Here is a 66,026-nt window from a genome sequence, read left to right on the forward strand (position 1 = left end):
AGAAGAAGCCTCATTTACGCAATCCCTGAACGTGACAGAGCCTAATCCAAATCAATATCTGTGAGTGGTGGAGTGTTGTGTTACAATGCTAGTGTGGAGCATATTAGTGGAAGATGAAAGCATCAAAGTGGTTAGCTAGATGAAATTATGTCTTTTATATCACTAGAAATAATTGGAAAAATCTGAGAGAGATGGGAGACATTTTTGCTTACATGCAAATGTTTTTATATGCAACCGACCACGTGTGAAAGGAAGCTGAAGCTTTCCCTTTCTTGGGTGACATTTTACAAGCACTGCTTCAGTGATACCTGACTGACAGCTTGGAGAAGACTGACTTCCCTCTTTACCAGCAACAACAAACAAGACATTATGAGCAATTACATCAATGCCATCACTTGACTCACAGACACAGTTATGTTTCCACAGTTTGAGAGAGGGGCTAGAACTCTATATACAATGCTACTGGCTCTGTGGTTGACCAGTCCTCTGCATTTGATTGCATTTTCCAGTCCCTTAAGGCTCTCTTGGACTGTTGTGATATAAAATTTTTTGTGGCAGCTTTCAAAAGCTTTCAAAACTGTTTTTACCAAAGAAATTAATTCATCAATTATTGTAGCAGGGTGTTCCAGATGTGCCCTGTAAAAATTCTTTAGGAAAGGACAGAAAAAAATAGATAAAATAATGACAAATAAATTCATAAACATCCTCTTTCTTGAGCAAATTAGTCACATTTTAAGGAGTTGCCATCGATTTCCCTCAGTAGTTCATTTACTAGCTCTTTAAAAACGCCAAATAATCCTAGAGACTGAAACTTAGTCATCCATCCATCCATTTTTTATACCGCTTATCCCGTTAGGGGGTCGCGGGGGGCTGGAGCCTATCCCAGCTGTCATTGGGTGAGAGGTACACCCTGGACATATAGAGATAGACAATCAGGCATGCTCACATTCACACCTTCAGCCAATTTAGTGTCACCAATTAACCTAATGAGCATGTCTTTGGTGGTGGGAGGAAGCCGGAGTACCCTGAGAGAACCCACGCATGCACGGGGAGAACATGCTAACTCCGCACAGAAAGGCCCTGACCAGGAAGCAAACCAGGAACCTTCTTGCCATGAGGCAACAGCGTTAACTCCTGTGCTGCTGTGCAGCCCAAGCTTCATTTTAATAGCCAACCAATTTGAGAACTATTTGTATGGTTTGAGATGTATGTCGACAGTAGAAAAGTAAGGTAAGGAGGGAGTTTATCAATGATCTATAAAAGACCCAAAACCCAGTGAGGACCTGCCAACAGGACAGTACTGGCCACAGAAATGAGGACAAAATTTTCCACTTCTGATAAAAAGGAAGTATGTTGTAATATGCATGTTATCTAATGGCTTCAAGACAAAAGCAAATGCATGTGTATAGAGATCTTTTCTGTTTTTTCAGTGAGCAAGACATATTTCTGTAAAGCAACCCTGGTCAAGGCCTTATTTTTGGCTGACCGCTGAGGTCAGCCCTACACATGGCAATATCTGTGTCTGAGTATGTCTGCCTGTCTGTCTGTCTGTCTGTCGGTAAGTAACTGAGTGAGTGACGGTTTTGTATGAGCCATATACTACAGAGTTGCGTTTGCTTGGACTGAATGCTGTCACTAATGGCTGCCTCCACTGCGTTAACTAGGCTTGACGTCACATCATTTATGTATGGCTCATACATACAGAGTTGCTCTATGGGTGGGTTGTACTCATGCTGAAAGCCCTGTAATGGCTGCCTCCACTGCTCTAAATACTCAGATATAGCTTTAGCCTGTTTAACCAGAACTGGGCCACATTCCTGTATGACAAAGAATAAAACAACTCTATAAGCTTTTCATGGTGGGAAAGATGTTTTCACTCCTCTGCTGACCTGCTTTGGCATAATTATGTGATAGTTGAGAGGGAAAAAGGAACTTCTGTAAATGCTTGTGGACTAGTCGAATGTAAACTTGGCCTTAGCCAGAACAACACATTTCTTCATCACAGCTAGCGCTGAGAGCAACATGGAAAGCTTTCTGCGAAAGAAAATGAAGATGCCGCTCTTCTGCCCCCGCTTTGGCATGACAATGTGATAGTTACGGGGAAAGGGTTACTTCTTGTATACAGCTAATGAATTGTTGTGTCCCAGCTAATGACCGCACTAGCAAGCCTGTCATTCCTGTGTGTAAGGAATCCATTATATACGACACACCTGCCAAGGTATGGACTACCAAGTGGGGAAGAGGATGGGGTTACTGGGTGGGTTGGTGGTCAGGTGGGGTGGCTGGGGGGTGGGGGGGGGCTTGAACTAATGTATTTTTCTTTAAACTGTATGTTGTGTGTAAAGCAATTATAAAATAAAGATGGATTGATTGATTGATTGATTGATTAGCTGGGACTGAGCCGCAGCGAAGAGTCTGTCTGAACCAGACAACGTGTCTAAATCCAAACATGCACAGAGAGCAACACTGAAAGCTTTCTGTGACAGAAAAAAATGTTCTCTCTCCTCTCCCGATCTGTTTCCGCATGTTTTTTTCGATTATGGTGGTTGTCCCGTTAAACTCTGGCATTAGCTTTTAGCTTGGATGTAGCAGTAGGACTGCTGTTTAATCTGACCTAGGCACTGTTCTTGTTGAAATCAGGGCACAAAGCCACACTGACAGCTTGTCTTGTGCAGAGGAGGGCTTTTTGCTCTTTTCTTGTGGTGTTGTCTTCCATTTGCGCAGTAATAGCAAAGAATACAGAGAGCGCATTTTCCCCTCTGTTGTCTACCTGCAGCAGAGTCCATGTGTGTCTGTGTTTAACCAATCAGATGCGGTAGAAAAAAGCAGGAGGGGAGGGGGGATGACGCTGCTCAGGTTTCATCTCCTCTCACACAGAAGGAGACAGACAGAGAGAGAGAGGGTAACATGTAGCTTTTAACATTTCAGTTACTATACCTTTGGCTAAAAGTAATAAACTACTAACAATCACGACAACATCACTCTGCCAGAACACACATTTCAGTCAAGCATTTCAACAGGCATCCCAGATAGTTTCAGTCAGCTATGTACTAGGTTTTTACCTAGTCTTGTTCCAAAAATAAATGTGAGACCTAAAAGATGATATGATGAATTTTATGTTGTCTAAGTCAGTGGTTCTCAAATGGTGTGGCAAAGCACACTCTTGTGCCTTGAGCCAAGTCTTGGTGTGCCGTAGCAATTTTTACAACCATACATAATTACTGCAACTATGAAATAACTCAAGGTGATACAGGACCATTTTTTTCAAGAAACACACATGATTTGTGGTCATAAATTTTTTTCTTTATTGGCAATTGTAAATTTGCACTTAGTGATGTTATTCGTATGTGGCTGTTCAATGAAGGAGTAGCTGGGGTGGAGGAGGTTTGGAAAAAATGGCTTGGAGAGGGAGCAGCAAAATATAGCCAGGTCGGAGCAATTTAAATATGGCAGCATGAGTGTGATTAGCCAACAGCGTGCTTAAAAGCAAATCAGCTGGCTGTCAGCTGACAAGGGCTTGCATGAGATCAGCTCATCTCAGTTATATAGTGGTGCTTGACTCCGTGGTCTGCCTGAAATAATGTTATATGCTCTATTTACTGTAACATAGTTTAAAAAGGTAATTTCAGACAGATACGAATTTGGTGTGCCTTGAAATTTTGGCTTCATCGTAGGTGTGCCTTGGGCAAAAAAAGTTTGAAAAACACTGGTCTAATGTCATTAACATAAGTTGAAAATAGAGATGGCCCCAGGATGGATCCATAAGGTACCCCTTTGTTAATTACCATGAAGAGTGAATTTATATTATTTGTGACAACTGACCGAGTCCTGCATCAAATACATAATGCAAAAATAACTGCAATTCCAGCGAGTGTTAGGAGGACCCTGACTTGGGTGTACACACGATCATGAGGTCAGTTTTGTGGAAAAATTGCTGGTGAAGGACATTGAAAGGTAAGGCTAAATGCATAGCATTGATTGGTAACAAAAACAGTTCCTGGAAGAACTGTTTTTGCTGTTCATTATCCATCTCAGTAGCATCCACTTTATATCAAATCTAAGGAGTCTTTATCTATGTCCTCAACGCTGGGGCTAGAGCATAGTGGGACCACTGGGATCATACTGTCTCTATAGATAATCTGTATTTATTTTTCTGTCCAGGGTGGAAAATTTGCAGCGAATCCCTCGGGTTTCCACAAGTGTTTTATCACTTGATGGTACTTATGATTGGGCAATGGGAAGGACTCTACGTGATAGTGCCTGCATAATTCCCAAGGCCAGGAGCCTCTGCTGCCCAAACAACACCAGAAAGCCTCAGAGCACTCCACCAGCATCTTTGGACGGTTTCAAGCAGCAAAGGAAGGGCAATAGGGGATATTGGAAAGGAGGGATGGGAAGGGGGTTGTGGCCCTACAGCAGTCTGCCTGATTGCATCGCCACACAAGCGTGCCTTCAAAGCCTTCCCCTCCCCACCGCCCAGTTTGACCAGATAAGGGCCCCCTCACGCTGTGGTTCAGCTAGGGGACAGGAAGACACACGGAGGGGTCAACCGTAGTGCCATCTGCTCCCCATGTACAACAAATACTGTACATCCACATAAACAAAAAACCTTGCTGTCCAAACATGTGTTTAACACTGTATATGGTCCAGTTCCTTAGACTGCAGCTTTGATCGCTCTATATGCTTTATATTGGGGTGTATACTGTGAAATACATCCAGGATGTTTATGTTTCTGCTCATGTATGTTCCAAAAAAACACTGTTAAGTGAGACAATATGTTTATTCCCATATTTTGTGACTGTGACAAATAAAAGAGGACTATTTTTGTGCAACAGGCAACTGCCAGCAGACTGCTTGATGTATTCATTGTTAACGATGTGTATTACGGGCACGCTGATATAGGTCAGCTCCCTGTGACATCACATTCCTGTGTGTCTCTAAATTGTGAATGCTGCAACAGTGATCGACAGCATGCACAACACACAAGACTGCTCATTCTTGGAGTGACTGGCATGATGGAATGCAACCTAATCTGTAAGTAACAATTCTGAAAATGGAGGATGGTGTATCAGTTGCCTTCTGGCATTTTTTGAATAAGCATTCCAACCCAGACCCCACACCGTCAACACACAGATGCACTAAACTTTCCACACTTTCATATTCCTCAACTGGTTCCACAACCTTCAAGTCAGCACATCAAGCAACGTCAGCAGCTGTCACAAAGGGTGTATCACGTTGCACACAGGCAGCCAGGCCACTGCCTCCAGGTTTACTGCCCTGTAAGGTGGCTTTTAGCCCAGCTTTTCATCTTTTCTTTCTTTAATACCTTCTCAATATGTGTATCTACCCTTTACTCTTATTCTCCACTTCTCACTGAACAGGAAATTGGCTTCTGGTTGTCACACATTATCTAGCCAATCAGGAGATAATAACTATCATCCAGATCGCTGCTTAATTAAGTACTTTCCAGAAGCTCTAAAAGCACACCTCTGTTTCCCCAAAGCTCAGTCTCCAACCACAAAACACCCCTCTGATGACTTCACCTGAAAAGGTACTTTCCACTCTTTGGTAGGTAAGACCTGAGGGAGTTTGCCTCTTAACAACCAGGGCCCCCCAGAATCAGTGATCGTACTAAAAACTTCAATTACATCTGTGGCTGCAACCATTTGATGAATGAATGGTTTACTTGCAGAGACAACAAAGTGGAGCGCTGGATACAGTCACCAAGCAGGGCAATAAACCGAGAAGATATCAAAGTGTTCAGTCAGTTTAAAGATGAGTATGAACTCTGGCGTAAAAGTATGAGCTGTTCCCCAAGCACGAATCTCTACAGTGAGTGGAACTGTCATTTGGGGCCTTGTCAACGAGCCAAGGAAAACAGAATCAGCTTTGCATAAAAGCAGAAAAGTTACACAATAGAGCCTGTAATACCTGGTCAAACAAACCTGTGATTGATGCCTTTCAGACAATGAAACAGTCCAGGAGTGAATAGGATCATGGGACTGCAACCAAATAGTCTTTAGATCGCATTGTGGGAGAGGCCTGAATGCAGTGAGTGCTTCACCCAGACGTAATCATGTTTTGTTTGGAAGACTCTGCTCTATATAACAGATAATGGGAAACAAATTGCCTGAGCATGTTGTCCCCTCAAACTGAGAGATTCCCTAATCAAAATCCTCAAGCAATAGAACAAGACAGAAAGAGACAGATCATAACTTCTTCTGTTTAGTTTGGCAAGGAGATGTAATGACAGGGAATATCAGGAGTGGTTGGTTTGTTCCTAGGCATGAGAATGGCAACCCACAAAAAACAATAAGTCACATTATAACCCATGACACCACAAGAGGATGAGAAGAAGAAGCAGGGAAGAGACCAGCACTGACTGCAAGAGAAAGACAGAGCCAAAAGTAAAAAATCAGACAGAGAAGAGTAGGAAACCACATACAGAGTAAAACAAGAGGCTCTTTCATTGGGGTTCAACAATAAAGGAAAGATGAGAGGAAAGAGAATAAATGAGGGTAAAGTGTCAGTGCAGCTTCCACATACGGTATAAGATTCTTGCCCAGAGGAGAGGCCTGAATCAATGTCAGGTGTGGATTTCGAGGCAATGTTCCTGCAACTTTGCAAATCTTTGGATGTGGTGAACACATGGCAGTTAAATAAAACAATGTGCAGGGATAGATGACGAAATTACACGTCTCTCAGACTGTGTCTGCCAATGTATGCCAAAAAAAAAAAAAAAAAAGAAAAATGTGCGTGGATGTGCGTTTAAAAGGGAGTACGTGTGTGCTTATGGTGAAAGGGTGGGGCAATGAACAGAGGCCTCGCTAGCCCAGACTTGAAAAGGCATTCTTTCATCATTGCTAATCTCCCAAACATAAACATGAGAGCATCCACACTGTCTCTCTCAGGGCCAAGGGGGTGACCCTCCCATGACAGGAGACAAGGGAGTGCACGAGCGCAGGGCAGTGCGTGCTTCAGTTTAATAACAGTTGTTTGTGAGAATGATTTGATTTTTTTTTCATGTGGTGTAGGTGAAAGTGTGTGTGTGTGTGTGGGTGTGTGGGTGTGTGTGTATTGTACACAGTGATGGTGTTTGTCCTGTGCTGCTCAGAATTGAGGGCATAACTCTTATGTTAAACAATTTCATTTGAAACAAATTTCAAAAAGTAATATTTCCATGATAACTCTATAAACTATAACTGCTCGTGCTATTAACAGGAAAAAATTGGTCCAAAATTCATCGTTCTGAGATGTGGGAGCAATAACAGATTTTATATCTTCAACAACCGCCAAGAAACCAAATCTATGAAACAAATGGGGAGGGAAAAATAGAAGCCAGTGGAGATCCTGCAAAAAATATCAAATAATATTGGCGAACAATATTGACCATTGACATTTTGCAAGCTTTGATAAATTTCGCACTGCTAGAAGCACAGTTCTGATGTTTGTAATCTCACTTGATAATAATCTTAATCCACTTCGATTTTTAGAGGCTAATTTGTTAATGGATGATGACAGTGCATTGGCAAGCATTCTTACCTAAAGCGTTGGCTAGCATTACTTTTAAAAGTAACTTGTTACGTTGCTGCATCACATACTATAAAAAGTAACGTAAAAAAAAAAGTAGTTTTTACAGTACTGCTTTCAACTTACTTAATATTAAAAAAAAAACACAAAAAAAAAAAAAACATATTTTCCAACCCTCAAGTGGTCCAGCTTGTGGTCATGCCAGAGATGCAGAGGGCAACCTGTTTCGCAAGTTTTCATAAATTCCAACAGTATTTCAGACCATGAATGCAAAACTCTGCATAGCCTGGCAACGGTCTACCTACAATGCACTGCGCTGTTTTGAAGCGTGGCTAGCGATGCTGACAGAAGTAGCCCCAAAATACAGATATATAAAACATGTCCTTTTCAACTGTAGCTACAACTGTGCAAATTTAGTTTTTATGCACTTTAAGATATGCCTGGGTAAGATGTAACCAAAATTATTATTTACAGAATTTCATTTTATTTTTTTCATTCTATTTATTTTATCTTTATTCAAGAGGAAAAAATGTATACTACCTCAGGTTATGTTCATAACAAAAACAAGACTAAGACTAACCAAAGATAGACCTGTGATGACTTAAACTGACAAAAACTAAGTTTTGTTTTGGCCAAGGTAACTAAAACTAGATTAAAATGTAATTAAGTTTTCCTCAGACATTGAAAATCCATGATATTTCTTCATTGTGGGTAAATTTGTCAAAAACAACGCATCTGTATCTCTTTTGCCTCTCAGCAGTAGAAAGCAGGGACCCCAGGTTTGGCAGGGTGCAGAGAACACACTACCATGATCTGGTACCAGATTTAGGCAAGAAAATAAATGACTGGACTAAAAGTAAAGATTAAAATGTGTAAAAAGAGTTTTCATCGACTAAAACTAGACTAAACTAAAAAGGGTAGAAGTAACAAATTTATGACAAACTGAAAGATGTGATCAAAAGACTAAGACTAAAAAAAAAATAGCTGTCAAAATTAACACTTTGGTATTTTATTAGAATTGTTTTATTATAATAATTGTATTCTTACCTCCAATTCATAGAAATAATGTTGTTTTCAATCAGGTGTAGGCACCAGATGTGTCCAGGCTGCCAGATCTGTCCAGATCTCCGCCTGCTGATGGAGGGGCACATTATGATTGGCTGTGATGCTCACACCGTGGGATTGTGAACTTGTTAGCTTTCTATGACGCTAACTTTGAAAGCTAACTTCAGTGTCATAATGTCATTCATACTTCTACATTCTCTTTACCTTCAAAATTACCCGCTTCAACCCTCTTATGTTTGGTGATGATGCTGAGAAAGTGAGAAACATCATTTTGAATAAATACTTTAATTCTTTGACATTTAATGTGTTTGAAATGGCCATGATTCACTGTTTGCTTTTGCTGTTTATCAGAAGGATGATCTGTGATTGATGTCTTAAACAATATTTTAACAAATGAGAGAGAACAAACAGTTAATTTATGAAAAGCATTAAATTACACATTCTTTGTTGTTTCTTTTTTAACCTATATATTTTTCATTACAAATATCTTTCTACTATTAAATAGTTAAAATATTAGTTTTACCTACAAAAAAGGATCTTCATGAAAAAATTTACAGTAAAAAGTAATAAAAACTTTACAAAAAAAATGGTCGCTTTAAGTAATAAACAATAATATCTGTCTTAAAACGAGTGATTAAATATTTATCCATCAATCAACTCGGCCTCAATGCAGTTTGTCCACATGGAGTTACTGTAGTCACCCATGTTTGCGATGTCATCGGAAAGTGCCGGCGCAGGCCACCGGACAGATCAGACAACCCAGACACATCTGGTACCTACACCAGGACTGAATCAGTTAGATGATATGAAATGCTGGACCTTCAGCTCAGGACATTTTGTCAAACCAGACCTCATATAATTTGAACTGACTTAGAGTTTTTGGGATTAACAAATTTAAATCATTTTAAAAATCAGTTGTAAAAAAGGCATGAAGCTAACTTTATGGATGATAAATGGATTTGAGCTTGATGGCACTTTTCTAGGTGTCTGACAACTCAAAATGCTTTTACACCACAGGTCCCACTAACCCATTACCTCCATATTCACACACTGATGGCAGAGACTGCTATGGATCAGCCATCAGTATATCTAATCCCATTCGAACACATCCATAGAAATTTACAAGCCACCAAAGCAGCATTGGGAGCAAAATAGGGTTAAGTGTCTTGTCAAACCAATGACCTTCTGATTACTCTACCCACTGAGTCACAGTTGCCCCTAATCTTTAGCTCTTCCTTTCACTGTGTTAACACAGCCCTGTTTATGGCACATAGTCTGTTATTCTGCAGCCTAACAACAGAATGACAGACCATGATAACATTTATAACACTTAAATAAGCTTACAATCTGACAAAAAATTACTGCACAGACTATTACACATTCACGCAATACAGTATGTCTGTTGTTTTTAACATTTTAATGTTAGTTTTTAATGTATTTTGTCTTATTGTGACCTCAATTGTGAGTGTTGTTGTAATGTTGTTTTTATCTTGGAATGCCGAAAAACTCCTGTTTACACAACACATTTACCTATAGGTACTAACAAAGAACCTTGAACATCCCTATAGCACAGCTGTTTCAGTGAAAATAATATAACACAAACATCTGAACTAGGGCTGCAGTAATAGATTCTTTTTGTAATCGAGTACTCTATCAATTCTTCTGACGATAAATCGAGTACTCTAATAGGAAATACTGCATTTTTTAAATTAGTCACTTTGGCTTTTTCAAGAGAAATAGTACTAGACAAATGAGAAAAGAAGCTGGGTCCCTTAAATGTACTACTTCTTTATTAAAAATTGGTATTAACAGGTTCTCCAAAGAAAATATGCTTTACAAAGTGCAATTAAGTTCTGATGACAGTTTACATTTCTTAAAGTTACAAGAATGGGAGGGAAATAATTACATTAGATTATGCCATATTTGGGGTTTTAGGGATCCTCTCCCAGGAAATTTTGGGTGCCAACATTTTATTTCTTCTGTAATCGTTTATTTTTATTTTCCAATTTGTCATTAAAATAAAGGGACACTTAATCATTTTAACATCCTCTACTTTATGCATACTTGTAATATTTCACATTATAGCAACAAATAAAGCTCCATCATTCACACAGTGGTCTGATGATGGCTGAAAGGGAAACCTTTAGATTACAGGAATATGGTCTAACTTTCAAAGGGAGTTCACTTTAGTTTTTGCATATTTTTCTTTTGTGAGTTCATCCCGCATAAAAATCTGACCTTTAAGACCATCCACTGACATGGAGAACACATTGTAAGGGATGAAGCTGCTTCTCTAACCTGTTGAATCCTGAATGTATGATGATGAACTTTGACCTATTTAGTCTCAGTCACTATCTTAAGCAATAGCGTGTTTCTATTCAATTGGTGTCAATTCATTATCAATATAAGTCTTATCAAATTATTCGGGATGCTGAAACTTTTTGAAAAATACGCTAACAACCAAGATGTCGGTGTGCTGAATTTTGAGTAATTTATAATTAAATGTATATAATGTGTGCACACGGAAGAGAGAGAGAGAGAGAGGGAGAGACAGAGAGAGGGAAAGCACCAAAACAGGACTTGCATCGTGAAGCCTGTCTGTCTTCTGTGAAACTGTCAGGTCAAGCAGAGAAGTTTATGAATTTCCCTGAAGTCTGCAGACACAAACTGAGCACTGTCTCACACCAGCGAGTCATGCAGACAGCGCGCAAACGCGGAGATCTGCGTAGGTTCACTGGTGTAGGCGTAGTGCAATATTAGCCTTAATAACAATTATGGGGATAATTTCACACTGTGGAATTCACTAGCTCACTAGCTCAATCAGCTAGCTACTTGAACGCACTAACAAAGCTGTGTTTATCTTCCAGTAGCATCCACCTGGAACACTGGCAATGTTCCAGATAGGAGAGAAACAGAAACAGTGCAGATGCTTCTGAGATTGTCCTCCTTCTTTTTCTGTTTGTGGTGACAAAAAGTCAAGAAAAATTTGGAAAACATTAACTACATTACTTGAACAGCAAAACGAATGTTATATAACTCACTAGAAGGAAAAAGTAATCTGAGTACTCTATATGTTTTCTTTTTTAATGCATAAGCCCGAACACTGCTCACCGATACCCAATACTGCATTTTGGCAGTATCAGAGGCCGTTGACGGTGCTGGTTCTATTATCTTGTTACTTAAGTTGTCGGGCTTTCAGGGAACTAGCAAGACTAGAAAGTAGCACAAGGTTGGATGGGACTGCTCCTCTCTATAATAAGGACACTTATTTCTCAGGCCTGTATGGCTGGCATGAAATAAGCTCAGCTCATATGACACACACACTCACACACATACATTTACAGCTCATACAGCGCACCATTCCCTGTGTACAAGCCAAAGCTGTTTTTGCCGAGCATTTAAGAGATAAGGCCAGTGAGTTAATGCAGACGTACTGCCATAATCCAGTTTTCCCCCCCTTCTGACTCTCTTCCACCCCCCCACACCCCCGCTCTCCTTTAACAGCTTCTCCGCACTTCAGCTGCGTATCTGTGACAGATTAGGGCAGATCACCAGGGATTACCTTCACCAGACACAGCCTCTACACATTGACCACAGAGACCCCGTCAACTCCACCACTGGGAGAGGGAGAAAGAGCAGGGACCAGTTTTGATTTTATATTAAATGATTAAATTAATTAATCATATAGAGGGGGTTTCTCTTTGTCCATCTGAGAAGGCAGTTTATACTCTATTTGTCTTTCTTCCCATCCTTTAAGGGCACCATTGTATGGATAGCAGGGTGCATGATGCCTTGGTACCTGCCATTCCTTTGGGATGCTGCAGTAGTGTGAATATAGGTCAGACCTAGTTTTTGTTATTTCCCTTTGATTCCTGCATAAAAGGTGTCTACAGTCCCTGTTACTCACTAATGATCACCCTTCACTAAGAATACAAGCATCTCTCTGTAGCCAAAGCCAAATATCTGGCAGAGAAATCATTACTTTATTTTCTTTGTTCCAGACTCAACAACTTCATTTTCTTGCGGCACACATCACAGCATCACCCAGTGATCTGTTTGGGTACTGCATGCTGTGAGGGGGAAAATTAAGAAATTTGCAGTGGGGTGGGGGTGGGGGTTATCTTGTGAATTTGATGCAAGCATGAGATAAAATGAAACTGATATCCTACCACTTTTAAATGTGTTGCTTTTGGGCAGTTTAAGGCCAACTTTGTACATATGAAATGCATTGGAAATGAAGCAGCCTAACTTTGTAGAGTTGTTCACTGTTGTAGTCCAGAGAGAATTTTTACCCATTTCCATTAGAAGAGAGGGCCTGCATTAATGAGCAGTATTCTTTATCCTTCTTCATCTATCCACATCTCTTGACAGTAGTGATCTTGTTTTTAATTAATAATCAATCAGTCAATTTAATATGTGTATATAGTATGTATATACTGAATAAAGCTCTATTTTATATATTCTGTTTTCATTAATATTTCTTTGTGGATACTTTTTGTCCTCAGAATACCTTCTCATAAAGCTCTGAATTAAACAAACAGATCAAACAGAATATTTTACAGTGTCATTAACATTGGAGGGGTAAACTGTTCAGTGGTTGGATTTAGATTACAGTCACCAATGATGATCCAAGACTTATATTTCATATCTAATTTTGAAAATGCTTAATCTACTGAAAACTATAATTCAGCTGTAGAGCGGCACTTACTGACCCTTTAATCTTTGTTTGGATGTCTGGAAACATGATGGTGTGTGAATGTTTGTCTGTGTGTGTGAGTGATTGAGCAGGTGTGTGTGAGATGGGTAGGTAAGTAGGAGGAGAGGGGTAGTTGCAGAGACCCCACCTGGACTCAGAACAAGCGGGGGACCGACTGGGGACACCGCACAGCACACACTACAAAGGGCTGGCGGGGCGAGGTGCACGAACGCCATAACACAGCCAAAGTCCATTGTTCTACCCCTGTTTCATCTCCCCTCCTTCTCTCCAAATATTTGGAGGAACGCTCTGAATAACATACTGGTACTGAGAATATTGCGCTCTGTATATTGTTGAAAGGAACCTCGGCAGTCTGAGTTTCTCAATCTTCAAAGATGCTTGCTTTGTTTTGTTTGGGTTTTGTTTGCTCCTGTATTTCAATTGTGTACCATGATTTCGTGGATATCTCATTGTTCCAGGATTTGAGATTGTTGGACAGAGAAGCACCCACTGGCTGATTTATTTTCATTGCATCATGTGACTTATTGTAATTGCAACACACAGGGAAAAAAGCAGGTTTGAAATGATGCAAAAAATAACAACGGACTCCTGTTTCCCACTGCTGCTACTGGGGTGCTGTTTGTGGGAGAAGTTTCATTCTCCTTCATCATTAGCGTGTTCCTGTATAGACTTCCAGGGTGCACATTTCCATACCGGGGCCGATGGGAAGTCAATGATTAAAAATACAAGACCACAGCTTTGCATCAGAGTTCAAAAACATAGGCCTGAAAGTGTGGAGCTGTGCTATTAATCATGTGATCAACGGGGGATGAGCGCAAAGCTCGATGATGCAGGGTTACAGCATCGTCTTACAGGGTCGTTTGATGGCCCTTTCCTGGGGACCCCAACATTGATTGGGCCCTGAGGGTGCCCTGCGGCGCTGCCCCGTCGCCAGGGCCTGACTGACAGCTCTAATGAAGCCTGCCATCGTCGGGCAAGGGACCGCTCCAGAGCAGGCACTGAACTTCAATCGGCCCGTGTGACGTCCAAAGAGTTTTGATTTCTCAGCAGTGGCGAGGGGGGTAAAAAAGGAGACCCCTGTGGGAGGCAGACAGCCTGGGCCTGCCTTTGAATATTTCTCCGTTTACCGCATGTCAGTTCTCTGTGTTAGAGAGGCACAGAGGAGAGACGTAGGGGGGTGGCTGTGGTGAATTTTTCATAAGGGAAAAGAGGGAAAAAAGGAGAAGAGGCCCACAGTCCCATGAGATTAGGTTTAGATCCTGTCATGTGTCATTAGCTGATGTTGTCATACACCACAATAACAGTTGTTTTCTGGATAAAGTTCTGGCCATACAGTGATGAAAAATATGTCAGGTAACTTAAGTTTTCTACATAGTTTAGTGAGGATGGACAGAAAAGTTGCAACTATCAGTGCCTCTCTCCCACACTAACACATGCATGCACACACACACTCCTTCTCCCTGCAATGGAGGGATGCTGAAGAGCAGTGGAACCTCAGAAGACTCATCCTCACTTTGTTCTATTATTCACTATCTCTGGCTTCAGAACTCTCTAGGATCTCCATGGGGTTACACTCGCTATCCTGATGGAAAGACTCCTGTGCCGCTGAGAGCCTGTTTACTCCCCAGCACCCGGCCCCGCTGCTCCACTGCTGGAGTGTACAACCAGTCCCTTCACTTCCATGCTCACATCAGAGCCATCAAAAATAAATCAAAAACAGACTAGCACAAGCCATTTGTTAATCTCATGTTCACTGGCACTTTCTGAAACCACTTGCTGAATCAAAAAGCAGCATTTTCAAGATTGGCAGCCTGCTTGGATCCACCAGCAGTGATGACATTCTGGCAAACGTCACAAAACAAATGACTCCTCTGTACTCTGTCTTCTTTTTGTTCTTTCCAGTCAGCATGAATCTTTACATCTTCACCCACAATGATACAATATGATCCCCTCTCCGAATGCTCATTTGTAAGAGCATAAATAGTTATTTGAAAGATAAAAGCAAACATGTTTGTTTTTTGTTTGTGTTTTTTCCTCTTCTCAACTCCCCAAAGGCATTTATGAGCACTTTGGTAATAAGGACCAGAGAAGGATTTAGCTGAAGAAGAGGAGCAGAGGATGCTTTGATGTACTCTTAGATTAAGTGAAGTCTACGCCGATGTCTACAAAAATACATGCACAGTGTACACTGAGCTCAGCTAGACAGATTCCTCTCTGCTGGCCCTTCCTCTCTAGTCCCAAACCGCTGCAGCATGAAAGACGGTCTGTGTGCTGGTAGCAGGAGACTTGTATGGACCTTGTCGACAGCTTCAGATGAAACATTCCCCAAAGAAATACAAACTGGGGAGACTTTATTTTTCTCACAAGCTTGTTTTCCCCCCAACCCGGAGATTTCCCCCAACAAAAAAATCTAAACTTTTAGAAGACCGGGTTCATAGTTGCTTTGATTTTTTTTTGATACACCACTCTTCTAAAAAGAGATTTAGCAACTAGGCAAAGCTCTGAGGAGCAGCATTGCCCAGGCGACTCAACGTAGTGCCAGCATGAGTGAGTATGAGGGAGACAGAGTGAGACAGAGGAAGAAAAAAGATTGAGAATGATTTTAAAGGTTGTTGTGCAATAGTCAGCATTTCCAATTTCCAATTTATCTTAAATTTTAAACATTGGATTCAGTGTGATGAGCTATTTAGCCAGAGGCAGCAAAAAGTCTCAAGTCTAACAATTTTATGTATTCTAATCACAAACTAGTTAGCAGGCAGAAAGACCAAAAGAGAGCTGGCCAGTGTTATTTTTTAAGAGGATGTGTGATTCACAGTAATAATATACAGTGAGTGGGTTTACAAATCAGCAGGCAGGCATTTTCTTAAGAAAACATTCCTGGCACAGTGTGACTGTTATGATTCCCTCTATGCCGTGCAATTTGTATTTGTTTAGGGTGTTAATGAAAGGTTGCATGAATAATTTAACATAAACAAAGCATGTGATTCTAAATTGACTGCAGCTCTGCAAACACATGAAGCTGCTCCGCTGTATGGTGTTGTAGATATTCTGGTGATATGTTGCTGACCTCTACTGGACGACTGAATGCAAGAGTGTTAGCAGACCAACTACAAATTGCTCACAGGCAACAACTTGTGGAAGTCTGGTAAATCAAAAAACCATGATCATCTTAGAAAGATTGTGTTGATTAAATCTTAGTAATAGTGATATAATTATTTGTAAAGTGTGGCCTAGAGACATACTGATAGGGAGATTTTAAAGCACACTTCTAACATTGTTTATCATTTCCCTAGTGCAGTTTATAGTTATCTTTAAGAGTACACTAGTGTTGCACTCAAGACCACAGTATCCGAGACCAAGACTTGCCTGAGACCAGAGTGCACCGAGACCAAGACAAGACCAAGACTTTTGGGGGTCAAGACCAAGTCAAGACAGAGACCGAGACCATAAAAATCAACTTTAATGACAAGGTTGAACAGTTAAAGAGCATCCTTTAATTTTAGTTTACTGTTTAATAAATTTGACAGATAAAAACAAGGTGTCCGCAACTCTTTCAAAGCACAACATGCAAAAATCTCAAATCTTAACAAATTTGTTCAACAAACTCACAAAAAATAAATCCTTGTATGTATTTAAAAGCCGATGAAAGGTCTGGAATTATTTTAAACATCTGAAAATGAGATGTTCATCTAGATTTGTGAGGTGAATGAGGCCTAAAGTAACTGTTCAGAGGTATTTCTGACAAGAAATAAGATGGACAGACGTCCGAGTTTTGCAGGTGTAGCTATTTAGTAAGTCCTTCTCCTCGTTATCACCCTAATGAAGTCGAAGAATAGCAGATCAGTGCAGGTCTCGACCAGTCGTGATGGAAAATCCCGAGTCCGGACAGTCCAAGACCGAGACAAGACGGAGTAAAAATGCTCTTGAGTCCGAGACAAGACCAAGACATTCAAACTGTGGTCTTGAGACCAGTGTCTAGACCAAGACTGTTCTCGAGAACTACAACACTGGAGCACACCTTTATTGCAGATTGCAGATCTGTGCAGCATGGAAAATGTGCAACATATATTTCTGTATTGTGCTTTTCTGGCAGTCTGAGTACTCTAACCTACCTTTTTGCGCGTAAACGTGTAAGACAACAGAACAGCAGTAGCCACATTAGCAATTCAGTGGCAAAGGTGTATCGAAATAGTTCAAGTTTGAGAGCAAAAACAGTCAAGCAGCCACTTGCACATTCTGCAAACGCTACCATTTGGTGAGCTTTGCGACAAACACTAGACTTAAAGAGTTAAAATAAATACCTTTGAGAAAGCAAAAGGCAAAAAAGATCAGGAAAAAGGTGACAGTTGTTTTCCTAAACAAGAAGCTTCACTTTATTTTAAGGTAACAGTGGGTAAAGAAATACCCACTTCTAAGTGGTATTTTAATATTAAAATTCATTTATTGAATGTTATTTTGACTATTGAAGCTGTTTACATCACTTTTAAGCAGAATTGAGGTTATTTGAATTCACTGTTTTTATTCATGTTTTTTTACTGCTCAGGTCTGTCTGCTGTTAAGTGAATTTTTGATTCTTGTCTGATTCAATTCAAACACCGCACAAAGTGATTATGTAACTTTATTTTTTGACTAATTATTAATGTGAAACAGAGCTAGTACTCTATTCTGACAAGAAATTTGATTTTAATATAACCTACCTCTATAATATATAAAAAACGTGCCCAAGGCAAAAAATGCTGATAAGGACATCCCTAAATCACACACCAATGATGCAGCAGCAGGGTGAACAAATTGGGATTAAGTGCCTTGCTGAAGGACACACTGACAAGAAATTTCAGGAGCTGGAACCCAAAACCTTCCAGTTAACAGGCGCCTGACCCTTCTTATTGAACCAGTCACCCCAAATACTTTTACTTTGTTTCTGCTGTAGTAATTTATTTTTTCTTTTGTGGGGGCGAGGAAATGTGGGTAAGACTTGGAGTTTAAGACAAAAAGTAACGTAACATAACTTTTGATCAATTCATTATTTGTCTATTTAACAAGAAAATGTAGTTCAATATGTCCATCAGGGTTTTCAGTTTCTCATTGTAAAATTTTGTGGAACCAATAATCTAGAGTATTTAGCCTTGAAAAAGTCTGATAAGATATGCAACCCCTCTAATCAGACATAACTTGAATTAGCAGATGTCTATAACTTAAAAATATATACTGTATGACTATGAATTTTCATTAGGATAAACGGTTCCTTTTCTATGAACTGAATGGTTGCCGTATTGTTTAGGCTTTTCTTTTCGGAAGGTCCAAAGAATCAAGTATCTACACATGAGGGAATAAACATGTAGCAACCTAAGTTTTTATTCTACGGGTTTATTGTTAGTTAAATATTTTAAACTGTTTTATTTATCTCACTTTAAATGGTGAGCACATCAGGCAAAAAATAAGAATCTTAATGTCGTTGGTGAGCCATTTTCAAATAATAATGATTCCCTCTTTCACTCTCAGACACATGTACATGTAGTGTCCAGTTACATCATAACCCCCACAGACAACAAAAAAGCTTTTCCCTTTTTTTGCCCCACAACTTGAGGAAGACTGACTTCTTACATCCTCCCTATCTTATGAGCCCACTCCCAACAAAAACGTGCACATATGAACACACCCACCAGCACCGCCACCCCACCCAACTCAATTAACACTGCGGGTCCAGGGGTGTGAATTATTTAGAGATGAATTATTAATAAATAATAACAAAGGGGCTCGGGGGAGAAGCGGCCCGGTCAATTAGGAAAGAAGGGAAAAGTGAGGAAGAGCAGCGGGTGGTTGGAGGAGGGGGACCAGCAGCTGATCTGATCTGTGTCTCATCATTATCGCCGCCCGTCAGACACAATTACCTCAACTCCCCGCTCCCCAGCACTTCAAACAACAGCCCGTCCCTCTGCTTCTGACAAGCCTGTACTCTCTTCCGCCTCTACTCAGCCAGCTAACACTTACACATACATACACATACATACACATACAATACATACTATCCAAATAAATTACAGGCTTGAACATGTCAACAAATCACAATGTGTCTGACTGGCAGGTATCAGATACAGTCATAGGCTGGATGTACTATCAAGCAGTTCAAGTCAGTACTATTAAAGATAAAGTCAGTTTTAAGTATTTAAGTGTTTGGGTTATTATGCCCTTCTTTAGATAGGACAGCAGTTTAGAGTTGCCTAACCTGAAGGCTACCTGCACCCTACTGATGACAATATTGCCACAGAAGCTTCAACTTTTGGTGAGGTGACATATTAGAGTAGCACCCCAAACCCTTGCTTCTTTACTGGTGAATTGGGACCCAAAAAAGGGTTTCAAAGCCAATGTCAGTGGGTCACAGAACAAGCTTGGGTTGTAATTTGTCATTAAGGAGGTGCTGCTGGGTCCTTACATCAGATCATTTTAGCTGTTGAGAACCAAAGACTCAAAACATGAAGATAGGTCACTCAAACACATTATGCTAAATATTTCTCTATCAGCTAAAAAAACACTGCTTTGATTTAAAGATTAAAAAGTGGCTGATATCCATCATACTTTTTTTTTCAGTTTGTTGCCAAATCTTTTTGTTTTGTTGAAATAATCTGGTGTTTGTGCACACACCTAGCTCTCTAAAATTGTGTTGAGCAAGTCTGATGACATGATTCGAGTCAAAAGGAAGAAGGGAGCATAGTGTTCTGTAATCAACCCTCTGTTTCTGTCGATACACTCCCTTTTCCTTCGCCAACGAGGAACAGGGTCAATAAAAATAAAATTGGTTCTCCTATTGAGAGTAATTTGCCCTCAGGCAGTGGAGTCTCCACTTTCCACCACAGTTCATGTTATTTCTGTTATCGGTTTTTACAGCCATATCCCTGGCCATTTGGGCTGTGTGTGTGTGTGTGTGTGTGTGTGTGTGTGTGTGTGTGTATATATATGCATGTGTGATTCTTAACGACACATTTCGATGACAACCTATAGACCAAGCTGTAACCCAAATATGCACACAGCAAAGTTCACACACTTAAAATACCCTCCCCACATTCATACAGACTCACACAATCTGTGAGGAGGGGTACAAATTAAAAGGAGTAATTCATATAAACTATAGACACTTAATCACTTCTTTAGATATAAAACCTCAGTACGTCAGCATTTTCTTTCAAGTTTCACAATGAAAATGGCTCAGAGTTTGTCTTACTATTCACTTCTTCAGCCCTGTAAAAATGTCACATTTAAATCAGCAGTTAGGTGGACCAGACAGCAGTCTAAAATTGATTGGACACAACAGATAAACATTGGTAATTGACTGAAAGATTGATTGACTGATTGAGACAAGAGTTGTATACAAGGCCAATACCAAATACCAATACCACTGTTAAATTGATCTATTGTGCATCCTCAATCTAAACCCTGTGTCAAGCACAAAAAGGCAAAGACATCACAATATATTGGTATATATATTTGTGATCATGGGATATTGTTAAATGCAAACTATCTGCAATGGAAACCTTCAAAGAAAAGCATAAAAAAGAAAATAACACTTTCTTTCTTCTACTTTCTTCTTTTGACATGTATATCATTAATCAGTAGTTTTTCCACATGGATTACTGAAACCAGTTCATGCAACCATTCTCTGAACCAGTGGTTCTTAACTGGTGGGTCAGGACCCAAAAGTGGGTTGTGATTGTGTGTTCAGGAAAACAAGTATATGAAGAACTTTAGTTCTTAGTGGACATGCATCCATACCTGTTTTTTTACTCTGTTTTATTGCGAGAATTGGTAGGGTTGGCTCAGTATTTCAACTTATCTCCTTTTCTTGCAATATTTAAGTTGCCTTTCTCATAATAACAATGTAATTTTTCAAGACCACTGGAAATTGGCAGAAGAAAGAATGTTATCATGGGGAAATGGGTTAGAAAACATGTTAGTTCTCTTTTTTTCAGGCCTATATTTTGTTCCATCCAAGATCCAAACTGCAACATTATTCATCAAATAAAAATGCATTATTGATTGATTTTTTTATTGGGTGCATATTTGTCACCGAAGAAGCTGGTGTATCCTGAAGCTAGACCAGTTGAGAACAACTGCTCTGAACCAAAGGTTAGGGTTAAACTTTTTGACGAGAAAGTTAAAGTTATCATTTTTATTGGTGAATTACATTAAAAAGTTAGGCTTCAGTCATTCTAACAGCTGTGTAAATCCTAGTGATTAATCTGTGATTGAATTGGATGAAAGATAGATTGCTGTTTTGACTCATATAACCCAGAGAAAATAATACAGTTACAGAGAGAAACACTGATGTAAATGAATATTTTACAAAAGTTCTTTTGAGTTATCTTTCCCTCTGTGTAAATTTTCAAAAACTCATCTAATTCTTGGTGGTTCATCTACAGTTTTTGACAGGTTTGGATATTCATTCAACTTCAACTAAACTTTTTTTTTGTCTTTTGACTGATGTGCCTCTCTGTGGGTTGTGCAGTCTCTCATCACATTTTGGATTTGTGGTAAAATTCAGGCAATGCAGCAGGAAAATACTTTTCCATATATTTCCCAATCTATACAAATCTACATGATTGAAAATCTCCATGCTAATTAAATTCAAAATATCCAACATCAAACGCTATTGACTGTTGGATACCACCAGATGGAGCTAAACATACAGTTTTAGCACTGTAGAGAGAACTATCATGTTTCCAGAGCTTGAAACAACTGCACATAAGCACGGTTGGCTCACACATTTATTGTTGCAACAAAGTATTTCATTTTGGTTTTATGTTGGTGAGTTTAGTGACTTGAATAATACCTGTATAGCATTTTTTTTCTGTGATTGAATTTATTGTTGTTGCAATGCTACTTCAAGTGCACAAGATGGCAGTCTTTGTCTAACGGACAAACCTAAAGATAATACACAAACATCAACTCATCAATTCTGCTGTTTTGGCCCTCAGTTCCATCAAAAATGTGGCAAAGTTTGTTTTTATAGCACAAATGACTGCTTTAGAAAGTCATCAAACCTGCAAGACTGACAAAAGGAACAAAGAATATATCACTAAAACCAGTTTTAAATTCATGCACTTGGGTATTGTAGTGTCACACTATGTACAATCTCCATAAGCATCTTCAAGTATATACTTTGGTCACCATCAAACAAGGTGTGGGGGGATAATTTATGACTATTTTGTCATCACAAGCGTCAAGTTACCATGCATCAGATTACAATTCAGTAATAACTTGCAGCCAAAAACGCTGCACCTGCAGGTTTTTTTATTGAAGTGCAGCAACTTGTGATGGCCTAGAGCACACTCGCCATATTAGAAAATAAACTTGGCACATGTCCCATTTATAACGCTGGAGAGCTGGATGAAGTCTGTCAGCCTACTGTAAGCATAAAGGGATAAATCTACCCAGTGGGTGATCGTGATGACTTAACAGAAAAAGAATAACAACAGCAAGTGAAAGATTTATAACACACTTTCATTCATATCTATAGAGAAAAGCTTGGACTTGTGACTGACACTCGATAAAACTGATGTAACACAATTGTTCAGTCATTGTCTTCCTGAAAAATTGGTAAAGAGCAAAAACAAACCTCTTTGCCAGGAGCATATTGATCTCAGCTTTGCTGTCATCGCTCTCCTTCTTTCAGATTCTCCCAGGAAATATTAATAACTTTCACAAATCAGCACACTGGTTTAAAAAGGTTTAAAAAGACTTCTTGATGGACATTATTTTCTCCCTCTTTAATCTTAACTTTTTTAAATACAAGGGAGATTTTTATTGTCTCACTTTATTCCATTATTGGGTTGAAACTCATTGAAGTTTCAAGATGTTTTCAGGGCAAAACATCACTTCTTATTGTCCATTTGACATAATGAAAAGCATAAATTACTGCTAAGATGATGAGCCACACAAATGTTCTCTGCATAAACAATGATGTGACAGTGACAGAGCTGCAAGATTACATAACTAATCAATGGGTATAAACAATACTTCGGACTTCTGAAATCTCTTATTTTTAACATTGTATGTACCAAGTTACTAATTAATCACACTCACAATAGTCTCAGGTTAGGCTTTAGTTTCACTAATTAAAAAGAAGATCAGAATTGTTGGATCATTTTTTCAGATCTTATAAACTTGGTTCTGCTTGCAGAGAGAATAAGTCAATAAAATTCTGAAATATTAATTTGCAAATTGCAGGGACCAAAATCAATGTTACTGCATTTTTTTCCTCTCAGACAGGCATTTTACCCACCAGAAGTTGACTAGTGGTTCTTCGAAATGAGAGCTATGGGCAAATTACTCTTGTATTGATCACACAGCTGACAGTTAACTGATTAGTTTGGGGGCAAAGAACCAATAAGTCCATACCAGGGAAGCCTTTGCTTTGTGAAAAAAGAATAACTCAGGCACTCAATAAGAGTTATTAAAGCTAGTGATACATGTGCTCAAGCTCTGTGCAATTAAAGCATCTGTATTTCATTTGACTAATTGTGTGATATATGATTAAGAAAAAATGTAAATGATGGTCACGCAGACTTGCAGCCAAGAACACAGAAATGGATGGGCAGTTAATGTTTTTCATTGTTTGAGATAGATAGATAGATAGATAGATAGATAGATAGATAGATAGATAGATAGATAGCATGCAGCTAAAGTGCATAAAAAAGCGTAGCAGTGGGGCCGTGCCTGTAGATCTTGAGCACAAGATGAGCAAAGTCTGCTGAAAATGATGGGACTGATCATTGATTTCATTCTCTGCTATGATTTTCTCATCCTGTGCAGACAGAAAAAATACAAAATTAGAAAAAAATGTGCCTGATATGTAAACAGCTTCAGGCAAAAAAAAATAACAAACCTACCCCATTAAAGGGGACATATTTTAACCTTTAAAGACAAGTTTATATTGGTCTCAGAGGTCCCCAAAACATTCCTGCGTAGTTTGTTGCTGAAAAAACACTGTAGTATAGGATTTCTGCATGTCTGAAAAACTCCTCTGTTTCAGCACTTATCAAAAAGAGCTGTTTCTGTGGCTTTAAATGTTCATTAGCTGTCTGACTCTGCTCCCCATCATACCCCTCTGGCAATCCTGATGTTACAATGTTACAGACATTTTTATCCAAAGTTGAGAACCTGATTGGGATTTGAACAATCAATCTCCCAGACCAAAGTCAGCAGGGTAACCCACTCAGCTAACCAGCATCTCAGCTGGTAGCCGAGAGGAAGATCAGGAGAGGAGAGGGGAACTTTCTTCCAAGCGGGGAAGGCCAATCAAACCTGGGGGTGGTGCTTACTCCGCACATGAGGTCATGAGGGAAAAATCTGAGAGCGGCTTGTTTCAGCACACATTTTCTGAAAGGTGGAGAAAGAGAGAGAAAGGGAATGGATTTTTCTGGTATTTGAGGGGATTGTGGACAAGCCAGGGGCACATATTTGTGTTAGGAAAGTCTGAAAAAGTGATTTTTGCATAATATGTTCCCTTTAAGTTTTTCTTACATTTTTCAAGAAACTCTCTAATTTCATAACATGTGCTTATATAACATCACAAGTTCAAAGAACAAACTGCTTAGTTAATTTTATCAATATGTAAATGATGTATGCCAATAAGGTTAAAAATGGCTACTTACCTAGAGTTGGTCATTTAAAGTATAATCCAAGATTGCAAACTTTTTGTACCGGTGTTTGAAGTGCCGCTCTTTGCTAGTGCTGAGGCATGTACCATAGATGGTGTAGCAACGGTTTATGCTAGCCGCTTTTTTGTGTGGCTACTTTACCAAAGAAGTCAGGGACAAGAACGACTTTCATACACAACATGACAAACCCGCAAATTTTAGGCTGTTTTTTTGGGGGGGGGAAAGGTACAGTGTTATATTAAACAACAGGTAGAGCTTCGTAGTTTGGGATATCCTATTTTAGGTTGTGTTAGCTAGCACTTTATACACTCATGAAGTGTATCAAACTCAACTGCTTTTTTTCAGTAACAAATGTTCCTTTGGCCTATGAGGTGTTTTGGGGGGAAATTTGGTTATTTAGGATGCCTGTCAACTTACCTTCACCTGGTTGTACAGTGAAACACACCGCTCAGCTGCTCCTGCTTCCCTGCTTGCTGGTTCATGCTAAGCAGTCCAACGAGAGAGAGGGGGGGGGAAGGGAGCGGAGTCTGACAGACACAGACCGCGCATGTTGTCAGGAGGAAATGGAATGCAGCTCGGGTTGGGCTGTTCCTCTCTCTGTCCCGTAGCCCTCATCTCATCTGTTGTTATTTACATCGAGGATATCCTGTTTTCAACGGAATAATCGGACACTGGGGCACATTGGGGGGAGCGTTATTGCCCGGTATGCCCCAACAGAACAGCTAAAACACGGTTAAAGGCTGAAGATGGCTTCGGTGCGGGCGGTTGGCAAAGTTGCGGCGAGACTTTTTGAAAGTGTTCAGCCTCTTCACTGTGCTCTCAAAACTACTCGTCCAGTTGCATTTCAACGGCAGGTGAGTGAGTTTTATACCTTTAAAATTGAATTTGCCGTTGTTTACAACATCCCCACATCTACTTTCATCTGCTGGCATGTAAAGTTATGTCAGTTATAAGAGTTTCCTGCTTTTTGAGCCCAACCGCTTACTTTGACGAAGGCTAATGTGGTGGTATTGAAAAGCTAACTGGAGTGTTTTTAAGGCACTGGTTTCTCTTGTTACTTTCTTAAAAGTGACATAAAACCCAAACAACATCTTGGTCTGTCTTACTTATAGCTAAAGGGTATGCATGAGCTTGAATATCATCAACGTTTGACTATTATGACTGTGAAAGGCACCTTTGCCTCTCAGTCTGTCACTGTGTATTTTCTGTGCCCTGGAATTCTCATCACTACTTACAGATCAGCATGAATAATTTAAGTACATTACCATGCTCTATAGGGGATTAGCTAGTCAAAACATGTGTGCATAACTGATTAAGACTAGAAAAGTGTGACTGTCTGCCCATTACTGTACATTATCTCGTATCTGAAGCAGGGCTGATTCAATTATTTTCCCAGAGGAAGCCATTCAAGCACCCATCCGAAGAAAGAGGTCGTGATTAGCCTGCTAAATATACTTTATAACTTTAAGCAGAGACTTGACTTTCCCAGGACAGTTCTCAGAGACATTGCTAAAACTGCTATTCTCTGCAGCTTTTCACTAATCACAATGTCTGAGCTACAGACCCAGGATGAATGTATCTCTGTACAAAGCGTTTAATGGATGCGGTTGTGGGTGTAGTTTAGGTAAACACAGTATCATGCTACATCAGAGCTTTACCAAGAGGTATTTTTTGTGTTGGAGCTGTACTTAGTTTTATTAATAAGCTTTTAAATAGGCTAGTTTCAATCACCTATCTTTAATTTTCCATTTTATCATCCATGCTTAAAAATGCACAGGTCAGCTAAGTCGTGAGCAAGAGGATCCCGAGTGAGCGCCTCATATCTTGGCCAGCAGCAGGAAGAAGTGGGCATACTGTGTAGCTGAACGCCATAATCGTCTCCATACTGAGCCAATGTTGACCCACGGTTTGTAGGGTTGAGGAGAAAGCCATTATGTCTGTAAAATGGGCAGGCTGTCATGAGTCACTCCTGCATGCAAGAATGACTAAGATGGGTTCTATTTTTAGCCTGAATCATATATAAAATCCGAGCAGCAGTTTTCCTCATTTCAGAGGACATACTGTAACAAAGTGTTCCTTTAGCATTCCCCATTTAGATCTATGAAGGTAGAGATCTGCAGCATGGAGCCATTATTTCTAAAACAGATCCCATCTTTCCCTCAGATGTTGTATTTTCATGATCATGTGGTTGAGGTCACTATGTCCATGTTGTGCTGTGGCGCTCTGAGGATTAATCAGAAGCTGTTTGCTTTGCCTGGCTGAACTCGGGTCCCTGAAGTTAAGGAGTGGGAAGTAAGGGTTGACTGATATTGGTTTTTCAGGACAGATATTGATACAGATTGATACAGTAGTGCATGAGACCGATATCTAGAACCAACATGTGTTTGTTATGACAAACAAAATTTACTCAGTGTAACAAAAGTAAAACTGCTTGTTAAAAAAAACAGCACAGAGCAACACAGTAGCAGCAGGAAATAGGAAGTGATGCTGTACATGCCCTGTGTCAGTGCCACCCAGGCCTCTGTACTGATTGGCTGGTTGTGTGACATGAGGCCAGTGATAGTGTTATGGGCAGGACATTAGGTGAGACTGTAGATAATGAAAACAAAGCCAGAGGGGAAGACACCTCGGATTGGAGGCAAAAATGCAAGCCTTCAGATTAATTAATTTGATCGATTATTAGTAAAATAAACTGCAGATAATCGGCTAAATGCAAAATATTGGCATCAATAATCGGCCAGGTCGATAATCCATCTACCCCTAGTGGATAGCTCGAGGTAACACAAGATAGGTCAGGACAGGAAATAATATGATATGATACAATCAAAATACATTGTCTATGACAACAACAGTACCACCATTGAGTAAGTCTGTAATAATGGTTGTATTTTAAGATTTCATGATATATCTCACTGTGGTTCATCTCCATATTAACCTTGCACAGCAGATAAATCGGCCAGATTCCATGTCTGTCATCCGGCAGGTCCATCTTGCAAAGCTTCAAGCTGATACAGTTGCTCATAGTCAGAGAAAGGCCAATCAGGGTAATTTGAAGAGAGAGACACTGTAGCTATGGGTGTGTTAAAGCTGTATTGAAAGCCTGTAAACAATGTCTGCCAGTGAAGAGACCAGCGAGGATGCAGCTATTATGAAAAGAAGAGCAAAGAATCACATTGAAAAAAATATTTTGCAACTCTTCTGACAGCTTCAGCAAGAGCTTAATTTACCAACCTCTACTGATGGTGAGTAATGACAGCTGTTGCCTGTTGATCTCATTTTATGTAGTTTACTCCTCCGTGTCTGCAAATGCCTACTATGTCATTTGTTTTGTTGCTCTAAAAACAGTTTCTTCTTTGGCCAGACAACCAATCGAATTCCATTCTCGTACCCTCTTTTTTTTTTGTCTAAAGCACCACTGTAAGGAGTCATGAAGTGACACTGTGAATCAAACTGGAAAGGAATCTGTTTAGAAAATCATGTTTTGTTGGGGGAGCGGTATGCCTTTCAAAGGACAGTAGATAGGGATGAGAGAGTAGGGAATGGCATGCAGGAAAGGAGCCAGAGATTGGAGTGGAACCTGGGACGCCAGTTTATATGGGCCGCAACCCAATCGCCAGGCCACCTGCCAGTATAATATATTGCTGTGTCAGTACTGGCCCAATAAATAATACAGACACGTAAATCAGATTGAGAAAGCAGTGTTGACAGAGGAAATTGATGAAACTCACTCCTGGGGTTGTGGATTAGGAAAGGAAAATGGATTTCCTCAAATTTGGACTTGGTTAATTCCCCTATGCAACATAGAATATCAGCAACAATCCAGTCAGTGTAAGAGGATGTTTACTGAATATAAAGCTGGATAAGCAGACAGTAGTGTGTACTGTTTATAACCTGAGAAGCATTCTCATGCAGGCAGCCTGGAAGAGCATATTTTTGTCAGATTTATTTTTAAATATTGTTAAAGAAGCGCTTTATTTCCTAAGAGCCCACAGGAGATAAACCCTCTAATGACGCTAAACATCTGCTGTTAGTTTTATCCTGCCTACAGCAAGTTTGCTGCTGGGAAAATGTTATGTAGGCAGGCACTTTCTCTTTTATGAGAGGAGCTTTGGGGAGTTTGGCTTATGCCAGTAAGTGATGCCAGATCATTGTTTCTCTTCTCCAGTCATTACTGTTTGCTATACAGGCAAATATAATACAGTGCAGCTTGAATACTGCCAAGCAGAAATGCTGAGAGAAATCTGAATGACCTGCATTACCCTCTATGTAAATCAGTGGGTTTGTTCAGCAGGAGTTGTTTGTTGTCTGTCTTTACATGATAAGAAAAATGAACAGGATGAAATTTAGCAACACGCTGTTTGAAAGTTTTTCTTGAGTCTTAAAGGAGTCTCTATCACATTCATCTCCATTAAACAGGAAGAAGAAGGGGAAACAATTAGAAAATTTTCATTAAAGGTAGGGGAAATTGGCTCTCATGATGTCCAAAACTTTGTATCCATGCAGCATTTCCTATATTTTAACATGTCATGCTCAGGGGTGTTTTATAAAGATAATTTAGATGTGGGAGCAAATGCATTACAGCCTTTACCAAAAGAATGTCTCTATTCCTTTAAGCATGGAGTGACAACACCACACATTGTGGAAGCAAATCATACACAAGCAAGGTTATCACAGCATGCAGAGACACATCCAGGGGAAACAGTTCTGTTGTTATCACCATTCAGTCATATTTATAGTTTCTATTTTAAAAGTGCTGAAATGATGAGAACATTTGTGTCTGAGAGATACATTTCTGCTATTTTATACAACCCATTAACTCCAATACATGGAGGCAGTTAAAACAGGCATCAGTTTGTCACTGCTAGGACTGACATTTTTGTCTGACAGCTGGCCCCATCTGCTGTCGTGAGCCTTTCAACGTCTGGACTGGGATAAGACCGTTGTTAAGCTGGGAGCAGTTTTTATTTCAGCAAGCATGACTGCCAGTTTTTTTAGTGTCATGGCTGGTCACACTAGGCATATATGATATTAGATAATAGCATATATATGATATTAGAAGAGCATCTGCCAAAATAGAACAGGATAAACAGGTAGGGAGTTTCAGTTTTAAATATCAAGGTCTTCAACATGGGACTAATCAATTTGATCAACCATTCTTCATTTGTATAGCACCAATTAATAATCAATGTTATCTTAAGAAACTTTACAAAGAGGGCAGGTCTAGATCATACTCTTGTTGTATTATTTATTAAAACCCAACCTTCATCCACCATGAGCACTAAGCAAAATGGAGCAAAGATACAGTGACAAGGAAAACTTCAATTTACAAGGCACATTGCGTAAAACCCTACTCATGTTGAACAGCCATTTGCTGAAGCTGTGTTGGGGTTGTAAAGGAACAGCTATAAATTGAAAAAGAGAAGAGGGTAAATGTAGAAAGAGGGAGGAGGGAGATGCAGGAAGAGAAGAGGTACTGTAGATGCAGAAAGAGAGAAGAGGGAGATGTTGAAAGACAAAAGAAGGAGATACATTAAAGGGATACTTCAACATTTTGGCAAATTTGTCCATTGCTGCAATCCCTATAGCCTTAGTAATAGGTTTGTTACCTTTTGTTGTCAGTGCAAGCTGTTTTTAAATCGTCGCTGCCAAGTTCGGACCTGCTGTGCCAACTCAATGTAAGCAGACGGTATTCTGGCTTTCCCTCATCAAACTCATCAAATACACAATCCAACAACTCCAAAACGCTCTTGTGGACAAGTGGAAAGTATCCTTTTCAAAGGAGGAGGAAGATGCTGAAAGAGAGAAGAGGGAGATGCAGAAAGAGAGCAGAGGAAGTTGCAGAAAGAGAGAAGAGGGAAATACATTAAAGGAGGAGGCGGAGATGCATTGATGGAGGAGGAAGATGCTAAAAGAGAGAAGAGGGAGATGCCAAAAGGGAGAAGAGGGAAACGCAATAAGCATGAAGTGGGAGATGCAGAAAGAGGGCAGAGGAAGATGCTGAAAGAGAGAAGAGTGAGATGCAGAGAAAAGAGGAAGATGCAGGGGAAAGAAGTGTAGAGGGAGATTCAGTAAGTGAGCAGAGGAAGAAGAGGAAAAAGAAAAAGAGAAACAGAAAATAAGAAGAGAGAGATTTAGAGAGAGAGAGAAAACAAACAGCAAAAGTAAAGTTGATGGCTGCCCTCCCCATAAATTCATCCTGTACTTTTTTTTTTGTTGGTTTGTTTTTGGTTTTGCTATATTGTCAAGAATAAAGCTGCTCTGTAGGGAAACATTTTCTGTATAGCAGTGACAGAATAGTATAGGGCTGTAGTTTCTATTCACAGATGGTATTATTGAATAAGCATGGTGGCCATGTGGTTAAGATGTATAGCTTATAATTGCGATGTCCCCTGTTTCAAAACCAGATGGAACAACAGTTGAATGTGTTCATCCCTCTCTCCTTTTTTTCTCTGCCTCTCCACCATTAGCTGTCCTATGAAGATGAGAAATGCAGAAAAATATTCATGTTTGTATCTTTTGACAGGATCAGCGAAAATGCACGTTGATGTAGTGTATTTATGCATGCAGAACACAGTGAAGTTGGAGAGCTATCAGATACAACAGGACTAGAGGTGGTCTGGCATGCAGTGTAATCAGCTCACAGCCAGGTAGTGCAATCAATAAACTTGAACCACAGTCTTAATCTAACGTAGCATCTTCATGCTGTCAGGCAGCCCTGGAAAAACATTAAAGACATGCCCTTCTTCTGCCAATGAAAAATGTCAGTTCAGTAATTATACTCAGCTCCCTTGACCTGGAACCCAATCAGTTGGTTATGTTCTCTGCAAACAAAAAATGTAAAGCAGAGGTGTAAACATGTAGTCGCTGATTCCAAAATAATGTTTTGATGCCAAAGTATGAGAAATGAGGACTTAAACTGTTCATTATAGCTTGGTGAAAAACAGAATGTAGTCCTGAAATGGCCCCTTTACAAACTATTTAGGCCCCAGAACATGTCAGATTGTATTTATGAACTACTGATTCCTGCTTTGTCTGCTCCTGATGATGGTTTTCAATGTAAAGCCTAATTATTGAATCAGCAAATTTGCCTCTGTCCTTACTTCAAAGTGATTGCAAAGTTAAACAAGGTGCAAATTTAATCTTAGTATTCACTCTTTCAAAAATTCAGAATTGATGTATTATACTACAATTTAATTATTTTAACATAAATTGAATTATGTTTCCTGGCCTTTGTAGATATGATGTCTTCATATCTTATATTGTTCTCTGGCACAGTCTATAAAGCTTACTCTAGCACTCTGCTTGGACCAGGTCCATATTGATTCCTTGCAAAAAACTGTGTTACCCTCATGATAAAAAATAGATACTTGAAACAAGTCACTTGATGCTGTTTGCTGAGTCCTTCCATTTTAACAGCACATGTTTAGATTGCTTTGTTATTGAATCCTTCAAATTAAACCTTATTAGTTCCAACAGCAAGGGCAAATGGTATTTACATAAGGATCGAAGCCTTTAGCAAACAAAGTGAAACAATGGATGCTGTAAAATGGCTCTTTTCAGTCTCTTTTAAGTCTGTAAGCAACCATGGTAAGGTTCATACCTGCTCTATAGCTGTTACAATACCACCAACTTTGATACAGTCCTAGTAAAAGGTCAAACAATGGGTTGTTTACAGTCATCCCAATGGCGCATGAAAGTCAGATATCGGGCAGTAAGCTGGGAACACTGACTAGGAATCAGTGGAAGTGGAGGAATGTTATTTTGTTGTAGCTCTAGATGGACCTGTGTGCTGCAGTTATCTTTAGAGAAGTTGAAGTTCTGCATACGTTGAGTATCCCTTCACTTTACAAAAAAAAATTTTTTCTACTTTTTTACTGATTTGCCTGGCATGCAGGGAATACTTTATCACACATTACATAGTCCTGCAGAGCTCCTACTGTATGATTATCCAGAAGAATGGAGATCCAAGTCTTGAGGAGTCTTGTACTGAGCTGAGGGGCTAGCTGTGCCCCTTTCAACAGCTTTTCTCCCTCATTTTGGAATGTGTTAGCAAACATTTGACTCTCAGCAAATAAACCTCGTGGGATGAGCAACCAATAAAGGATGTGCCATTCATGAAAAAACAGGCTCTACTAGCAAGCTATTTTGTCCAAACCATACGAGCTGGCCCCTGTAGCAGTGCAAATTTCCTTTTCTTCCCTTTTTTGTTGTTTAATACACATTTAAAAAGCCAAGATAGTACCAAAAGAGGAACCATTTTGGAGCCAATAAATTGGCTCACATTACTGAGGTGAACTCTCCAAGAAGAGACAGATTTCCCATTGCAATGAGCAAGGCTGGATGGACATCTGCTGATGAAACACGAGCAAGATCAGGGTCTGTCATGCCAAGCTGTACTGTACTAAATCAGACTACTTGGTATGATCAGACCATACACAAACTTTGTTTGACTGCTCCACCAGATTTCAGACGGAGGCTTTTCATTAAGCTTCTGTTTCCCAGTGACCTTTATAAACTTTTTGCTCGAATGTGTCACTACTTTCAGGGCTCAAAAGCTGTTCAAATAGTTGTGTCCATGAACAGTGCAAAAACGTTGAGTGCCACAGCAACAAAAACAGAGTCCCATATTGCTTTAACTTTTACTTTTCAATGTTGCATTTACTTTCACTGCTGCTCTCTCTAACCACTTTTTCCTACAAAGAGCAGCTTTGGATGAAAGCATAGCTGAAGATCATCATGTTTACAGTAACATTATTCCAACATTTCTAATGACTCTAAATTTCCGGTGGATGCAAGTGTTATTATGGTTGGTTGTTTGTCTCCATATGTGAGCCCTGTGATTGACTGGTGACCAGTTCAGGGTGCACCCCATCCCTTACACACCCTCCATGACCACCAATAGCAAAAAGGGTATAGATAATGGATGGACTGGAAAAGTAAAGCACTTTTTGATACATCAGCATAGTTATATACCTACACTGGCATGACTTTGTGATGATGCATTGCTTGGCTAAGTTTGACCAAAGGGGAAATATGACTCACTCAAGCTGGCAAAGTTATTGTGATTGTGGCAGCTTTGGATTTCACTATGAAAGGAAGTAGATTTTTTTCCTTTGAAAGATTTCTTTAAGAGTTGCTCTTTTATATCTGACTGTTTTTGACCATTGCAAATACCAAATGACTTCTTAAATCAGTGTCCCCTCTTTTCACCCACCTCTTTTCAGTATTCAGCTCCTCTTTTGTGCTGTTCTCGGCAGTGTGAAGCACTTTTTAATCTTAAAGTATCTTGATTACACAGCATTTTGAAAAGAGTCTGATAACTCATAAGTTCTCTGCTTGCCATCGTGCACCACCTCGTGTGACACGAGTAAGACAAACATGAGATGTTAGCTTCTTCTCTTGGCATTTCAGCTTCTTGGGAGAAACTTCAAGGGGTTAAAAATTCAGGATTAAAGACTCACTTAATATTCTGGGCATGCATAGTAGAAACATTTTTAAAGACATAAGCTACAGTATGTCATGTTCAACACTTAAATATTTTTCTCTTCTTAGACCAAAACGATGATCAAACTTTACAAGAATTTGAAACATTTCATATTCAGACATTTCACTAAACTACCTATCATACTGCCCTTGCCATGCATGCAATCCTACAAATTAAAGAGTAACTAAACCCAAGAGTTTTGGCTGCATTGAATCCACCCTGGAATTTCAAAACAGGCATTTTAAAAAATCATGGATGACAACGTCAAGGCTATCTTCTTCCTCAACCATAACATCATACAGTCTATATTGCTTTCATTGATTTGATTATTAGCTATGATTTTAAAACTATCCAAGACAGACTTACCTCGAGCTACCTGAGAGTGAAACAATGGTTTAGTCCTATGGAAGACACAAGTTTGTATGTTATCAGTCTTTTTCTAAAAAAACATGGTTTATTCATTACCTTAGAGAAAAGACCTTCCTCACCCACAATCCTAAAGTATCAACGCAACGTCTGATACGTGAAACACACTGAAACCCTGCAAGAACCGTAGTGTTCAGCCACCGCATTGAATTTATTAGTCATGTCTTAATTGCAGATTTTTTGTAGAGAGTGAGACACAAACGCATATACTGTCAACCTCATTTGAAGAAAATTATGATTTAAGGCTTGGCTAGACAAATAATTTCCCTTCCAATTAGCTAAAATTATGATGCTGTTTGGTCAGTTGATCTAAAGACAAACAAATGTAAACAAAATGTTTCTAATGTAGAAGAAGCTAGGTTTCTGTCAGCCAGAATGCTAGCTAGCTAGCTGACAGGAAGTCAAGATCAATGGGCGGTCCGTTAAGTTCATCCAAAGTTAGGTTGAGACGGATTGGCTTCAAAAGCAGTTTGAGTCTGCCTATTGTAAGCAGACGTCTCATGTCACACAGGCTTTGTCCAGTTCTTTCTACAGTCTACGGTAATAACGCCTACGTTCCCTTGCTGACTCCTGTCATTCAATGCTTTGGCTATTCTTGAGGATAACCTGACAGAGCTTCTGGACATTCTGAACTTTATCCCCATTGTCAGGATCAAAAAGTGCTAAACCACATCATTCAACAAAGTTTTTATTGGTGCTATCAGTCACCAGTTAATATTAGATTAAAAAGCATTGTGGCAGCAAGGAATAAGTCACTAAGAACAGCTGCAATGGCTACTAGTGGCAGGCAGCTGCATCACAGTTCAGATGGAGGATTTCAATGGGATTGTTGGCTTTGAATTATTAAAAAATGTTAACTATAAGTTTAACTGACTAATGATTCTGGTGCTGACTAAAAGGGGAAACTTTAACTGTCTAGCCAGCTATTCTTGGGCATCCCTAGTTCATCGGTAGTCTCAGGGACACCCCACAATCCTGGGGTGTTGAAGCAACTTCTCTGGTTGGCCAGCCATAACCTGTAAATTTTGGCCATCGGCTGATACTACTGAAGTTAACAGTCATGGAAAAGTGAGCGAACAGAATAATTCAGTTGCAGTAAGTTGATCTTTGACACAGGAGGCAAGGCATGGCAGAAAAAGATACAGTGGAAGTCCCTGTAGTGTAATGCCAAAAGCAAGTTGGGAAGGCTATAACCCAGAGTCTGAAGCTATGATGGCAGTTTGTGTCATGTCATTTCTATGTGTAGTTGAATGGGTTCATATTGATAAAAAAAGAAGTAGAAAAGAAAATGCTGGTGAAAAAAAAATAAAGAGCTGCATCATTTCCTGCACTGAGATAGTTTAGGTTGTGCAGCTGTTCCAGATATAAATGCCATCACACATCAGCTCAATGATTCAAGGGGACTGAAGTCACCATAACAAAAATGTGTCTATGTTTGCACATTCAGCTCACCCCCAAAGATTTGAAGAAGTTTTCAGAGCATTGTGCGTGTTTGGAAAATCTGTTGGTGTAGGAAAGGATCATTGTTGTGGCTAAGAAATAGAAAAACAGTGAATTTCAGTTTTACCAGGGCGAAAATCAGCAGTATCAGCAGAAAAAGGTTTCTGACACAAAGGCTTGTGTGCCACCAGTTAGCCATGTTGTGTCCTGAGGCTGTGCTTACTGTATGGGAAAAAAAATGGAAATTCACACCCAGTGGCACCATCGTTTGGATGATATTTTTTGTCTTTATGGAAGCGTTTTAAAAGCTTCCATAAGATAAGAATGAAGCCATTCAAACACAGACCTTATCTTTTCTCTGCTTTTATGCCATCTTTATATTTTCTTTCCTTCCTCCTAAGCTGACGGATCATTAACTGGTTAAAAGAAGACAAATGCTTCGATGCAAATCATTTCATGGTACAGTGCTGGCTGTTCTCTTTCACAACGTCAAAAGAGAGTAAATTCAATTTCTCCTCTTGGCAGCCATCATTTTTCACCCCAACCTTTCGGCTGTTTATCACTCACACATTTTTCTTCTGCTTCAAGTCATGCCTGTGAGATATTGTAAGTCACCATACAAGGATCACTTGTGTATGTGAAGGTATGTGTGAGAAAACATCTCTTAACCTTTGCTTAAAGGTTGCCAACCCTTGAAGAGAGTGGGAGGAGATACCTAGGAAGCAGGGATGTGAGAGGAGGCCATAGCTCAGTTGTGACAGGATTCATAATGGAGCGCCCTGCTGGGAGCCCACAGGGAAAATAAGGCTGCCTGTCACCATGATAACCCTGTTCACTACTCGAGAAGGAAGCCCCAGCATGCTTCACTGCAGAGGAGAGACATGGCAGTTAGTCATCGCATTGCTCTGTTTTTCATTCCCTGTGTTCTCTTCATGGCATAAATAAGAAAAGCATTGCTGAAGGGGTAAATATAGCTTCAGCTGATTGTTTTTAGGATGAACAGTTGGGGAAATAATTCAATGAAGAAGAGCAGCTGTGCAGTTGTTCCCTGCAGCTCCAAATTGACTCCAAGGATGTGTGACAGACAATGGATAGAGGAAATCCACTCTGCACTCTAAATATTGGTTAGTTCTATAACAAAGAAATGAAGTATTTTCAAGAGAACAGTATATTTAAGAAACCAGTGATTTTAGTCAGCGATCACATGGAGGAGCGGGCCCTGGTTTTTTCTGCAGGTTGTGCAGTCACCTTCATGTCACACACATGGGCGTGGTTCCTGTATGTTTACTGTGTTGAGGCTGGCAATGTTTAACCTGAGTCATTTTTAATCCTTTGGAATTAACAATCATAGGTGTGTCTGTCTCTTTGCATGGGAGTGTCTCCAGTAAAGGAGTCATATACAGCACTGAAGTTTGGCACTTCAAAAGCAGCAACACTCCGGGAGTAGTGTAAAACCCTTAAACACAGCAGCTTAGACATGGTGAAACTCTTGACATAAAAGTAAATTCACAAACAAAAATGTTGTTTGGATTCATCTCAAATTCAACATGGCTAAATCTTGCAATGATGCCAGTAACACTTGAATACTACGGCTTTTTGAAAATCTGCAGGATGTTTAAGCCCCTAAACTTGAACTCTTGATCTTAAGAGTTCTAGATTGAAGAATATTGGGTGCCAAGAACACAGCCGGAGCTGTGTAAATCACCAGCTTTATACCAGCTGAAGCTGGTTCAGCCTTGGTTCAGTTTAAGAACTGACAAAGAACCGGAGCTGGCCCCAACAGCTACGTCATTACTAGGGATGAGTATTGAAATCCAGTACCCACACATCTTATACCTACCAGACCGAATAACAACACAGATATCGATACTTCGTTTCAATACCCTACTCTATTAAAGGCAAGAAAACTGTTCGGAATTTGCGTGATTTTATGTGTTAAGTTACAACAGTTTCCTTTTGTTATCCCACAGTTGACTGCTATCTTATAAAGATATTTCTGTGAATCATCTACTACACCCAGACAGCTTTAGTCCCAAAAATATCTATCCAGGCAGTGAATATGAAGTATTGATTTAGCACCTGTTGGGAAAAAAACAAACAATAGCAATCCCTCGCCATTATGTTGCTGTAAATGTCACTGTAGGTCTCTGCAGGTCCTGACATAAACCAGTTATTTCCTCTGGCCCAACATGAAGTTGGTTCCAGTTCTTCTTGCCAAGAACCTTGGTCCTTTGGCTGTGGAAATAATAGAAGTAGTGCTTAGTCAAGCACTAGCACTGGAACTGGCTTGGTGGAAGAAGGGTATAGGAGCTTTCTGGAGGTGAGTTGGCTGTCTGTTTTGGCTCTGAAGCTCCAGGTAGAGGGAAGTCAGAGAAGGAGGGATATTTATCTAACTTATCTTGGTCAGTACAAAGTTAAGTCTCATGTTAGTAAATTAGTAATAGAAAGTGACTGATTATTAGCAAAACAATCTTTCAGCTTTCTATCTGCCATTCTGTCTTGAGCACTTGGCCTCTTCACCAATTATCTCTCAAGCTTCTCAAGTTTTTCCAAAAAGTTGGGAGGTTGAGTGTGTCGTCCCAACCAGTTTTGAATGACGCTTTTAATAAAAATATTCCTCAGCTTCTAAACAGGATCAGGAGATCATAAGCAGCACTTTAAACCAGCTCTTTATTTGTAAGGACTTGAGCTGAATAGCAGCACTGATAACAAAGGCTGAGCAGCTGCTCAGTTATTCATTACAACATGTTTATCATCCCAAATCATTGTGTATCATGATACATATTGTATCACAGCGTCTGATGCGTATTGTATCATGAGGCTGTGTGAAATACCTGCTATCTGGCATGTCAGGTTAGCCTTCCCTCCTATATCCCTGTGGGTTTGCACTTACTTTTGTAACCAATTACCAGCCCTCAATTTTATTAAATACCCCCAATGTTGCTAGGATAATCTTTGATACCTAATTGGGAAATATTAGCTAGTTTATACACTAAAGATTGTTATCATTACAAGATAACATGCTAAACTGTATAATGTTGTCTTTAATGTGAACATGTTCTGTTGCTAATGCTGGTGATCAGCTCAAGCATTACTGTGCTTACATTTGTTAAAACTCTCAGAGGTGTCATTGTGGCTGTGGACACACTTGCCTATACTGAAGGATTCTCTGTGGTGTTGAATGCAATGAGAGCAGACGTCACATAAATCCCACAAGGCTCATAAAAAACATTACTGCACCTTTAACTCATGTGCTGGTCGTTCAGTGTAATGAATGCAGGGGCTTGTTTAATGCTTATAGTCTGATGCCTGGGGGTCATCTGTCAAAGAACACCACTGAAATATATGTAGATAGGAGTTTACTTAGAATATATAACCTCTTCTGCTTGAATTCTTCTGTGATATTAGTGTTCTGCTGTGTTATTGCATCCCTTTCCTGTGCATTTGTATCTGTCCCAGCAGAACCAAAATTGTCAGTTCTTGTAATGCATTGTGCAACAGAAAGTAATAACACAAGGAGAGGTGCATGGCTTTGGAAATGGACCATTTTTCCTCAGACAGTGTTCATGATGCATTATAGACCACAATGGTCACGTTCAGTTGATTGAGAGTGGGATTGGTTTGTGTGCACACAGCACAGAAACTGCCTGGAGTCAGTCAGCTGTTGAATTGACTCTTGTCATTGATCTCATACAGAGGAGACAAATAGTCCAACCTCGCCCTTGAGGTTTGGAAATTATGCTGTTTTTGCATTAGCAGGGCACCAGAGTGCAGTGTGAGCTCAAGATATTTCCCAGCTTAATCTCCTGTTAAAGTGCTGTGGCTTTAAAGGTTTGAGAAGCAATGCTGTATACTGTAAAATTTTATTTCCATGCACCTGCTGTGTGTGATGGCACTCAGCTCCTGCACTCAGTGTAATGAAGCGCTATGGTTACAGCACTACTGTGGGTGGCCAATAAAGAGCTGTTCCAGGCTATTTACCATACTGGTAATGTGTTTGCTGTCTAAGGTTAACTATGAGGAGTCACTGAATTACTTACCTGTTTTTTTCCTCCAGGTTTCAGACACAGGATAGTGCGGCTACACTATGGAATTATGCCAATGTTTCAAGCTGCGACCCCTTAAGATGAAGCAGTCTAAGGGCACCAGTCTACTTTAGTCGGTAGATAAGGTGCCCTGCAAGCAGAGACATTCCCGCTCTGTATTCCCCACATTTCCTTTCCCTCTCTTTCTATACAGATACCTTTTTAGTAGTCTTGGTCTAGGACAATAATGTAGTGATGCCTGGAGAAGTAGGTAAACTCTAAATTTATTATTTAGTTGACCTAAAAGTGGGCCTTCAGTGTCTTCACATTGTCATTGAATTTCTGCTGTTTCAGAAAGTAAGGATCATCATGATATAAACAGGCAAAGAAGAGCGGATTTTATGATCGCCACTGATCCACAGGGTAAAAGCTAACAACGACATGATTCTATATTTTGAGTTAGTTGTCCCAATGATTCTCAGCACTGTCAGAGGTACACCTGAGTGAACTCAGATTACTTTTTGACTGCCTTTGCTTTCCTTGAAGAGGGATCTACTCTATTAACCTGGCACACCATATAGCTGCATCCATGCCAATCTCTTCCCTGTGAGCATTGCTTATAGGCTTGCAGTTGCTTTAATTGCCCATATCCATGGGTACCACCTCTTTCTCCTCAAATGTTGCTGATTGGTCCATTCATTCTCTGACTGGGAACAAATGTTTAGGCTTGTAGCTTTGCAAAAGTATCTGCCTGATGGCAGATGGAATCTGACCAGTCCATCAGCTTTGCAAAGTTATTTTGGAGTCTCTAAGAGACACTGAAAGATAAGTTGGTACACTAAGTATGTCTATATGTGCCCTGTACTACCCCGCTGGTTTTAAGCATATGGTATGCAATACCAAGAAATAGAAAAAAAGAAAAAAAAAGCACATTGCATATAAGAAAACTGAATTTATATGTATTTATTTCATCACCTCTAATTTATCTAAGGACTCAAAGATGAGAACTATGGTTTAAAACCAAATGACTAAACATTAGAAATCACATGCGAGTTTTCTTAATGGCAGTGTGTTTGTTTGTCAGCCACTTTTTGAATATGATGATGAAGTAGCACGACTTTCAGGCATTCAGTTTGCTGTATTAGCCAGAATCGGTCCAAGAACTTTTTTTAATTGACTTTCCAGAACATTGATTCTATCGAGATATAAAACAAATCATCCACAGCAGTACAGGCCCTCATCCACATCACCCACTTCTAACTGTATAGTATATATCACTGCTTCAAACAAGCTTTCAAGACAGATTCAGAAAGAACATTTGTCATCACTTTAATGTTGTACTTTTTAAGGTTCAATAATGCCACCATGCTTGTGTGATTATTTGCATTTAGATTGCATATTTATCTGATATGAAAGAGAGACTAAATCCCAGTTTTCAGCTGAGGTGTATGCTATACCCTGAAATGTGCACCCACTTACTCCTTGATGCTGTCCACATCAGCTACATCATATAGTCTATGCAGCTTTTGCTGTTGATTGTAAGCACTAAATCATAACCACGCAAGCTAGACTTACCACATTCTACTTTGGAGTAGTACATGGTTCTGAAGAACACACATATTCAAATGAAATCAACCTTGTTTTGAGGAAAACCTAGTTTATTCATCATCTCAGGTAAAAGAACTACATGTAACCATAGGTATGCGCCATATTATCTGCATGATATTGGTATCAGCAGATATTCCCTTAAAAATTAAATTAGCGGTATTGGCAGATATGCAAATTTCTGCTAATTTTTTAATATTAGTTTTACTATGTCAGCTGTAGATATTGACCGTACGAACAAGTGCAAATAAGTTAGTGGCCTTTAGGCTGGATCAACAGATTTACAGTACGTCAGCTTAAGCCTTTTTCTGTATTCATCATCATTCCTAACACTTGGAAGCGTTTTAGGGGCTGAAATTATAGGTCTGAGTTACATTTAACTATCAGTATTGTTATCTGTATGGACTACAATTATTTTGTAAATATCGGCATATTTGATATCAGCAAAAATGTTGTATTGTCACCTCTATTTACCCACAATTCTAGAGTATCACAGCAATGTCTTTGATTGGTGGAGCCCATAATCTTCTGTTTGGCTGCTACAACTGAAGTTAACAGAAAAGAAAACTGGAAAGTAACTGCTGAGCTCTGTAGTAACAAAAGCTGGCACCGCATGCATCACCTGCCACCATGTAAACCATCAGAAAAAATCAGCTGGTTTCAGCCTGCAGAGCGCAGTCACTATGCATATTTCAAACACATTTTTTTTTCTTTTTCCTGCAATGTTGTGACTTCAGCAGTGCGGGCAGTCTAGGTTCAAATCTGGCCTGTGGCCCTTTACCGCATGTCTCTCCCCACTCTCTCTCCCGTTTGCAACTCTATGCAATAAAGGCATGAAAAGCCCAAAAATAAATCTTAAAAAAAAAAAAAACAATGGATCAATTAATTTGAACACTGAATGGTGATAGTCAGCATATTTTTGATTTTGATTTAAAATTTGTGAACCCCACTTACAGATGCAAAGGCTGACCGATATTACTGAACTATGTGAGAAAATGAAAATCATTGAAAATGAGATACAGGGTTTTAGCCTGATGCCAGTGATATATAGGTTTCTCATCCTTCAAAAAAATTGTCTGAAGAATTAGTTATTTTTAAACATTAGTTCATAGCGAGTCTAGCCTTGGGACCCACCACCACCTCCTTAATGACATGAAGAATCCCATATTTATTGGACATTTTTATAAAACCCAAAGGTTTTTATAAAAATGGGGTAGTCTTGACTTGAGATGAAACAAAACACATGAGAGAACAACAATATGAAGACATATCCTTTAAAACAAACGCACACTGTTGACTTTTTGACATTTTCTTCCAGACACATATCCACAACCCACTTTGGGGTCCCAACCCACCAGTTGAGGAACAAGGTTTCAAAGAATATGTGCAGTACAAGGATTCCCATAGTACTTTTTCTTAGTGTCCACTGTTAGCTGATGCGTAGGTGGTGAAGCAGTTAAATAACATCTGCAGGTCTCACTCAGGCTGAACAGCAGAATCTTGTCTCGGAGGGATTGCTTTTTGTTTCAGGACAACAATGATTCATGAAGCTCTCCTTCACGGTGTGGTGCACTTCTTCATTAGCAAGATGAAAACACTTTTAGTATGCAATCTTCAGGAAAACAGGCTGCCATTACTATGTTTACATCTATTTCACCTCATGGTTTTAGCTGCTGTAATCTGTTTGACATGGATATCTCTGTGGGTCATGTGAACACTTGGTTATTACTGTATGTGAATGTTGGTTTCTTCCTGACTAGTATTCGAGTGGGTTGGATCTCAGCTCTGTCAGTGTGCCTCAAGGCTTGTTTGCTTGCTCAGCCTTCAAGTCTGGACGGCTCCCTTGGTCCTGGTCTTTAATGTGATATTGATTGAAAAAACCCCCAGCCGACCAACAAGGGGGTAGGTGAGAGAGGCTGCCACATCCCTTACAAGTCAGTCACATGAAATCATACTGGAGTGGGACCTCTCTGAGTGTTAAGATAACAGGAAATACCACAAGGGAATCTAAAGGTGCAAAAAGGCTGAAATGTTCAACTCTAGCAAGCACATGTTTGCAATGATTCACCAGATGAATCACTGAACATTTAAATACCATCTATGCTGTCATTTAGCCTACAGTTACGCTCGTTCTATTTGTGACTTTGTGCAAAAATTGCTGCTTTTTTGCATGTTCAAGTTGTTAGTAGAAATATGAGTTTGCATGTAAACTAAAATGATTATACTAAAGAATGAGAAGGACAGAAAAAGGTGGGGTTTTTTCCAGCTGACTAGAATAATGAGCTGTGCCTTACACTCGCCCTCTTTATCATCACAAGTGTGTGGGGGAGACTTGCAGAGTGATCACATTTATTGAGAGACGTGCTGGCATTTCATGAAGCATTTAGCAGAAGCTGCAGACCTAAATGTAATTAACCTAACGAGGAGGCGTTCATTAGCTGAAAGGAAGATGGTCTCATCAGTAGAATCTGTTACCATCAGCCGGTTGGATTATTACACAGCATTATAAAGTGGAGTAGATAGGGGTGCAAATGCCAAAGATGCAGTAGAGGAGATTTATAAAAGGTTGAAAGCATTCTCAGAGCAGAGCAGAGCCAAAGGCCAAATGTAATTTATGTATCTGGGAAGTCTGTTTGTGAGTGAGGTTTTGTTATGGTCCGGCTTTTCAGGATGCTCCTGATCCGTATGGTCCAGTGTCAAATAAAATGTGTTTGCAAAGGGAGATATTGACTTTAATGAACAGATTACATGCTGAATACGCTTCTAATGCTTCCTTTTTCTTCTCTTTCCCCTTTTTTCTTCATTCTGTCCATATTTCTTATCCTTTTGTTCTTTCTTGAAGGTCCACCAGAGGCTGCCCCTTAATGGAAGTCATCAAGCTCTTTTCTACAGTACAGCACTGCCCTCCTGTGGTAAAGTTAAATTACTACAGCCACATAGTTATAACTATCTTGACATCTTGATCTGTGCAAAAATCTTAACATAAGAAAACACGCTCAACCCCTTGAGAGCATATTCCCAATTTTCTGTGTTGCAGATGTGTCCCTGAGGAATAAATATGGACGCTTGGTTCTGGAGGTCCCGTTGCCCTCCAGGAATGAGAATTGTCTGTTCTACCTGAGGCCGATGCTGATGAGTGTGGGAGACTTGATCACAGATCTGCAGAGAGAGGACCCCGGAGTCTCTGCTGCCATTCTCTCCAAGGGTAGGACATGACACACGGATCAGATATGCAGACACCAGGCTGACCACATTCTTGAGCTTTTGTCAGTCAGGTTTAACTGTTTTTTGAAAAACCCATCCAGCAGGTTGTTTCCCACCACTGAAGCAGAAGAAAAGATTCAACAATTTAGTCACTATCACCAGCTGAATAGTTTTAAAAACATTTTAAAGGTTTTGAAGGGAAATTAAGTTTTGAATAGTAGAGAAAATGAATTGTAATTCCTTGTTATCAAGTCCAATTCAAAACATTTTACTTGTAATACAGTATGTCACTGTTTATCAGTCACTTTAAACCGTGAGCCCTTAAAATAAAGCTCTGCACACTTTTAAACCATCAGTATAGGTAATGGCTCTGGAAGGAACCCATTTTTTGCACATAAGTGTCTGTAACCAGAGAGCAATGCTGGAAAGTGTTTAACATGTGCAAGTGTGAAAATTGTCTCAAGTCTAAAATTAAAGTTATCTGAGACTAAAGACTTTAAACAAAAGCCTCTGCATTTGTTTGATATTTTTACTGTGAACAAGTTTCACAGTATTATTTAGTCATTTAACTGTGGCAGCTACACTTTAAACTCCCCTGGTAACCCATAATGCAACACTCGAGCGATGCAAATTGACCAATGTGTGCTACTCACATTCCTCTTGCTGGAAAAACCTGCTTCCACAGAAATCACTCCTCCATCTACACTCAATTAAAGCTGCACATACAGTTTGGAGGATTCAGAAATATACCAGATCAACAAGTGATGCATGCTGTTTGGTAGATTTCTATTACTTTGGGACACAAACCTAGATATTTGTACTTAGATGCTTGCTTTTGTGTCGTACAATTAGTTACCATAAACAGGTTAACCGAGGTAAAGGTCAGAAGTTAATGGGTTAAAATATTTTTAATTGCATGCTAGTTTGTGCAACATAGTTCAGCTACTAGCTGGCTAGCAGCTGGATGCCACTTGTACAAAATAAAGACACTGCTGTTTCTTTGAATTTCTCATTTCATTTTAAAAACCCCAGATTGCTCAATGGACAAGTCAACACTAGTCTTCAGCTTGTAATATCAAAATTTCCCTGTCTTACTGATCTCTTCAGGTATTTTCAGTCATTTATATCAGTAGCAATTTCTCAAATGTCATTACTTTCTATCTATCAGAAGTAGGCAGAAAGGAAGGCAGTCTTCATCACTGAGGACCCTTGACGCCCCCTTCCCTACTTGTTTCAGCTGCTCTCCAAGCAGCCACTTCAGAGTACCTCTGGACAAAAACAGAACTTACAAGAACTTGTTTATTCCCACTGCATTGTGCATTTTAAACAAGACTAGATAGTTTCTGCTTTTTAATGGGGTTTGCACAATACTTTCCTAATGTGTGGAACTTGTAATTGGTTTTAATGTGAGTCTAATGTCTGTGAATGTAAATGTAGTGGTGGGCTTTTAACCAGAGGTAATTTTATGTGACAGTGTGATAGACAATAACATTTTCTTGACTCTTGAATATAAGCAGTATTTTTAATCCAATCAGGAAATAAACTATTCTTAGTTTTATACAGTACAAATTAAAAGCAAAAGCGTGTCATTTAACAGTTTCTTGAAAAAATCGTCTGGCTTAATTGTCAAAATTAACTGGCTTTCTTGCACAGAGAAAGAAACTAAACTGGAACTCTTTCAGGGGCACTTAGATGGCCTACTGGTTAGGTCGCTGCCCATGTACAGGGACGGCCTGGGTTCAAGTCCAGCCTGTTTCTCTCCTCCACTCTAATCCCCGTTTCTAATTCTATCCACTGTCTTCCTCTGTAAATAAAATGATTTGTAAAAGCCTGAAAATACATCTTAGAAAATTGAATTCTGCCAAGTTAGCAATTATTGTATATCAGTGAGTCATTTTGCACATGCACTCCTGCATGCTTCTCAGTGTATCAAAACCTTACATACTGTGTTTTACAGAATAAGCACTTTGAAGCCATTTTTAATATGTTTAACTATTGAAATTTAGCCATTTATTACGATTTTAAAGTCTGATCTTTTGGCCTCTCTATTTATAAACCAGAGGACTTACTTTTTCAGGTGTTGCATTACTTAAGAAACTGTTGTTTTGCAGTGATGAGTGACTTTGTTTAGGCTTAAAGTTACAGAATACCTCTCAAGCTACAATCATCTAGGCTTTATGCAGGTGCAGTCTTTCTATCATATCATTTTGGGTTAATGCCTTTATTGTCTCTTCTGCCTGATGGGAATTTATAGGATTGCTGTAAAAGTACTGAGCTGAACATCTGTTCTCATCCAACAGATGGAGAGCGTGTAGCCAACACCACTCTAATAGACGCTCTGCTCGATAAAGACTTCAAGCTGGTCATCAATGATGCAGTTTATAATGTCTGCGCTCCTGAAAGAGGTACAGTCATGAGTAGTCGTCATTTGTCTGCTGAACTGTCACAAATCTGGCCTGCAGGTGGAACAGACGTGATTATTTCTTCAGTTATGACTCATCCTTATCCACCTTGTTGTATATTTCTGCTGCAGTGAGTACATCTAACGAGCATGCCATGGGACTGGAGGACATGAAGCATGTTGTTCACCTGCTGCACACTGCGCTCCACCTGCCTGAACACCACCTGCTAAAAGAGAGACAGCTGCTGGAGAGACTGGACAACCTCAAACAGGAGCTGACTCCACTGGAGAAGGTAGATTGACATTTAATTGATGTTAGTTTTGTTGGACAGGTCTCTTCAAAACAGCAATGAACCCATCTTTGTATTGTTTCCTGACAGATAAAGGCACAGCTGTCCCATACAGCAGAGTTCCAAAGCTCCAAGGTCATCTGGACCGGCCTGGCTTTGCTGTCAGTGCAGGGTGGCGCTCTGGCGTGGCTGACATGGTGGGTCTATTCATGGGACGTGATGGAACCTGTCACTTACTTCATTACATATGGCACCAGCATGGGAGCCTTCGCCTACTATGTCCTCACCAAACAGGCAAGTAGACAAAAATGGTTTTGCTTTTTTCACCTTTTACTTTTTCGATTTATCGTTTCATGTCCATAAAATACATTGTAAAATGGTAACTTAGACTGGCAAAAACACTTCAAGCACCTTATCTGGCTCTTTGTGATGTTAATAATTTCTGCTAACTAGCACCTCTGATCCCAAACAAGGCTGTCGGAATTTACTACACAAGGCCTAGGCGTAGTTCAGCGCAAAAAATGTAGCAACAAAAACATATATGTCATCTTATGTTGCATAGTTTTGCCTCCTCACATTAACAGCAATCCCTCTTTCTTGTTTCTTTCAGGATTATGTATACCCAGAGGTTAAAGACAGACAGTTCCTGCGTTATTTTTATAAGGGTGCCAGCAAGAAGAAATTCAACGTGGAAAAATACAATGAACTGAAAGAAGAACTGGCACAGGTTTGTTGATTGAATCACTTTTTACAGTTCCAAGTTAGCTTGATAACTCATAACAGAATAAGACACTTCTAAGTTGCATACCACTGCATAAATTAACATGAAAAGGTAAAAAATCTTGTAAAATAAATTGAATGACATCAATTAGCACAAGGGAATAGGTTTTAAGCCATATAAAAGCTATGTACAAAAAAACATCAACTCTGGTAGGCTGCACCTTCATTCACAACAGCAGTGGTTTTCATAAGATGCTAACATCATCAGCAGTATGGGTTTTTTACAGAGCCATCATAGTTGTTACATTGGCAATTACTGAAAGCTCTTACAGGAAGTACATCTTGGAATGACTGGATTGTCATTTTGTTATGAACCACAGCACTAGACAAAGACAAATTCTAACCTAAGAGTAGTAGTAGTAGGTTGATAGAAATTATGATAAGGGTGGCCAAAAAAACACATTGCAAACTTTACAAAAAAATCCTGCTATGCAAATCCAGATAAAGGAAAAACTGAAACCTCACTGAAAACATAATAGTGGTGGGTGGCAAACAGGGAACATTACCATCATCTGTATAATTTCTGCCACAGAATATAATTTACAACATCGTCATAACTGGTTTAAAATGCTCACATTTTGTTGTAGTGCACACACAAGGCATAACTAATGCTGCTGTTAGCATAGCAAACTGGTATGTGACAGTCAACAGCTCTGTCTGAGTCTATTCATCAGTACGTTTCTCTCCGATACTAAAAAGCAGCCAGCATAACGTCGCCCGTTTGTCTCAGTGTAATTAATGTGAAGCAAAGTCATGTCTTTGGTAGCAGCACATTTTTTTCAATATTTAAATCTCAAAATACTGCAAGAAAGTTTTATTTGCATACTACAATTAGAAATACTCCCAGTATTTTCTTTCCTTTGTTGTTACATTTTTTTCAGCACAGAACCTATACAAACTTGTTAATGTTAACAGGTTAGAAAATGAAGATGTAATAGAGCCTTGAAAGGTTTGAAGAGGGTCTTTTTTTATTTCTTTATTTAACCTTTATTTAACCAGGTTAGTCCCATTGAGATCAAAGATCTCTTTTTCAAGGGAAACCTGACTGTCTTGAAAAAAGGCCTTAAAAATTATTAGGTTCAATGTCAGATTTCCTGTATATACCATGTAAACACTGTAGCTCCATACACTCACCAGCACTTCTGCTAAAGCCAAGTTAAATTACCCTAACCCTAACTTTGGTTAAGTGCAATTATTGTGAACAACACTTTAGGAATGCTTTACACCTCTGCAGGAGGAAAATAAAACTTGAAACTACTGGTGCAGGGTTGTTAAACCTGCATAAGCATTTAAATGCTTTATTTATCTTTTGGTGTTGTAATACCAATCCACCACATAAAGCTTTTACATGATATACATTTTAGGCTACTGTACATCTCCCAGTCCCACTTGACGACATGGCTTTAAGCAAGTTACCTAATGTGAAGTATTACAGAAAATAACTGTTTTGCATGCATTTCAAGCCTCTAACAATTCTAATTCTCTGCCTCTCTGGCTATCACTCTCAATAAAAATGATTTATAAGTGTTCTGTTTTCTATGCATCAGGTGGAGGACGACCTGAGACGTCTGAGAGATCCTACTCAACTTCAGCTACCACTTGAACCAATCCAGCCAAAGCCATAAACAAAGCCAAGCCATGAATAATGATCACTTACACTTACACACTCCAGAAATAAAAAAAAACAAAAAAAATTTCCTGCTTTATTTTGATAAAGGAGCCTTTATACCTGGACTTCATTCTGTCATTCTGTGTTTTGTTTAATGTCTTGATAATAATGCTGGTGATGTCTTTAGAAAAAGAAACACTGATGATTATGAAAATAAAAGTATTTCCCATACAAAGAGAGAATCTCCTGCTTGTCTGATGTCTTTAATGCAGACATTGAAATTACTAGCTCTTTAAATGGTGGTGATTTGTAAACACCTTAATGCTGCAGGTAGAATAAAAACACCATGAAGGTAGAATATATACAATGTCACTCTGATTTTATTGTACATTAACACAACCATAAGACCACAAAAACACAGGACTGATGTCAGCAGATATGTTTTTCCTGAGCCATACAGTATGTTTACATACACAGTCAAGTTGAACTTTGGTTATAGATCATATGACACAGCAAGTAGTGTTTCAGGTGCACAGTACAGCTTTTAAAATACCCCATCTCCCTGAGGTACCACTTTCAATTCTGGGGTTTGTTGCCATTTTTGGTGCAAATACGCATTTTTATTTGGTACTGTAAACTGCCACAACACAAAGAACAGCACAAACATGAATTCCCTTTTTGATGGAGTGAGCTTTAAGACAAACAGTGTGTATTGTAGTGTCTGTACTATCTTTTATAAGAGGTGCTACTTGATCATGAACTCTTTAAGGAACATACGCATCTAGCTACTATCTGCATTGCAAAATATATTCAGAAGGAATGCAAATGTCTGGCTTTAACATTTTTCTTTAGCTTTTATAACAATCTAGAGAACCAGACTCACCTAACATTTTCAATGAACTCAACAGATAAAATCTGCCATGTGGAAACATTTCTGCTACTACAAATGTCAACCTCTACTTTCTAATGGGCCTATAACAATATAAAGTCAGCTGCCGGATAAGGTGGGTTTGTGTGATATCAAAGTAAACAAGAAAGACAAAATTAGATAAAAATGCTAAGACATTTTCAGTATATGGTCCCTGATATTCAGCTGATTGTATTACTTAAGAGCAGATGTATATAGGACTCAATAAAAACAGAAAAAGGACAATGCAGTCCATTGAAAAACACCAAAAACCATGGGCTTGAAATATTAGGGCCTGATCAGGCAAGAGTCCTATTGTAATCACAGGCATTTGTTTTTTTTTTCTTCAACCACTTCTGCCAATTTTTGAGGTGTTAAACATGCACTGATTTGCATGAAAACTACCACACCTGGATCTCTGAAAAATGCAAGGTTGGTACAGATTTCAGAAACAGGCGTGTGGAATTTGCTCTAAAGGGCAAACTCCTGTGCTTTCACAGAACTCATGCTGAAAGGTAGTTTTGCCATGATTTGTGAAATTTATTGGGCAGATGCAGCTTAGGGAGATCTAAAAAATCCAGTTGGACCATGTCTCCAACTCAAACAAGATAGCTACAATTTGGATGTCTTTGGCCATTTCCAGGGTTCATACTTGGGTGACTATATGTGAAACCACATTCAGGTCTACTGAAATATGCTGTGCTGAGGTGGTAGGCCTGCTGGATTGTAATGCATCTCATCTCAACACTAGTCGCACTTAACTAAATGAAACATTTGTTGTGTGAAGTACTTCCTCTGCTGTTTCCCCCAAAGGCCGAGTTCCTCTCAAGTTCATAATGTTGCAGTGTAACGGGAGCACTTTATGCACAAGTTCCTGAGATTTAAATCTTAACATTGAGAATTAATAATAGGTGAGCTTGCCAACCACTGTACTTTTATCAATGCAAAAATGTGGCTTTTAGAAGCAAGTATAATTGGTCCAACTGAATCATTGCCCAGCTGTGAACGTATTAGATTGCATTATCTACTTTTTGTCCATATTCATACAAGAGCCAGGATAATCATGCAAAACCAGGTTCAGTGGGTCAAAGGAGCCAGGCCTGCATCATGTTTTACTACACTTCCTTTTACCCTGCAGTGTAATACGGCTACAGATGTTTTCCTGGTGTTCAGTCTTTGTTATGGAAATGCAAAAGTCGGATACATCAACCACATTTTCACCCTGCCAGGAGCTCTTTTTGAGAACACAATGAAAAACCGAAACCACTATTTTTAAGGAGATGAGGTTTCAGGAATAAAGGCCGGGGATATTCATATTTTTAGGAACATGTTTTTCCTGTTGTTTTATAACCCCTGTAAATACTCGACTGTCTGATTGTTCAATGCTTTTGTGAAAAGTAGTGTTCATGATTGAATTATAGTGTTCATGAGCAAATGCAGGCTAAAGAAATACATAAAAGCATAATTTCTTAAAACCCAACAATAATTAAGATAAAACCAGCTAATTTTTAACATTTTGAAAAGGCTCTATTTGTCACTTTTTGGTCGGAAGTAGAGTTTCTTGGTGAGCATTGAAGCAAAGCAGGGTACTTGCTTCTTCCCGATAGAGGTCTTGTCACTGCTGTTCCCAACACTCCTCATTGATACTTTCCTGTTGACCAGAGTGAGTAACTCTGTGAATTCAAGGGACTCTCCATACTTCCTAAGCAGCTCACACAGATCCTGGACGTACCACGAGCCGTTTATGGTCTCCCGGTGGGAATAGTAACCTGAACAAAAACAGAAGAGAAGGGATAGGACAGGGGTTTACTACAAATGTTAAACAGCAACTTAACAGTAACTATAAGCAAGCGTAGCTCAGTGGGCAGTCTTCAGTGAGTCTTCAGTGGTTATATGGGAAGCTTTAGATGCAAACATGATAATAAACAAGAGAGTGTAAGGCACTCTGCTGTTCATTCTTATACCATTTCTAGAACATTTTGAGAACGTCTTTTAAACAATAACGAACTTGATAGAGCAGTGTGGTGCTGGCGTAAAGCTTTTTTTGGAAACTAATATCACAAGGGAAATATAGAAAAGAATGATGAATGCTGTAAGTTGGTTCAGTATTCTGTAAACGCTATCAACTTCAACACCCACCTGTAATCATTTGATAGTGATATCATCAGTGAGACAGCCAACTATGGTTAACCAGCAACTGTAGCGCATCTAGCCATCATATGTATGTACCACTGGTTGCCTTTAATTTTAAGTAATGAAGAAATTCAATTTTTCAGTTTGTTTGACTAATGTGTTCTCATCCCTGGCTTTGGCAAGTATGGAAGAGTTGGGCTTCAACAAGGTAAGACTGCTCAAGCACAAGCACAGTGCACTGCATGGACATGGGATATAACTGATATTACCTTTCCTCTCTCTAATCATCTTAAACAATGAGCCAAATCTGACCAAAAATACACCACAAAGTGAACAAAGTTGGTTATATTGTCTTTGTTGTTCTCCATTATGCTGAGTATGCTTCCTGTAAACTGTGTCATGACATGATGCATGCTCAGGCCCAGCTAAGCATGGAGTAACATGAGTGCAGGAAACAGGGAGGGATCGACATCTGTGCCTCAGCACAGTACAGGGCAACCGGTCCTGCTGTTACTATACTCCAGAGACCATGCTTCTTGTTAACAAAAAGCCTGCAAGTGTCCTATGACAATGTGATAATGTATGTAGAAGACATAACCAGCTCAAAAGTCCCCAACAGCCTGGATGAATGAGTTAAGTCATTCTTTAAGGCATTAGCAGACATGCTAATGGCCAATGGTGAACAAAATTTCTCCAGAGTTTGATCACATTTCTTTTTGACAAATGTTATTTGCTCTTTGAGCTGCAGTGGTCATTTGCAGGCGTTGGCAGAATAACATCTTGAACTAACATTGTTTAATGATACCTGGAAACTGCAAATCATGAAAGCTTGACGAGGTCTCGTTTTTTATGTTGTCTTACAATCTGTTCAATCATGGAAAGTGCAAAGCATAATCAATACATGGAATTTACATCACTGAATAAACCCAGGGGGAAACCTACACCTCTTGCCAGGATCAGATTACAAGTTTCAACATCAATATGCTCACCTTCAGCCACAGAGTAGCACATGATGAAATCAGCTCCAGCAGGGAGAGTGTGCACAGCGCTGGCATCCACTACAACTTCATTTGTCTTCAATTCACTGTCCACAGCGTCACAGGCAGTCACTGGATCATCATGCTTGTCTCCTCGGCATGCCTGGTGAAAAAGTCACAGTCAATTTTTCTGGATGCATTAAAACCAGTCAATATTGCAAAAGCAATTTCAGTTTAAATCTACCTGTAATATGAAGATCTTCGGCTTGCCAACAAGGCTTTTGCATTTGTCTCCTTTGAAAAGGGCTGTGATGTCCTGAATGCTGATCTTGCCATCATAAGTGTAAACATGATCATTTTCCCCATGGCTCAAAAAGACGAGTAGAAAACAGTCTGCGTCTGAATGGTTTGCCTCTGCAGCTGTTGGGAAATCAGCTTTTTGTTAAATATGAAACTGGAGAGACATAAGCAATACAGCTTATGTCTGTTCTAAAACACAAAAATGCTGGAATAAAGATGTGATGTTCATCATTAATGTTGTTACCTTCATTTATTTTATCTAAAACTTCCACCTGTTTGTAGTTCTCATAAGTCTTGACTTCAAAGTTTAGCTCTTTCAGCCTGAAAGAGAGGTTTAGATAGCATGTAATAAAGTGCATGGGTGGAAGAAGGAGAGTGGACTAGTACAGGAAAATCTGTATAGTCAACAAGTAAACATGTACAGACACGTCTTTAAGCACACAAACGCACTGTTCCCACTGAGGCAGGTAGGTGAAACGTGTTACCTTCTCTCCAGATTGAAGCGATCAGCATTAGTCCCATGTCTGTCATTTAAACCTAAGCGCCAAAAGAAGCGCTCCTGGTTAAAGATGAGTGCAAGACCTCTTCTCTTGTTGTTCATTTTGTACTCCTCATCAGGATCGAAACCTAAAGAGCTGTTTTGTATTCATCAAGGACAAAGAGAAACACAAAATATAAGGTGAGTCCTGGGATGGAGAGAAGCAGGATTTTTCTTTCATAACATAGAAAAGATTAGTTTACCCGCTGATGAAAGCATCAGTCTCTGTCAGGTTTTCCGTGCATGCTGTAGGAAAAAAACATACATGAATTTTGTTGCCACTGAACACTGATGCTTTTAGAAGTCTGGCTTTTCAGCTGTGAAGCAGTCAAAGTTGCAAAAACCATGACAGAATTTGGCTTTTCAGGCTTCTCTGTGCATGAATGAAGGTGCGTGGTATGGGGTCAAGCAGCTATTGTTTCATCAGCTTAGAGTTCTCATGGGATTCAATAGATGGGTGACAGGTGGAGAAAGATCGCAAAGAGCAGAGATGACACCTCCACACCCGACCCTATAGATATGTAGGTTAGATTGTGTTTGCTAAAGCAGCAGCTAGGGGCTGTTTGACGACTTGTAATGTCTTATCTGACTATCTTTTACACATGTAAATCAGTGAGTGTATACATTTGTTGATGTGAGGCTTTACTTTAAAACTGAGTTTATTGGGTATTTTTGGTCTGCACCTATCCACATTTAATAAAGGTTATACTTTCGTTTTCAAAACGTTTTATAGAGGTGAAGTATATTTTCAAGTCATTCTGGGCCGGCCTACTCAGGTGTTTCTTATATCCAGCTGTCTTCGTACAATGAAATATGCCCCAAAACTAAGCTTTTAACAGTTTCACACATTTAATTATGACTGAACAGTTTCAGATAACTTGTCTCTTAACATCTCACTCTAACAAAACTGCCTGTAATTATAACCGTGTAATGTATTAGTATCAATGGTATAAAGTAATAACAAAGAAAGTTCTAGTTAATGATTAATCTTGGTCTTTTAGACTTGCTGTACTTTGCTTACCTGACTCACCTACACAACTTCATCCTGTTCGTTTCACTTTTACTCTGTTAAAAGCAAACCTTTCCTAACACCAAGTGCAATACAAGCATTGGAAATAGTATGTTTCTTGAAGTAAAGCCCTCACCTGCCCTGTCGGTTGCTGTTTTACTGTCCGTCGCAACACTTCCTGGAAAGGCGAGAGAAAGAGTCGTTATGTTCTGACAGTAAAAGAGCTTTAAATGACACAGAAAACTTTCTTCACGTTTTAAGAAACTTGGGGACTGAACAAAACAGCAAAGGCGTGACGGCACTTACGTAAGTATGCTATGGTAAATTATAGTACACATCTTCAGTGAGGACTCTTAGTTTAACTTACATGAAAGTAAATACCTACCTGCTATTAAAATACAATACAGAAGTCTACAACTTCTCCATGCCTTAATAAATATATATATATATTACGTTTTTACCTCTACAAGTGTCTTCTGCCCTGCTAGACATGTTGACAAGTCGTCTTCTCTCTGTCACCACTGAGAAATGTACCAGCATCGCAAACCCATAACACTCGCAGAACTTTTTAGCTCCTCCCCCTGGATGTCATTGGCTGAGAGCGAAAAGTAGGAGAAAAGATTGGCTCTCATGGTTGTCAGTCAAAGGCCCAAAGCCAGGACTTCCGTGTTTGCGAGAGGCTGTCATAAACGTTGAGGTACAAAGATTAAGTGAATTATAATGGATATAAATTAGATTAGGGTCAACACAGTCGAAGATTAGGAAAGCTTTAGATGTAAGTCGAAGGAGATTCCTTGCAATGATCATAATATGATGAATATATGATTGAAAAGCAGTGTTTCATTTATAGACAGGGAACAATAGAAGTGAAATCTTTCCTATTTACTCTGTTAGCCCATTTTATTGTAAATTCTCAAACATTTGACATGAAGAATTACATATTTTACTACAGACGAAATAAACAAAAAGCTTTAAGATGCATCATCTTTATTCAATTTAGCTTAGTACAATATCACTTAATCATTTCTAACTCTATCCTGTTAAAAGATCAGCATAACTGATGAATTTATTCACTGAAATGAAACAAGTCAGCTTTATTTATTTAGCAAATTCAACACAAATCCAGGTCAAAGTTCTATGATATGATATAGTTCAGTCAGCAGACACTTTTGTCCAAAGTGACATTCATTTGGGAGAAAAAAGGCTGTAACAAAAGCAAGGCACAAGATAGGAGGAAATATAGTAAGCGGCAACAATTGCATTATTTACACAATTAAAGAAAGACATGATTAGGACATTTTATTAAAGAACTAAACAAGGCTCACAGCAGAACCATTAGAATATTGTAACTCTCAACTGAAACATTTTTGGTCTGAAGTACAGTTTCTTGGTGAGTCTTGAGGCAAAGCAATGCATTTGCTTCCTCCCAGCGTGATCCTTGTCATTACTGTTAGCACTTCTCTTTGACACCATCCTGTTGACCAGTGTGAGTAAATCTGTGAATTCAAGGGAGGTGTCATGCTTTTGAAGCATTTTCAAATATCCCACCCATCTGACTTTCAACCACAGAGCGGCATATGATGAAATCTGCTCCTGCAGGGAGGGTCTGTATGGTCCTCACATCTTGCATCACCTCTTGTACAATTTCTTCACTTAAGGCCATCACTGGATCTTTTCAGTGTGTGCATGGCATGCCTAATGACAGACGCATTCAAAGGCAAAGGTTTGATTTTGACAGTGGTGGGGGCACAAAATTAATCCACCAGGCGCCCCCCTCTTTTAAACTTTTTGTTTACATTACAAAACTAGAAAAGCACTCAGAGAGCGCAGACCTCCGCCATTAGCCCTATCTCTCAATAGGGAAGAATCCTTTAAAAAATTTCTGGATCCGTCCCCGTGTGCCCCCCACCACGGAATTCGCCGGTTATTCCCTTGACGGTGGGGTGAAAACACAGTTAGGCAAAGCATTGGCAGGTGAACTGTCATAGCGGAAGTATTGCCTAATGGTGCCAACAGATGCATTGATAGTCTCACGCATGGTCTCACTGAATGACTGGAAGTCATGGCAGAGGGTGAATATTCCTCTATTCCTCCCAGCATTGTGAGTATTCTTCCTACAATTCGCTGTCTTTCTCTCTGTTACACTCTGACTCGTCTCCTCAACCGGGCGTGCGTCTTTCAGACTCTATAAACTCCAAAACTTTATGTTGCTATTAAACGAACAAATGGACCCAATCACATAACCTCCTTGGCTGAGGTAATTAGTCTTAAAATATATAAAGAGTATGCAAATTATGAATATACCCACTTCTGAAATCACCACTCTACCACTGCTTACATGTCTGTATACTTTATTCTCCTGTGACCCTGACTCCAGATTTTCCTCCATTGCCTTCCCTCCTGCCTGGTTGAGTTTCTGCTGTTACCTGAAAAATAACACATTTATATGTGCTGTTTTAAAAACGCAACTTAAACAACAAAATCAGTCTTAAATCAATCACACAATGAGATCTTTCACTGCTTTGAAATGACGTCTGACAATAAGGGAGAGCAGGATGACCAGTGTTGCCATTGGCAAGATTGTGGTCTTACACCCCCAGGTCCTCACCATCACCTCAGAGAAAAATTCAGAAATTATACTCAGCAATATAAGGATAGTTTTTGTTGTTGTTGTTGTCGTTTTTTAAACAAAATGCAATTTCATTTAATGAATTAATTCAGTGGGCAGCTGTCTATATGGCTTATTATTTTCTTGATGAGAAAAGATAACAGGACATTATTGGTCCTATTAGGTTACAGCACAAACCTCATGAGGCAATAAAATAGTTTATAATAATTAAATGTTAACCCCAAATTTAATTTATAGCTGCTATCAGCATCCATTGTGTAAATCTGGAATTTGTGTGCATTTCTGTTAGTGAAACTTCATTGTAATTTTTTTTTTATTATTATCTGTATTGTTGTTATTCACTCACAAAAACTCACAAAGCACATATTCAGATACAGATCAGCTATGAACTCCTACTGTCTGTGCTTTAACCTTATAAACACTGTCTTCTATAAAACGTTCAATAAAACCTATTTCTGGTCAGTTGCATTATTTTCTAAAAAAGTTCACTCTTTTATAATTGCACATTATATGAAAGGTGCAAAGAAAGAGTTGCATACATTTACACTATGTTACCATCACTTAAATAGGTTTGGCTTAGCTATTTTTTTTTTCCCCACAACCACACGTTTTACAGATTCAATTTGATCAGCAGTGTTTGCCCTGTTTACCTCTTCTCTTCATCTTCTGTTCATCTCCTACAACAGTCTGCCTGTCAATCTGAACAGGAAAAGTATTCAGTGTAATCATGAGCGGTGCTCATATTAATATATTGCCCAATCATAACTAAATGTACCTAATGTCATTGATCAGTTTTCTGGATAAGCAACTTCAGGCTCTCAAAACGACAGATAAGTCCTTCATTTTCGGATCGGTCTGAGACTGAGGATGTGACTACTCTGACTCTCCCTTCTCCTCACTCTGTCACAAAGTGACTCACTGAAAACTAAACCTCTGGACATACTCATGTTCACTTTGTCTGTATATTAAACAACAATTCTTGTTTGTTTTCATCTGCATGTACCTGCAATATGAAGATTTTTGGCTTTCCTATAAGGCTCCTGCACTTGTCTCCTTTCAATGGGGATATGATGTCTTTAATGCTGATCTTGCCATCAGAGGTCCAAAGGTGGTTATCATTTCCATGTCTTAGAAAGTACAGTAAAAAGCAGTCTGTATCTGAATGGTCAGCCATTGCAGCTGTTGAAACATCAGGAATTTGTTGAACTGAACAGAATTTATCATATTGCACCATAATTCATGATGATAAGTTTTTTTTTATTTTCCAGGGATTTCTTTATTAATGAAGAGTTATTGAGTTGTTAGATAATGAACAGTATGTAAAATTTTCAAGATGGAGCCACCTTATGACAGACATGGAATCTAGCCAATGAACACTCAAGTCACCGTCAGCCTGACTGGCATGTCTTTGGGCGTTTGGGAGAAAGCCAGAGTACCTGGAGAAAACCCAAGCATGCATGGGGAGAACATACACCACACACCACAAACCACTGAACTTTTTACATCTGTCAGTCTGGTTGAAAATTGTACAAATATTCAACCAATAAAAGGGCTAAACTTATGCTATCACCATTCAGTGTTAAAATGATTGGATAAATATTTTTTCAGGGTTTTTTCTCCTGAAGAGGTGATTTTGGAGCCTGGAAGTTTTAACCTGACATCGGTGATATAGATTTTATTCGCAGACCAATATCTCCATTTTTTAGAACAAGCTTACAAGCTCTGTTTAGTGAGAAAGTAAGAGCAAATCTTCCTGCAGGACTCTCCCAGCACCTTGTAAATCAGACCCAAACATAAACACTTTTCTGAGTTAAATCAGTCTTCAGCTACAGCCCCTTTATTCATGGGGTTTAGAACCATAACGTGTTGTTGAGAGTGATTAATTTGGTGACATAATTGATACATCTGAACCTACAGATATGATATTAAACAGAGAGGATTTCACTGAGTTGGAAATCATCTGTTCATTCAAGAATGAAAACAATCAAGGAAGGTCAGATACACAGAGAGAAGATAATGATGTTTTGGCGGCATGTACACTAAATACTCACATTAAGAGGAATTGCGAAAGGAAAAAAAATGTATAGAAAACTGTTTTACTTTGACTGTTTTCAATATTATTTAACCCCTTGTTCTCCTGTACTAGCAGACACACAGAGCTCTGTCTATCCAAATCTCCATGTGACTTTAAATTTGTTTGAATTTGTGCTTCTTGGGAAAATTTGATATTTAGTTTTTACTGTTATTGGGATTAGTAATGCTAAGAAAGTTACAAATACAGAGGGATGAACATGTACCAGTAAAAACTCATTTTAATATTTATCTCCCAATTTGATGTCAAAGTAAAACACCTGGGCACCTGGGTGTGATGAAAACTTTCTTGGCCTGGCATTAAGTCTGTTTTATAAATAAGATAAAATAAACTTAGATTATTATGAAATTATCTTGTTTTCCCCCTTTTTGCTAATTTTTGTTAAAGCAAAAAGTTATTTTGATTCTATAATGAGATTGTACCAGATCCGATCAAACTGAATCCTTCTGTGTTTTAATGAATCGTCTGTGAATCGAATCGAAGTCTGTGAATCGAGATTTTAATCGAATCCTCTTGAGAAGGAAAGATTCACACCCATAATACAAAGTATCTTTTAATTGCATGTAAAAATTCTTCTTAAAAGAGTTTTACCGAAACACGGTCAGTCCCCTTCATTAATGTCTTGCAAAGAACAAGCAACAATATGTATTGTTTTTGCCATTTGATATACAGTGCTTACCAAATTTATTAGACCACCCTAACCCTAACCAAAGTAAGGTTTATGCCACAGCTGCCCTAAATTAACAGCATTGGTAATTACCAAAATCCTTTTTTATGTTTCTGCAATGGTTAATACACCAACATGTAGACACTCTTTAACCCAAATAATATTTTTAATGCTAAAATATAATTATTATTGTTATCCATGAATTTTCAAATTTACTGATTTACACAAAACTGAAAAAATAGTAAAGCACATTATTATTTCTTGATTAATATGTAAAATTATAGTTATTAACTTGCATTCCTGAACAGAAAAATTAGTTTTAGTGGTTGAATGTTATGCTTGATTAATTTCTAAATTCTCAGAGAAGCCCAGTGATCCGGCTCAAATTTGGGTGAATTCAGTTTGAAATCCCTCATTCCTGTTCAAAATGGTAAAAAGTGGAGAGCTCACTGAAAATGAAAGAGTCCACATTAAAGCACTTCGTGATGCTGGATGGTCTTTGAGACAAATATGACAGGTGGTCTAACAAATTTGTTAAGCACTGTATATCTAAACTGTGCATGGTGTTGTGCACGTGGTTTTACATCTTGGCTGATAATCTTGTGTTTCCTTCATGTTTACAATTTGTTGATACTAGAAATTGGCTCACAAACGACATGGTGAACGTTTGCCACCCCTGATTCAAAACCACCGTATAAATATTTTTACTCCACCTCATATATATATATATATGAGCTTACATAGATGTGAATGTGTTTTATGTCTGTTTGTAAAAATATGAAAATGAACACTTGTAAATTCTCCCACGGTCCCACCCACCCAAAAGTGTACCTTTCTTCGCCCTTCAGCAGCCTGTTGAATTATTACCTCTGCCAAGGAGGCTATGTGATCGGGTAGGTTTGTTTGTTTGTTTGTTTGTTTGTTTGTTTGTTCATTCACAACATAACTCAAAAAGTCATGGACTGATTTTCATGAAATTTTCAGGAAATGTCAGAAATGGCATAAGGAAGAACTGATTAGATTTTGGGACTGATCCAGATCACCATCTGGATCCAGGAATTTTTTGAAGGATTTTGTGCTATTGGGAGATAGAGCTAATGGTGGAGCTTTGTGCTGTTACCACCTTACACCAGGAGATGGCGGACATGAGTAACTTATTGTACTTTTTGGAGTTTACAGAGTTTGAAAGACGAACACCCGGTCCAGGAGATGAGTCGGAGCATAACAGAGAGAAAGACAGTGAATTGTAGCGAGAATACTCACAATGCAGGGAGGAATAGAGGAATATTCACCCTCTGCCGTGACTTCCACATGTAGCGAAGCCAATGCTTTGCCTCACTGTGTCTCCACCCCACTGGGGAGGGAGTAATCTGGGAATTAGATTTTGGGAGTGATCCAGATCACCGTCTGGATCCAGGAATGTTTTGAAAGGATTCTTCACTATTGGGAGATAGGACTAATGGCAGAGGTCTGTGATCTCTGAGTGCTTTTCTAGTTGGTAATACTATTATTAACATTTTTAGATGTGTAATAGTACCTGGATGTTCAATCAATCTTTCAAATCAGTACCATTCACACTGTGTGTTTTTCTTAATATCTGGTCTTGATCCTTCCACAAGTGAAAGTATTTGTAAATGTAAATGAGACTATTCTATCATTCCTTTTTTTCATCTTGTATCTAAGTATAGTTGGCTCATTTTTCCCTAACTTTATGGTTTTTTTGGTGTTAATTTTTTAATTACATACTGCAAGTTTAGCAAACATTCACAGTTTATATTTTGTTTTTACTATATATTTGCTGATTACTTTTCCTCAGCTTTGAGCGGCTGTGATAACCAAATTTGTCCATGTGGAGGATTAATTAATTTTTTTATCTTATCTGTAATAACAATGTGATAAAATTTAATTTTACCATAGCTTAAAATGAAATGTAAAAATATCCGTCCATCCATCCAGTTTCCATTTGATCATTTCTGACCAAAAGCAAACAGCAAATAAATCAAGCAATTATCTTCATTTCCATATAGTTAGATACACTTTCAATAAAAAGTAATTATGATTGTACCAGGACCTTGTGTTAGATTCAGAACACTTTCATTAATATATGAACTGCTATAGTGTGTAGTTCTATAAACTATGTACCATTTAGCAGCTTGCTTATTCTCAGTACTGCTTCTTCATAACATACTACAGAAGAGAATGGAACCACTGAAAAAAAGGCAGGATTTTTTTCTTGATTTATTTATTTGTTTTACAAGTGCAGTAAAGATAAGTAGAGTGAGCATCAGTGTTATTTCTCCTTTTTTTCCCCCACAATAGACCCCCCCCCCCCCCCCAAAAAAAAGAAAAACAGAACAAAAACAAACAAACAAAACAAAACAAAATTATAAAAACAAACAAACAAACAAACAAAAAAACACACACACATCTGATCCTACCCAACCTGGAATCCTTACGTCTACAGTAGAAATTAAAATTATCAGCAAAATAAGTGCTAAATTACTCACTCTTACTTCTTTACATAATGGTTGGGTCTGTGGTGTTTCAAAATAACATGTTGATTAGGCAGTAATACAGTACAACCTCTAATTTAATGAAATCTATTGATATGTATTGACAGAATGTGCATCATTGGTGAGTATGTCATTTATCCTGTAATGTCTTCAATTCTGCTAGATAGTCAATCATAGGGTTCCAAGCAGTCTCAAATTTTGGTGACCTCCTTAGGGTATACTTCATTTTCTCCAAGTTTAAGAAAAGTGTGAGGTCATTAAGCCATAGAGATACTTTGGGGGGGAATGGTGACTTCCACTCTAGTATTATTCTCCTACCTGCTAATAAAGGTGCAAAGGCAATGCTGTCTTTTGTTGTCCTACTTATTATTTGACAGCCTGAACATATTCCAAAGATGGCTATATCTGCACATGGTGTCAATACTATGGTTAATGCCTTAGAGAGGTGTTTGAGAGTAGCTGTCCAGTAACCTTGGACACAAGGACATGACCAAAACATAGTGTCATGTTTGCTGGTGACATGTGACATCAATTACAAGAATCTGTGATATTTTGGAGAGTTTACAGTTGGTGAAATATAACCGGTGCACAACCTTATATAGTATCCGTCTTAGCCTAGAACAGGATGTGCTATCATTAACTCGGGTTAATATAGCTCACTGACACCCCAAGGTGAATATCACTGCTGGTCAACCTACGCCTAGACAGTGAAAGTGAATGCCTACTCAATAGTACATCTGTGATGCCGTATATCTCAGAGTGGAAGTCCATGCTTTCAAAATAAAATCGGAGTTAACCTTGGGTTAGGGTTAGGGTAAGGGTTAAGGTAAGGGTTAGGACATCAAACTTTAAAGTTAAAGACCTGCAAAACCTGATTACAAAACATGTAATAAAGTCGAGAAAACAGTCAACTGACAGGAAATAAAGCCCATCCTCCATGAAAACATTCTAACACAGTCAGCGTTTCTTACCTATCTCTGTTAGCTGCTTAGGCTACATAGATAACAGAGAAATGTAGCTTACAGAACTATGCAGCTAAAGCTAAGCTCACAAAGCAGCTACACAAGCTACATAGCCTATTTATCTACATAATCTGCATTGCTAGGTAAGCTTTAGCTATGTTTGCTAAAGCTCAGGTTGCTAAAGCTAACTTAGTTATAGATAAAGGAGCTATTGTTGCGTGTGAAGTGATGTTTGGACCCAGACGCGGAAGCAGAAGAAGTTTTAACAGTTTTATTGTGGGGATAACAATGGTGCAGGGAGGGGGGAGTCCCTGAATCCAGAATAAACTAAAAATCTTCAGTGAGAGCGAGCTGTGTTTGGGGCTGGGGTGAGGCAGGAGTGAGGCACTGGTAAAAAGGAAGGAGAGGCACAGTTAGTCAAAAAAATCACAAAAGGTTCACAAGAGGTTACTCAATTAATCTCAAGAGTGTAAACTTAGGCAAGGAAGGCCGATGTACCACTGAGGGTGGACGATAATACATTGGCACCAGAGAGCGCTTCAGCAGCCTTCTTGAGGAGACGCTGATTGCTGATGCGCTGCAGGTGTGCCACTCAGAGCCCACGCCGCGGGGGGGAAGGCAGAGAGTCTCACAGCCAGGAGTGAAGTTGCCTCCACACACAGCTCACCGGAACAGGAAGTCTTCACCAAAATAAACTCAAGGAGAGTCGATCACCACAGCTATGTAGCTAATGTACTTCAAGCTACTGTAAGCTTACACAGCAGCTATGTAATCTACATATCTACATTATCTAATTAGCCATGTTAGCTTGAGCTACTTTTTCAAAAGCTCATGTTCCTTATGCAAACTTAGCTTCATTGACTTATGTAGTGATGGTAATTATGTAGCTAGAGTAGCGATGTTAGCTTTAGCTTAAGCAAGCCATCATGGTTTGACTGCTTCTGATACAAGTCTATACATAATTTGATCCTGGATTAGACCTCTTTGCTTTTTTTCTTTGTTTTATTTATGAACTGTTGCTTAGTCTCTAATGTTTGCAATGTTGTTATTTCATGAATGTAACTGCCAG

The 66,026-nt window shown here is 39.1% G+C and overlaps 2 protein-coding genes across 2 annotated transcripts; one reads left to right on the forward strand and one right to left on the reverse strand.

The window, feature by feature from the left end:
• The first annotated feature begins 25,514 nt into the window (after nucleotides 1-25,514).
• Nucleotides 25,515-50,465, forward strand: LOC121508545 (calcium uniporter protein, mitochondrial-like). Its single transcript, XM_041785475.1, has 8 exons — nucleotides 25,515-25,820; nucleotides 44,789-44,858; nucleotides 44,984-45,151; nucleotides 47,451-47,555; nucleotides 47,684-47,844; nucleotides 47,932-48,135; nucleotides 48,452-48,568; nucleotides 50,169-50,465. Exons 1-8 carry the CDS (start codon nucleotides 25,713-25,715, stop codon nucleotides 50,244-50,246), a joined length of 1,011 nt encoding a protein of 336 aa, XP_041641409.1. The 5' UTR covers nucleotides 25,515-25,712; the 3' UTR covers nucleotides 50,247-50,465.
• A 139-nt stretch (nucleotides 50,466-50,604) lies between these two features.
• Nucleotides 50,605-56,637, reverse strand: LOC121509095 (caspase-6-like). The gene is made up of 8 exons (XM_041786322.1): nucleotides 56,556-56,637; nucleotides 56,231-56,272; nucleotides 55,289-55,331; nucleotides 55,033-55,182; nucleotides 54,792-54,868; nucleotides 54,492-54,667; nucleotides 54,260-54,410; nucleotides 50,605-52,906 (listed from the first exon to the last, which is right to left on the reverse strand). The coding sequence occupies exons 1-8, from the start codon at nucleotides 56,632-56,634 to the stop codon at nucleotides 52,665-52,667; spliced, it is 960 nt and encodes a 319-aa protein (XP_041642256.1). The 5' UTR covers nucleotides 56,635-56,637; the 3' UTR covers nucleotides 50,605-52,664.
• Nucleotides 56,638-66,026: the final 9,389 nt, after the last annotated feature.

Source organism: Cheilinus undulatus, linkage group 4 (genome assembly GCF_018320785.1).
Source record: "Cheilinus undulatus linkage group 4, ASM1832078v1, whole genome shotgun sequence".
In the NCBI taxonomy this organism is placed as follows: Eukaryota; Metazoa; Chordata; class Actinopteri; order Labriformes; family Labridae; genus Cheilinus; species Cheilinus undulatus.

Bases quoted from the DNA above. Each gene is read 5' to 3' on its own strand.
- LOC121508545 (XM_041785475.1), top strand. From the start codon at position 25,713: ATGGCTTCGGTGCGGGCGGTTGGCAAAGTTGCGGCGAGACTTTTTGAA. The intron at 25,821-44,788 runs GTGAGTGAGTTT...TCTTTCTTGAAG, and splicing joins CAGTTGCATTTCAACGGCAG to GTCCACCAGAGGCTGCCCCT. The intron at 47,556-47,683 runs GTACAGTCATGA...TTTCTGCTGCAG, and splicing joins TGTCTGCGCTCCTGAAAGAG to TGAGTACATCTAACGAGCAT.
- LOC121509095 (XM_041786322.1), bottom strand. From the start codon at position 56,634: ATGCTGGTACATTTCTCAGTGGTGACAGAGAGAAGACGACTTGTCAAC. The intron at 56,273-56,555 runs GTAAAAACGTAA...TCGCCTTTCCAG, and splicing joins GGCAGAAGACACTTGTAGAG to GAAGTGTTGCGACGGACAGT. The intron at 52,907-54,259 runs GTGAGCATATTG...GTTTTTGTTCAG, and splicing joins GTGCTACTCTGTGGCTGAAG to GTTACTATTCCCACCGGGAG.